Source organism: Cervus elaphus, chromosome 7 (assembly GCF_910594005.1).
Source record: "Cervus elaphus chromosome 7, mCerEla1.1, whole genome shotgun sequence".
NCBI classification, from domain to species: Eukaryota; Metazoa; Chordata; class Mammalia; order Artiodactyla; family Cervidae; genus Cervus; species Cervus elaphus.
The window spans coordinates 12,176,155-12,246,683 of NC_057821.1; the positions used below are offsets into that span (position 1 = coordinate 12,176,155).

At 50.2% G+C, this 70,529-nt stretch overlaps 1 protein-coding gene and 1 long non-coding RNA gene across 4 annotated transcripts; one reads left to right on the top strand and one right to left on the bottom strand.

The window, feature by feature from the left end:
* Positions 1–1,081: 1,081 nt before the first annotated feature.
* On the top strand, positions 1,082–27,310 carry FGD2 (FYVE, RhoGEF and PH domain containing 2). Of its 3 annotated transcripts, none has more exons than XM_043907334.1 (17): positions 1,082–1,223; positions 1,466–1,686; positions 7,160–7,391; positions 9,785–9,865; positions 10,543–10,691; positions 12,439–12,595; positions 12,795–12,933; positions 13,460–13,518; positions 13,767–13,913; positions 14,881–14,973; positions 20,437–20,516; positions 20,602–20,632; positions 21,257–21,349; positions 22,049–22,180; positions 24,948–25,094; positions 26,262–26,408; positions 26,753–27,310. In XM_043907334.1, the coding sequence occupies exons 2-17, from the start codon at positions 1,619–1,621 to the stop codon at positions 26,966–26,968; spliced, it is 1,971 nt and encodes a 656-aa protein (XP_043763269.1). In that variant the 5' UTR covers positions 1,082–1,223; positions 1,466–1,618; the 3' UTR covers positions 26,969–27,310. The 3 variants fall into 3 exon arrangements, with proteins under 3 accessions (XP_043763269.1, XP_043763272.1, XP_043763271.1); XM_043907336.1 differs by lacking the exon at positions 1,082–1,223 and adding an exon at positions 1,279–1,347; XM_043907337.1 differs by lacking the exon at positions 22,049–22,180.
* A 14,866-nt stretch (positions 27,311–42,176) lies between these two features.
* On the bottom strand, positions 42,177–52,506 carry LOC122697016. The gene is made up of 3 exons (XR_006341981.1): positions 51,137–52,506; positions 45,104–45,176; positions 42,177–44,668 (listed from the first exon to the last, which is right to left on the bottom strand). It is a non-coding gene; the product is annotated as an uncharacterized LOC122697016 (long non-coding RNA).
* Between the last annotated feature and the right edge of the window lie 18,023 nt (positions 52,507–70,529).

Here is a 70,529-nt window from a genome sequence, read left to right on the forward strand (position 1 = left end):
CCTCTCCAGGGATATGTGTGCATAACATGCATAAAATATATGTAAGTGCGTGTGCATGTATAGTGTAATATTCACAGTGTATATATTGTGTATGAGTATATATATTTCCTTACTTTTTATCATAGGAGCACACCAAAATATTTGTGGGTGAAATCACCTGATTGACTTCAACCTGGTCTGGAAAGGGGCAGGGTGAATGTGGCTGAAGATGGAACAAGGCTGACCATGAGTTGACGGTTGCTAGGTCCGAGTTATGAGTTCATGGGGGTGTGTTATATTATTCTGTCTCCTTTTGCATATGTTCCAAATTCTCCATAACAGAAAGTGAGGAGAGTCAGTGAGGTTTAGGCATGAGAGGAGAAGGCATCTGCTAGAAGAAATTGCTCAGGCGAAACTCTGAGGGAGGGAAGCTCTTGGGCATGGGGGGCCCCAGCGTTTCACAGGCGCTGGAGCATGAAACTGCCAGGCACTTCGGGTACCAGAATGACTGAGGCTCAGTCCCTACCCTCCAGGACAAAGACCAGTCTCAGTGGAGGGCCCTGGCTCAGGGCAAGTGAGACCAGAATCCAGTGGGAGAACCCTGAAGGGACTGTGAGACTTGAATAAGGGGAAGAGAAGCAGAGATCATTGTTCTGAAAGGGCTGGGAGACCAAGTCGTAAAGGAGGGAGGCAGAGACAACCCAGTGGGCTGGGAGCAGGGAAGCCCGAGGATGGAGCAGCAAAAATTGGTCATCCAGGCTCCCAACCGAATCTGCTGAAATTGTAGGACACTGACCTCTGCTTTAGAAATCTGACTTCGTTTTTTGTGTGTTTCTTACTGGGTGACTTTGGGCAAGTTACTTAACCTCTCTGAGCCTCAGTTTTTTCTTCTGTAAAATGGAGGTCATAATAGGGCCCACCTCATAAGATTGCTGTGGTGTTAAATGAGAAAATACTTGTACGGCACTAAGAAAGAGTGTGTGTTTGTTATTATTAACATCAGAGTTTCGGGGAGGAAGTTTCCTTCCCCTGGGGCAAGAAAGTGGAGACAGCAGTTATTAAAATAAGAGAAGCCCAGGGAGGCAGGAGGAGGGAACAGCACATTACTTCTCTCTGCCAGCCCCTAATAGGCTTGTGATTGTTTTTACTTAAAGAAGCTGTTTTCTTACAGCAGTGAACAGGGTCAGACGCAGAGAAGTTGTAGAGAAAGGACCAAATAAAATCCCCCGGGAACCTTGTGAGAGGTAAAGTGTGGCTGGCCAGAGTGGTGAGCGTCTCAGGCCAGGAGCCCTGTTCCGGAAGCCACCTCTAGCCCCTCGTTGCCCCCTTGGAGTGGCTTCTGGAACCAGGGGTCTCCAGGAGTCAAAGGTCAGCATCCGTGGTGGGAAGGAAGGGGCCCAAGCAGGCTCCTCCCTCTGCGGGAGCCCTGGCCTTTCCCCTTCAGGGCTGTGGCTCTGGGACCACTTCCTCTTTCTTTTCTCTGAAGCAGGGAGCAAGTCTGCTGAGCCCTCGGGAGAGACGGGACTCCAAGGATGCTGGAGCCCACCTGTGACCCCAGGTGGGGGTGACTGAGTGTGCTGGCTGGCGACCTCCCGCCCTGCTTCAGGGGGAGCTGAGGGCTGCCCTGGAGGTCTGCAGGATGGAGGGGGCGAGTGAGGAAACTCTGACATCTGTATCCAGTCTGGTGACTGTGTTTGAGAAGAGCAGGTATGGGCTAGTAGAGGTGGGGAGGGTCATCAGGGCTGTCTGGCATCCCTTGGGCCCTTGGGAAACCCAGGTCCTCCCAGTCTCCTGGCTGAGGAGCAGGCTTGGGGCCGCCTTGAACCCTGACAGTGAGCAGTGTCCTTGTCCTGGACCCCATCTCCTGTCTGGACAGTGCCCGCATCACAGGCTTCTCAGGGTCTGGAAGAGTGTCTGGGGCACCAGGTTTGGGCAGGGATGAGTGTGTGTGTGTTGGTGTGTTGGAGAGAGTCCAGACGTGTGTAATTAGATGTGTGAATGTGGGTGGACCGGATGCCCTGTTTGGGCTGCAGAACTCCACCTACTATCCCTCCAGCAGAAATAGTAGCTAATACTTATCAAGAGCTTACTCCCTATGAGGAGGAGGATAACCGTACCATTTATCATTCAAACCAGGACACAACTGAAACTGAAAGAGGACGCCATTACATCTTTTTGGTAGGAGGGAGGGGACCATAGGAGAGGTTGAGACCATTGCAGGCAAAGCAGATTTTGTGGTCAGCCTATCTATGGCGCAGTGATCTGAGTGTGTTTGCTACTTATTTCATTTAATCATCTATCAGCCTATTGGGGGTAGGTTCCATCTCTGTTCCTATATTATAGGTGAGAAAGGGGAGGCACAGAGAGGTGGTGGGGGGGCAGTTTAAGTGTTTTAAGTTAATGGGCAAGGGGCAAAGCAGGGGCTTCCTTCTGAAAGGAACAGGCTGGAAGTCATTGCGTGTGCCTGCTGCTGCTGCTGCTAAGTTGCTTCAGTCGTGTCCGACTCTGTGCACCCCCATAGACAGCAGCCCACCAGGCTCCCCCGTCCCTGGGATTCTCCAGGCAAGAACACTGGAGTGGGTTGCCATTTCCTTCTCCAGTGCATGAAAGTGAAAAGTGAAAGTGAAGTCGCTCAGTCGTGTCCGACTCTTAGCGACCCCATGGACTGCAACCCACCAGGCTCCTCCGTCCATAGAATTTTCCAGGCAAGAGTACTGGAGTGGGCTGCCATTGCCTTCTCCAGCGTGTGTCTGTGTGTGACATTAATCCACTCTGCAGGCATTTCTTAAGCCCGGGATTGTGTTAGAGGTTGTGACTGTTGTAGGTGGGGTTCTCTGGAAATAGACTCTGGGATAAGAGATTTGCTTCAGGAGGTTTACTGGGGAGGATTTGGGGTCAAGGGAGGCAGCACTGGGCACAGGTAAAAGTTGAACTGCCATGCACTTGCCAGAGGACGTAGCCTGTTCCAGAGAGTTCTGGAGTTGGAGGCCCCCCTGGCTGTTGCAGTCAAGGCAAAGGGCTAGGTCTTTGCACCCACACATGGACTAGTCATTGGATGTGGACTTGACCTTATATGAGGCTGCTCTCTTGCAGAGAGGGCAGTTCCGAGGGAGGGACCCAGTCAGCAACCTCTCAGCCACCATGCCCCTAGCAGCTAGGGGAAGAGTGCCTCCGTCCTGAGGGGTGTGGATGGCACAGCACAGCATCGCATGGGACCTGTAGCAGACGCAGGAGCCTAGAGAATGATCCCTGCCCAGAAGACTTCTGTCTTTGATGCTAAGCTCATGGAATGACCATGATGCCAGGTCATGACCAACAGATACCCTGAGAGGGGCCTAGACACTCTGCCGAGGGCACTAAGAGCAGACAAAGCCTCCTGTGTGGGTTTCATGGTGGAGGCAGCATCATGCAGACCTAGAAGGGCCGTTAGGCTTCCGCAGCAGGTGACCTGAGCCCGCCTCTCCCAGAGGCCTCAGCCAGCACGTTCTGTTCAGCACCAAGGACAGCTCTAGGTGCCACCTTCGAGGACCACCATCCCCTGGGGTGTGCAGAGATCACACCAACCCCACTCAACACACCAGGCATGCCCAGTGGAGACCCTCAGCACATGTGCTCTGCCTCGGAAACATCCCTTGCAGGAGGAGGCAGCCCTTGACCACAGTGGGATCAGAGGAGGTCTTGTCAGCAGGGTGAGAGTCACCCCTCACTCTCACGAGAGGGGCTGAGGCCAGCTGCCTTGGCCTGGGCTTTCTTGTGAGGTCTTTCAGTGCCCTAACTGATCTGAAACTGAGGGAGTGAAGAGGAAACAGAAAGTGGTCTGGGGCGCTGGGGGAGAAATGCAGAAGCTGAAACCAAACATAGAACAGAAAGCCTGAGATTCAGCTAACTCTTTAAGCTGCAGGCCCAGGGGCTGAGGAACTGGCTGTTGGGGTGCAAGAGCCAGTGAGGAACCACAGGGGACTGGGTCACAATCTTCTCTCTGCCACCAGCCAGTGTGTGATGTGGGGCAAGTCACATTGACTCTCTGCACCTATTTCTCCCTGACTCACATGGGGAAGGGCAGTTTAGGGCTCAGGCTCAGGAGCCAGCCAGCCTGGTCTGAATCCCACCTCTGCCCCCTCCTGCTGCAAGATCCTCTCTTTCTCTAGTTGCAGAATGGGGGTAATGAAAAACTTTGTCACAGAGCTTGGAAGATTTTATACCTGTCTAGTCCTCTGTTTCCCTGTCTGCCTTTCTTATAAGGGTGCCCACCCACCCTGTACTGTCACCACAAGCCTTTCCACACCAAAGGGAATGGGGTACAATGTATGTCATTGGATATATCCCTTGCTGCTGGCCTCTGTTATCTGAAGAATTTAACTGGTCTGCAGATCCAGTAGGTAGGATCAGAAAGCTACACTATGAAAGCTTGTACCTGGAGGGAGAAGGAAACTGACCCTAGACCGGCTTTTCATCACCGACTCGATGGACACGAGTTTGAGCAAGCTCTGGGAGTTGGTGATGGACAGGGAGGCCTGGCGTGCTGTAGTCCATGGGGTCACAAAGAGTCGGACATGACTGAGTGACTGAACTGAACTAAACTGAGAGGTGTGGAGGGCATAGTTCCCACTGAAAGTTCAGTTCAGTTGCTCAGTCGTGTCCAACTCTTTGCGACCCCATGGACTGCAGCACACCAGGCCTCCCTGTCCATCACCAGCTTCTGGAGTTTACTCAAACTCATGTCCATTAAGTCGGTGATGCCATCCAACCATCTGATCCTCTGTTGCCCCCTTCTCCTCTTGCCTTCAATCTTTCCCAGCATCAGAGTCTTCAGATGAGTCAGTTCTTCACATCAGGTGGCCAAAGTATTGGAGTTTCAGCTTCAACATCAGTCCTTCCAATGAACATTCAGGACTGATTTCCTTTAGGATGAACTGGTTGTTCTCCTTGAAGTTCAAGGGACTCTCAAGAGTCTTCTCCAACACCACAGTTCAAAAGCATCAATTCTTTGGCGCTCAGCTTTCTTTATAATCCAACGCTCATATCCCTACATGACCACTGGAAAAACCATAGCCTTGACTAGATGGACCTTTGTTGGCAAAGTAATGTCTCTGCTTTTTTTTTTTTTTAATGTCTCTGCTTTTTAATATGCTGTCTAGATTGGTCATAACTTTTCTTCTAAGGAGTAAGCGTCTTTTTATTTCATGGCTGCAACCACCATCTGCAGTGATTTTGGAGCCCCAAAAAATAAAGTCTGCCATTGTTTCCACTGTTTCTCAATCTATTTTCCGTGAAGTGATGGGACCGGATGCCATGAACTTTGTTTTCTGAATGTTAAGCTTTAAGACAACCTTTTCACTCTCCTCTTTCACTTTCATCAAGAGGCTCTTTAGTTCTTCTTCATTTTCTGCTATAAGCGTTGTGTCATCTGCATATCTGATGTTATTGATATTTCTTCCAGCAATCTTGATTCCAGCTTGTGCTTCATCCAGGCCAGCTTTTCTCATGATGTACTCTGCACATAAGTTAAATAAGGATGGTGACAATATACAGCCTTGATGTACTCTTTTTCCTCTTTGGAAGCAGTCTGTTGTTCCATGTCCAGTTCTAACTGTTGCTTCCTGACCTGCATATAGATTTCTCAAGAGGCAGGTCAGGTGGTCTGGTATGCCCATCTCTTTCACAATTTTTCAACAGTTTATTGTGATCCACACAGTCAAAGGCTTTGGCATAGTCAATAAAGCAGAAATAGATGTTTTTCTGGAACTCTCTTGCTTTTTCGATGATCCAGTGAATGTTGGCAATTTGATCTCTGGTTCTTCTGCCTTTTCTAAAACCAGCTTGAACATCTGGAAGTTCATGGTTCGCATATTGTTAAAGCCTGACTTGGAGAATTTTGAGCATTACTTTGCTAGCGTGTGAGATGAGTGCAATTGTGCAGTAGTTTGAGCATTCTTTGGCATTGCTTTTCTTTGGGATTGGAATGAAAACTGACCTTTTCCAGTCCTGTGGCCACTGCTGAGTTTTCCAAATTTGCTGACATATTGAGTGCAGCGCTTTCATAGCATCGTCTTTTAGGATCCCACTGAAAAGTCCCAGCTTTATCAGCTCTACCCTCCCTTTAGAGTGTTCCCTGGCTCCTACTCTTCCCTCAATATATCAGTTACTAGGGTTTTAGGGGATTTCCTGCTATAGAGAGACTAAAACCTGGGGTGAGGCCCAGGGTGATCTGGGAGGGTACATAAAATCTTCTATGTGCAACTAAGTGAAGTAAGTCAGACAGAGAAGGAGATATGTTGTATGACACCCCTTATGCAAAATCTGAAAAGAATTGATACAAATGAACTTATCTACAAAACAGAAACAGATTCACAGAGAATGAATTTATCATTGCCAGGGGGGAAGGGCGGGGGGAAGAGAGAGTTAGGGAGTTTGGGATCAAAATGTACACACCGCTATATTTAAAATAGATAACCAACAAAGACCTACTGCATAGCACAAGGAACTCTGCTCAATGTTACGTGGCAGCCTGGATGGGAGGGAAGTTTGGGGGAGAATGGATACATGTCTATGTATGGCTGAGTCCCTTTGCTGTCTACCTGAAATTATCACAACATTGTTCATCGGCTATACGCCAATACAAAATAAAAGGTTACAAAAAATCCTCTATGTGCAGAAGGAAGGGTTCCTCACTGCATTTTTTTTTTACACCCCCCCCTCCCCCTCACTGCATTTTAAACAGGGAAGTGTATAGTTCCCCGGAAAACAAGACACAGTCTTCACTGACTCATTTTGAAGACTGGAGTTCCCTCCAAGAAATGTGTTCAGGAGAGAAGTAGACGTCTCTGTCAATTCCTTCTGTGTGCCAGACACTCAGAGGCCAGTGAACATCTCTGATTTGCATTGTTGTTTTTCAGCCACTAAGTCATTTCCGACTCTGCGACTCCGTAGAGCGCAGCACGACAAGCTTTCCTGTCCTTCACTATCGCCCAGAGTTTGGTCAAACTCCTGTCCATTGAGACGGTGATGCTATGCAACCATCTCACCGTCTGTCGCCCCTTTCTCCTCCTGCCCTCAATCTTCCCCAGCATCAGGGTCTCTTCCAATGAGTTGGCTCTTCGCATTTGCCTTAATTGCACCCAAACCCCCACCAGAGAGGTGCAGCTCTTCTCCCTACTCTTGACTGTTCTCTTCTCCTCAGGACGACAGGAGCAGTGCCCAGAGTCCACGGCCTGGAGGCCGGGCATCAGCAGCCTGCGTGCAGGTCTCCTACACCCACAGGGCCCTGGGAGAAGCCCACCGTGGAGGAGGCCCTGGAGTCTGGGTCCAGGACGGTCAGCAGGAGGTACCTGAGCTCCCTAAAGAACAAGCTGTCCAGCGGGGCCTGGAGGAAGTCTTACCAGCCCGGGACCTGCCCCGGCTCAGGGACACAGGTGCCGGGGGGCTGGGGAAGAAGTGGGGTGCTGGGGGGCCATCCTCTGATCTCCTCCCCACGCATTCTCTCCCAGCCGGAGCCAAGTCTTCCCCTGGGTGGGTGGGGTCTTCTGTGTCCAGAGATCAGCTGAAAGCTAGATTCACACCGCCCCCCCCCACACACTTAATGGCCTTTGATTAAGTGCCTACTGGGCAACCTGCTGCTGACATTATTTCTCATACCCCTCACTGAGGGAGTCTTTTAAAATTTTTAATTATTTATATATTTATTTTTATTATGCATTTATTTACTTTTGGCTGTGCTGGGCTTTTGCTGCCATGCACAGGCTTTCTCTAGTTGCGGAGAAATTAGCACTCTGTTGTGGAGCTCAGGCTCCAGGCACATGGACTTCAGTAGTTGTGGTGCATAAGCTTAGTCGCTCCAGGCATGTGGAATCTTCCCGGATCAGGGATTGAACCTATATCCCCTGCATTGGCAGGCGGATTCTTAACCGCCTGGGAAGTCCTGTAGGAGTCTTTAAGGCATGGAGATTGAAATTCAGACAGCTTAAGGAACTTGTCCAAGACCACTCAACTCGGGGCCTGGTCCCCTCTTAGGTGTGGCCTCAGGTTACCCACTGAAGGAGGCAACACTGCCAACTAAAAATAGAGGTCAGCACTGATTCCCACCCTGAGGCTGGTTCTGGGTAGCTCACCTCCCTTTTCTGGGCTTCAGTTTTCTTGTCTATGGGGTTGAAGTGTTCGGCTGCAGCACGCTCTGCACCCTGGAGCCAGACCACCAGGGTTCACGTCCCAGCCCTTCGGCTCACTGTGTGACCTTGGGCAAGTCTCTGCAACCCTGCTATACTTGTTTCCTCATTGAGAAAATGGAGATGTGATCACAGGGGTACATACTATGTATACTGGTTATCATTTGCTATGTAACAAACTACACCAAAATGTAGTGGCCAGACAGCTTGCTGTTTCTGACAGTTTTGTGGGTTGATTGGAATGTTATTGGATAGGTCTTCTGTTGGTCTCACTTGGGATTGGTTTCACTTAGCGCGGGCTGCCGTAACAAAATAGAACAGCCTAGGCGACTTGAGGGCTTCCCTGGTAGCTCAGTTGGTAAAGAATCCACCTGTAATGCAAGAGACCCTGGTTTGATTCCTGGGTTGGGAAGATCCCCTGAAGAAGGGATAGGCTACCCACTCCAGTATTCTTGGGTTCCTTGGTGGCTGAAATGGTAAAGAATGCACCTGCAATGAGGGAGACCTGGGTTCAATCCCTGGGTTGGGAAGATCCCCAGAGTAGGGCATGGCAACCCACTCTAGTATTCTTGCCTGGAGAATTCCCATAGACAGAGGAGCCTGGCAGGCTATAGTCCATGCGGTCACAGAGTCGGACATGACTTAGCAACTAAGCATAGCACATAGGTGACTTAAAGAGCTTCCCAGGTGGTGCTGGTGGTAAAGAACCCACCTGCCAATGCAGGAGACGTAAGAGATGTGAGTTCGATCCCTAAGGTCAGGAAGATCCCCTGGAGAAGGAAATGGCAACCCTTCTCCAATACTCTTGCCTGGAGAATCCCATGGACAGAGGAGCCTGGTGGGCTACAGTCCAGGGGGTCACAAAGAGTCGGACATGACTGAGCAACTTAGCATGCACAGGGGACTTAAACAACAGAAATACATTTTCCCGCAGCTCTGAAGACTGGACATCCAAGGTCAAGGTGCTGGCAGGGTTGATTTCTGGCAAGGCTGCCTTCCTGGCTTGTAGATGGCCATCTCACTGTGTCCTCACATGACCTTTTCTCCTACACATGCTTTCTTGGTGTCCCTTCCTCTTCTTATAGGGGCACCAGTCCTGATGGGTTAGGGCCCCACCCTCTGCATCAGTTAACTTAATTACTAAATATATTCACACGGGAGGTTAGGGCTTCAACATATTAACTTGGGGACACAATTTAGTCCATAACAAGGGCTCCCACATGTCTGAAGTCAGATCTTGGCTGAGGCAGGAATGCCCATGATAGCTCATCTCCCAAGCCTAGTGCCTGGGCAGGGACAGCTGGAAAGCTTGCTCCTCTGGGATGCTGACATGGCTGGGCCCCTGGCTTCCTGTGCATGAGGTCCCAGGGCCTCTCCTCTCCCTGTGGCCTCTCCCTCAGGGCAGCTAGGCCTCTAGATATGGTAGTTCATGGCTCCCAAGAGAGCACAGGTGGACGCTTCCAGGCCTCTTAAAGCTTAGGCACAGCCTCACTCTGTCCCATTCTCTCAATCCCAGCACCAACCCAGATGCACCTGCAGCATGGGATGAGTCTTGGGAGCCATGCTCACTGGGGTATCTTTGGATACTGCTCCCATCAGAGGAGACCAAAGCTCTCCTTCTCCTCCTCCCCCCTTCCCTGCAGGAGCCTGAGGAGAAGAAGATTGTCCAGGAGCTACTGGAGACTGAGCAGGCCTACGTGGCACGCCTCTACCTGCTGGACCAGGTCAGTGGCCAGGACACCCCCCTCCCACTCCTTGGCACCTGGGTGTCCGCACCCTACCCCTGCTCTCCCTTCTGGCCCACCTCATAAGAGCTGAGAGTTAGGACCTCAGGTCTGATTCTAGGAAGCCTTAGTCCTTTAACTGATGACTGAAGTTCGGGCAGAAACCAGGATACAGCTCATTAGCACTGCTCCTGATTCCACCCTTGGTACCTAGGCTGGCCTCACAGGAGCAGAGACCATGCCAGCAGGTCCTTCCAGGCCCCACACAGCATCCTCATCTATCACCCCAGCTCCCAGCATCCTCACCATTCTTAGCCCTTCACACTGTCTTCAGGAGCTCTCAGGCAAGAAGGTTAAATCACTGAAGTGGGATCTCGAGCCTGGTGAAGTCCAAGGCCTTGACAGACACAAGAAGGGCCCATTCCTGGCATTCATCAGCTACCAGCTTCTGGCCAAGTCATTTAGTTTGCCCATCTGTAAAGTAACCAGAATAATCCTTGTCTCTCTTCCCAGGGTTTTTTGAGGATGATGGGAGGTTAAGGAGGTGGAAGTGCTCTGGAAGCTGGGTGGGGAGGGACCCCGAAGTCCCCAGGACTGTGCTCGTCACCCCCAAGCTGGTGTCAGGGGTGGGGGGCTCCTTCTCTGCCACAGGCTCAGTGACCCAGTGGTGGCTACAGGTCTTCTTCCAGGAGCTGCTGAAGGAGGCCCGCGGCAGCAAGGCCTTCCCTGAGGATGTGGTCAGGCTCATCTTCTCCAACATCTCCTCCATCTACCAGTTCCACTCGCAGTTCTTCCTCCCAGAGCTGCAGCGGCGGCTGGATGACTGGTAAGGTCCAGCAGGAGCCCCTGGGGCCCCCTGACTATAGCCCTGGCCAAGTCGGGGTGCAGCCTCCAGGACACTGGGTTTGGCCTGATAGGTCCCTGCCCTTGCTATGTGGCCATGACTCTACTCCTCTGGGCTTGCTCTGTCTGCACAGTGAAGGGCTTGAATGAGTTGTGTGCATGTGTGTGTGTGTGTGTGTGTGTGTGTGTGTGTGTGTGTGTGTGTTCTGGAGAAGGGGATGGATCAGGTCCTCACTAGGCTGAGTGACTTAGGAGGCAGTGGAAGCCACCAGCACTAACTGATGATTTCCTACTTGCCTTGCATTGGGTTTCACACCTATTAACTTGCTTAGTCTTCACATTAGCTCACTGTGTGCTCATGGCCTTGTGGTTAGGCCAGAAACCCTCTATGCTTTCAGAGATACCCACGAAAGTATTTAGTGGTGAAATTAGTATCTTGCCAAAGAAATGCCATGATGTCTGGCATGTCCTTTAAAATTTCTTGGCAAAAAAGAATCTTTCAGTTCAGTTCAGCTCAGTCATTCAGTCATTCCAATGCTTTGCGACCCCATGGACTGCAGCACACCAGGCCTCCCTGTCCATCACCAACTTCTGGAGTTTACTCAAACTCATGTCCATTGAGTCAGTGATGCCATGCAACCATCTCATCCTCTGTCGTCCCCTTCTCCTCCCACCTTCAATCTTTCCCAGCATCAGGGTCTTTTCAAATGAGTCAGTCCTTCGCATCAGGTAGTCAAAGTATTGGAGTTTCAGCTTCAGAATCTTAGTAATTGTTAAATCCTGTGATGTATCTATAGTTAGCATTAGATGCTCAGTCGTGTCTGACTCTTTGCAACCCCGTGGACTATCATCCACCAGACTCTTCTGTCCTTGGAATTCTCCAGGCAAGAATACTGGAGTGGGTAGCCATCCTCTTCTCTAGGGGATCTTCCCGACCCAGGGATCGAACCCAGGTCTCTCAAACTGCAGGCAGATTCTTTACCATCTGAGTCACCAGGGAACCTGATGGATCTATAAGGGTTCATTATTATATTCTTTTTACTTTATGATTGATCAAGATTTTTTTCAATAATTTTTTCCCAAAAAGACAACCCTGTAAGGTTGCCTACCATCATGCCCAGTTTTTCCAGATGGGAAAGCTGAGGTATAGTTGAGGCTAGGTGATTGGCCCAAGAACACATAGCTAGAGTAAGTGGTGCGGTTGGAAATCAGACTCGGGCAGGCCAGGTCCAGATCACTGATGCTCTACTGTAACAATTCCAGGGTTGAATGACCTTTTCTTACCTCTCTTAGCCTGGATTTCCTCCTCTCTAAGGTGGGCCACTGACTGTCTGTCCTTCCTGCCCCGTGCAGGGTCGTAAGAATTAAATGAGATGAGGCATGCAGCATGTCTCGGGCAGTGCTGGGCATGTGGCCCTTGTTATTGTTATGAGAACAAGCATCAGGTGGTTATTGAACACCTGTTGTGGGCCTGAGCCTGTGCTGGGCCTTTAGGGGAATTCCATCCATAGGAGAGGTCAGCATCTGCCCTCTGGGGGCCCACAGTCTAAGGAAGAGTGAACCACACCTGTGCCCAGGTGTGCCCACCCCACGCCATACCTGCGCCCAGGAGTGCCGCAGAAAGGCTGCGTTGCGGGGGGGCTGAGGGGAGCCTCACCTCTCCTGACCCTGTGTGGAGTCAAGAGAAGAGGTCCCCAGACCGAGGGCAGTACCTGGTGCCCCTCCGGCAGGGCCGCCACCCCCCGCATCGGTGATGTGATCCAGAAGCTGGCACCCTTCCTGAAGATGTACAGTGAGTATGTCAAGAACTTCGAGCGAGCCATCGAGCTGCTGGCCACCTGGACAGACAAATCCCCACCCTTCCAGGAGGTTATCACCCGCATCCAGGTGAGGCTGGGGTGGGCGCGGGGCAGAGCCCTGCACAGCCGCCCCCAGCCTGCGGTGGCTCCAGTTCCCCAAGCGATTTGGGGCACTTTGCCAGCTCAGTGGCTTCCACAGCCCTGCCCGCTCCCCCGATCCTCAGGGGCAGCCTGACCCGCCCCTTCCCCCTTTGACGCCCCCTCTTCTCCCCCCTTCCCTCCCCAAGAGCAGCGAGGCCTCAGCTAGCCTGACCCTGCAGCATCACATGCTGGAACCTGTGCAGAGAATCCCACGCTACGAGCTGCTGCTCAAGGAGTATGTCCAGAAGCTGCCAGACCAGGCCCCAGACCTGGCTGATGCCCAGAGTGAGGACACCCCCAGTGAATCGGGGGGGGGGGGGCGGAGGGGCTCTGGGAAGGCTGGAGCCACTCCCCTAATTTATGGAGTACCTGCTAAAGACGGTTTTGATGACCGTCAACCATCAACGTTGACTGTTGTACTTCATAGACATTGTCTATAGCATTAGTTATTTTTTTTTCCTACAGACACTGAGGCCCAGAGAGGTTAAGTGACTTGCTCAAAGTCACACAGCCAAAAAGAAGCAGAGCTAGGATTTGAAACCGTGCCCTCACTCCTGGATACGGCAGGCAGTGAAAATCACAGAGGCCAGCCACCTCGGCCCTGTCTTTCAGGGGCCTCTAGTCTCTTCACCCTGGGTGGGAATCGGCCCCCATCATCCAGACACTGGATGCGCCAGGCTACAGGGGAAGGGCTGCCCCTGGGGTGCTCAGGGCAGGCTGTGAGGCCACTGGGTTGAGCCTCAGGGGCCTCCTGCCTCAACCACCAGCCCCATACTTTCAGGGGGTAACTCCAACCCTGCCCCCTTTTCAGAAGCCCTTGACATGATCTTCTCCGCTGCTCAGCACTCCAACGCAGCCATCACTGAAATGGTGAGCGCCCCAATCCTCTGAGAAGGAGCTGTGGGCATCCCCGGGGCCCTATCACCTCCTCCTGCAGCTCTCAGCCCCTGCTAGCCCAGCCAGATCGCTGTGTCTGCCTCTCCTCTGACCCTGCCCATGACACCCAGCCCCCTGCCGCCCTCCTCCCCACTGCCCATCTCCGCCCACGCGAGGCCAGCCTTCTAGGAGCAGGCAGGGTCTTGCGTGACCTTGGCTGAGGGTGGCCCTCCCGCCCCCAGGAGCGGCTGCAGGAACTGTGGGAAGTGTACCAGCGCCTGGGCCTGGAGGACGACATAGTCGACCCCTCCAACACCCTGCTCCGCGAGGGCCCCGTCCTCAAGATCTCCTTCCGCCGCAACGGCCCCATGGAGCGATACCTTTTCTTGGTAGGGGGATGCTGGGGGGCTGGCTCACTCCACACTGGGGAGGGGCGTCCATAGGCATGGGCCCTCTGCCCCAGGCCCTGCCTGCCTGGCACCTTCCTGGCCGGCACTGCAGGGGAGCAGGGACAAGCCTGCTTCCCTGTCTTTATGGCTTTGGCACCCTGGTGACTTGGGACAAATCACATGCTGCCTCCAAGTCTCAGGGATTTCCAGCTGAGGGGGTTCCCAGGCATGTCCTAGGAAGCCACAGAGCCAGAAGCTGAACCCAGTCTGTTTAGCTCCACAAACCTGTGGTATCAATCTGGGCTCTAGAGCGGGCAGGCTGTCGTTGCTGTTGAGTCATTAAGTCGTGTCCAACTGTTTCGTGACCCCGTGGACTGTGTAGCCCACCAGGCTCCTCTGTCCATGGGATCTTCCAGGCATGAATACTGGACTGGGTTGCCATGTCCTTCTCCAGGGGATCTTCCTGACCCGGTGATTGAACTCGCATCTCCTGTGTTGGCAGGCAGATTCTTTACCACTGTGCCACCAGGGAAGCCTGAGAGCATGCACGTCAGGAAGGCATTAGGTTAGCTGCTAGGAAGAACTGCCCCAGTTTGCAGTGAGGAAGCCAAGGGGTCTCCTGGAGATCTGGAAACTGGTCCCACCTGGAGGTTTGGGGGAGGGAGCTACAATCTCTCATAAGCCTCTGCCACCATTGACCCCCGTGAGAAAGGCCTCGTAGGTCTCCAAAGTCCGCCGTGGTCCCCTGAAGTCCACAGGTCGGGCAGCCCCTCGGTGAGCACCCCAGGTGGAGTGGGGCTAGAGCGCCCCTCCCTCATCACACTCGTGTTGTCCTGTGAGCCGGCCCAGCGCATGGCGAGAGGGGAGGGAGGCCCGGGGGGCTCAGCCCACGTGGTGAAATGAAGCCCGCCCGCCTGTGCTTGCCGCCCCGCCGCTGTGCACACACGCCCGCTCGTGTCTCCCGCAGTTCAACAACATGCTGCTGTACTGTGTACCCAGGGTCATCCAGGTGGGCGCCCACTTCCAGGTCAGGACCCGCATCGATGTGGCCGGCATGAAGGTGAGAGGGCTTCACCCCTAGGGGCGGGCCGCGGGTGGGGAGCAGCAGGAGCCGCCAACCGGCGGTGTGGTCAGAGATTCTGCATTTCTGAGCAGCTCCTGGCAGACGCCAGTACTGCAGCTTTGAGTAGGAAGGGTCTCCACAGCTCAGTGGCCGACTTGGAAGTGTCCACATCCAGAGATGTCCGCGAATGAGCAGGGACAGCAGCCCATAATGGTGCCTGCTGACTGAGTGGTCCCCGTGGGTTAGGCCCTGCATCATCCCATTGGACCCTCATAACAGCCCTGGGATGTAGGGGCTATTATTATCCCCTGCATTTCTTTAGTTTTTAAAAAATCTTAAAAAAATAATTTTATTACCTAAAAATGTAAATAATACACATTCCAAAATCAAACTATATAAAAAATATATTCAATGTGTATTGCACTCCATCCCCGAGTTCCCTTTCCTAGAGGCAGCCTTTGCTCCTTGTGAGGCCTTCCAGAGGTAGTCTATTCATTATGGCATCCTTCCTTGTGTTTCATGTAAACAGTGAGACTGTCTTTCACATACACTATTCTGTGCTGGACTTTTTAAACTAGCTACTTATTCTGGAGATGGTTAGAAGTCAGTTCGTTTGGAGCTTCCTCATCCTTTTACATAGATGCATAGGGTCCTAGTGTGTGGATGCACCATAATTTGCTAAACCAGTCCACTACTGATGGACGTCTAGATTGTTCTCAGCTGTCAATGTCTGCAAATGAGACTGCAATAAATAACTGTGTACAGTCTGAGGGTATCTATAGTTAATCCCATTTTCAAAAATAAGGAAAGTGATACATCCAGACAGTGAAATATTATTCAGTGATAAGAAGGAGTGAGCTATAAAGCCATGAAAAGACATGGAGGAAACTTAAATTCATGTTACTAAGTGAAAGAAGCCAATCTAAAAAGGCTACATGGATACATACGGTGTACATCTACTGTATGATTCCAATGGTATGACATCCTGGAAAAGGCATTCTGTCTCTGGATGGAGACAGTGAGAGGATCAGTGGTTATTAGGGGTTAGGGGAAGGGAGGGATGAACACAGAGGATTTTAAAGGCAGTGAAACTACTTTGTAGGTGCTATAATGGTTGTTGTTGTTTAGTTGCTAAGTCCCGTCTGGCTCTTTGCGACCCCGTGGACTTCTCTGTCTATGTAATGGTAGATATCAGATATTATACATTTATCCAAACCCACAGAATGCACAACACCAAGAGTGAAGCCTGATATAAACTATGAACCTTGGGTAATAATGATAGGTTCATTGATTCTAACAAATGTACCATTCTGGTGGGGAAGTGTTATTAATGGAGGAGGTTGTGCATGTATGGGCACAGGGGGTATATGGGAAATCTCTGTACCTTCCTCTCAGTTTTGCTGTGAACCTAAAAACTTGATTTAAAAAAAAAAAACAACACAAGGCGCAGAAAGGTTAGGGCTTCCCTGATAGCTCAGTTGGTAAACAATCTGCCTGCAAGGCAGGAGACCCTGGTTCGATACCTGGGTCAGGAAGTTCTGCTGGAGCAGGGATAGGCTACCCACTCTAGTATTCTTGGGCTTGTTTGTGGCTGAACTGGTAAAGAGCTGGCTCAGTGGTAAAGGCTTACCCACTCCAGTATTCTGGCCTGGAGAATCCCATGGACTGTATAGTCCATAGGGTCGCAAAGAGTTGGACACGACTGAGCGACTTTCACTTTCAGAAAGGTTAAGTAACTTGTTTGGGGGTCACACAGCAAATCCTCGTTTGCATGATCAAGCCCAGGTATAACACAGTCCGAGCCTCTGTATCTAACCAGCATACCATACTGTCTCCTATTAAGGCTTCAACCCAGAGGGATAAAGCATAGGGTGGAATTGCAGGCATAGTAGAGGAAATGGGAAGAAAACCCTCTTGGCCACCCCCTCTCTGATGCCTCCTAAGTCCGGGTGGCCGGGGCTGGAAGAAATAGAGGTCAGATCTGGCCCATCTCAGTACCTTTCCATCTCCCCTTCCCCCTCTTTACCCCCACACGACATCTCCCAGGATTTTCCCCAGGAGGGAGCTGAAAGCAGGACACTTCTGCCCCTGGAGACCTCCTGAGCTCTGAGAGCCCCTGCAGGAGGGCCTTGCCCCTGCTCCTGACTCAGCTTGCCTGGCATTTGGGGTGGGGTGTAGCCTGAGGGTGATGGCAGGACATGGGCAGCTTCTGGGGGTTCCCAGCCCATCCCCCATGCCTCAGCAGACTGAGGTCTTTTGGGAATGCAGCCCCCTACTCTGTCTTATCCAGCTTCTCTTACTGCAATGGCCAGAATGTCCCAGAGGCCAGAGCAGGCATGAGCTTGAACATCTGGGAGCCGCGGTGGGTGAGCCTGAGAAAGGCAGGTTATGGAGAGTTACAGACAGAGAAATTGGAGACTGGCAGCCCTGTCTTAGGACTGGCAGAGACCCAGGCATAGAAAGAGGCAAAGGTTGACAGAAAAGCCAAGAAATATAGAGACCAAAACAGAGTCATAAAGAGGAAATCCATAAATATGTTCCCTGGAGTGTCTGAGCTCAGGATGTGTGCATGGGGTTCCTGGCGTCTGCTAGTCTGGGCGAACACAATCACTGCAGGGCGTGTCTGGTGCTCCGGCGGTCACACGGCGCCCCCTCCTGGGTGGCTCGGGGCTGGCGGGTGCAGAGCTGTCCACCCAGCCGCGTTTGTACAGGAATCATTTTCTGAGTCTGAGGTTTGGAGGCAGGTCTGGTCTTTGACCACCGTGATGGCTCCCACTGGCCCATACCCCCCTGGCCCCCTTCTTCCTGAGTATCAGGGAGCCCTAGATCTCAGCAGCTGATTCCCACCCCCCAGGGTCTCAGCTCAGTTCAGTTGCTCAGTCGTGTGTCCAACTCTTTGCGACCCCATGGACCCCAGCACACCAGGCCTCCCTGTCCATCACCAACTCCTGGAGTTTACTCAGACTCATGTCCATCGAGTCGGTGATGCCATCCAACCATCTCATCCTCTGTCGTCCCCTTCTCCTCCCAGTCTCCCTGGGTCCTATCTTTGCGCCATTCTGCACAGGGCCAGCCTGGGAAGAAGGAAGGGGTATGGGCCCTTGGGTACTCGTGGACCCAAGACAACTGCGTCTCCATGGACAACTGTGCAGGTTGTGCGCTGCACAAGCACCCCCCAGCGGAGGTGAGCACTCTGCGGCCACAGCAGACAGCACAGGTTGTATATGGACTGTTCTCATTGTCCGGCAGATGGCAGTCAAGTCTCTGGTTCAGCAAACCAGGCTCTTGACTATTTCACCAGTTTGACAACAGATGTCAGTAAAGTGTTTTGAGCAAGGGGTGTCTTTTTCTAATTAGCACAAAGGCGCTGCATGGGCTGGCAGGGACCTGACAGCCAAGTCTGGTGGTTGAGCCTGGGCACAGCCCAGCTCAGGGAACTGTCCTCCAGAAACCTGAATCCTGCATCCCTGCAGAGGTGGTCCCTCAGGTCAGGGATCTCCCCAGTTCCCCTTTTCTATGAAAAGCATCATGTTTCTTCCTAGCTCTGGCCTCCAACCCTTAGATTTCTCCCTTCTTGTCCCTCTCCCCTCTCTCTCCCCCAGTCAGGCATGGAGTCTTGCCAGATTCCTGATATAGACCCTTTGAGCCTCCGCATTGTCAAGGGTATCAAGAGCAAATCACATCCAGCTCCTTTTGAGGGAACAGACAGGTTCTGTGGGCCCAATGGGTAGACCAGGCCTCATGTGAGCAAGTCATGCTCTTGCGGTGTGGTGGGCCCCCTGAAAGGGTGCCAAGGCCTGCTCACCTTGCAGCAGGGAGCTGGCAGAGGGGCCAAGTGTCAGATGGGTTCACTTTCCTCCATGCTAGGCCCTTGGGCTCCAGGTCTGCGTCTTCACTTCCTTTCATGACCCTATCTTCACACGGCCTGGGAGACACCTGTGCTTACTGGGCTCTGGGGTAGGGTAGAAAGAGATATGCTTCTACCTTAGCCGTGAGGACCAAACCCCTGAGTTTGAATCTTCATTCTGCTCTTTAGATGCTGTGTGACCTCAAGCGGGTCTCTTGCTCTCTCTGATTTCCATTTCCTCCTCTCCCAAATGAGGCTGATAATGTCTGCCTCTCAAGACTGCTGTGAAGATTTTCTTTCACTGTTTATTATGGACACTTTTAAGGGGGGAAAATGGTACCTCATTTACTCATCACCTGGTTATGATGATTGTCAACTCAAGACTGGTTTCTTCCGCAACCCCCCTTCTGGTCCTCTTTTCCAATGGATTATTTAAGAGCAAATCTCAGACACATAATCATTTCACCTATGAATACTTCAGTATGTCTCTGTAAGAGACAGTAACTCTTTTTTTAACGAGTTATTTTATTTTATTTTTTGGCCATTCCATGCTGCATGTGGGATATTAGTTCCCCAGCCAAGGATCAAACCCTTGCCCCCTGCGGTGGAAACTCAGACTGTACCATCAGTGAAGGCCCAAGAACTCTTCTTTTTTTTGCCCTAAAAGATGCCAACAGTACCATGATTACATCTAACAAGTTAGTGATACTTATTTAACAACAGTAAGATCCCTTGGTTTTCCTTGGCTGTCTCGTAATTGCCTTCTCACAGCTGATCTGTGTGAATCATTTGTGATATGCTTCTTACATGCCCTTTTATCTATCATACTTCCCTCTCCTACTTTTCTCTGATTTATTAATTGGAAATCAGATCGTTTCTCTGGCAGAGTTGCTCTCAGTCTGGATTTTGCTGACCACACCCTAGTGGTATCATTCAGTGAGTCCCACGGTCCCCCATGTTTCCTGGAAACTGGTAGATGACCATAGGTTGGGCTGGGCCCGAGGACTGTAGCCGGTGACAGGCAGTGCCCTCAGGGACACGTGGTGGCCGTTAAGTGTTAGAACTGATCAGTGGGTTCAGCGGTTGTGCCCATTAAATGAGAACACGTGTGGGTGCTCAGCGAAGCACTCTGTGACCGGCAGCCTTCACAGCGGCCTCGGAACCTGCGGAGTTCTGGGATGAGGATGGTTGAAGACAGGAGGTGGGGATCTGTCAGATCTGTCGAGCTGGTTGATCAAGTTCTTCGTTCACGATATGGAGCAGAGGGTCTCATCCTAGGCCCTACGTCTGCTCTTGGAAAAGCCGCGTTCCCAAACCCAGCATGTGAGCCAGTTTCCATCTTGGTGACCCCTTTGTCAGGAGCTGTCACCCCTGCCTCCCCCGGACAGGCTTATCTGCTGAAGTTCCAGGAGCCTCAGGTCCCATCTCCTCTGTAGATCGAGGCCAGCTCGGGGCACCTTTGCTGGGCTGGACGGAACGGGGAGCCACTGAACAAGCTCCCCATCCTTGTCTCTCTGTTTGAATTGTCCCTGGGGCACGATTCTCCTCCCTCCCCACCACAGTGCCTGGGGGCGCGGGCGGGAGTCTGAGCCTCTCCCTCGGATTCCGAGCAGGTGCGGGAGCTGGCTGACGCAGAGTTCCCCCACTCCTTCCTGGTGTCCGGGAAGCAGCGAACCCTGGAGCTTCGAGCCCGGTAGGCAGGGGGCCCGGGGGCGGGGAGAGACGGGAAACCTGGGAGGGGCCGCTCCCCTCAACACCTGTGTTCTCTTTCTGAGCAGGTCTCAGGAGGAAATGATCTCCTGGTTGCAGGTATCAGAACAAAAGCTCCAGGGCCCCTAGGGTTGTGACTGGCGGGGAGGGAGGGGTGCTGAGTGTGTGTGTGTGTGTGTGTGTGGGCGTGGGAGCACACACGTACCCACCTGCTCTTCCTCAGCTCTGTAGTAGTTGGAGGTGTCAGACAGGTTCAAATCTTGCCGCTGAATGGCCTGGGACAAGTCGTTTATCATCTCTGAGCCTCAGTTTTCACATCTGTTGTATGTTCAGCTGCTCAGTCGTGTCCGACTCTTTGCGACCCCATGGACTGCAGCATGCCAGGCCTCCCTGTCCCTCACCATCTCCCGGAGTTTACTCAAACTCATGTCCAACGGGTCAGTGAGGCCATCCAACCATCTCATCCTCTGCCGTCCCCTTCTCCTTCTGTCTTCAATCTTTCCCAGCATCAGGGTCTTTTCCAGAGTTGGCTCTTTGCATCAGGTGACCAAATAGTTTCTCCTCCCTTTAATCAGACACTGTATGCTTGGAATATTGTGCCCAGCACCCAACAGGCTTTTAGCAGTGCTTGTTGAATGTGTGGATGGATTCACAGATGAGCAAGGCCCTTCTGCCTCCCCCTCAACCACCTCCTTTTGCCCTGCACCCCCTACCCTGCACCAGGCCTGCCAAGCTGCCATTGACCAAATCGAGAAGCGGAATGAAACCTTCAAGGCTGCAGTCCAGAGCCCTGAGGGAGACCCCCAGGAGCAAGAGGTAAATGCAGGCTCTGTATTTCTACCCCACCCCGCCCCCGGCCACCCCACTTGGAGACGCCAGCCTCACACAGGACTGATTCCCTCTCTTGGCTCTACCTAGGCAGCTTGGAGGGCGGGGACATGTCACCCATCACAAATGATTCGGAGGGATCAGGGGAAGCCCCACACCCCAGCATCACCCTACTCATAGAAACTCAGTGCCAAAGACTCCCTCATTAGCAAGAAAGTCCTATGGGAGCCTTTTTGTGCAGCTGCTCCCAGGAAGGATTTCAGGTCTATAAGTATAACTCTGGCTGTGGGGGGTGGGGTGTGTGTGTGTGCGCGCGTGCGCGCACGCTTGCAGGTTGGGGTTTTGAAAGTGCCTGAAAAACGCTAGACCAAGAGAAAGTGGAAGGCAGGTGGGGTGGCAGTTACGGAGAGTGTCTCTGACTATTTCAGCTCTGAGCTCTGAAAGTGGCCTGATGGGTGTCTTTACTGGGTCCCTTGACCTCTCTGGCCTCAGTTTCCTCACTTGTAACTCAGGACGTGGAGAGATTGACTTCCCCCAAGTGTGGTCTTCATCCGTTTGTTCCCCTTCATGGGGGAGCCGCTGGGAGGCACAGACTGCAGATGCTCTGCCGCAAGTCGGTGGGCAGAGGGCCCAGGGCCACGGGGAGTGGGCAGGGGGTCCTGAAGTGCCCACCCCGCTGCCCCACAGCTGCAGTCCGTGGAGCTGGGCCTCCGGGCGCCCCAGTGGGTGCGGGACAAGATGGTGACCATGTGCATGCGCTGCCAGGAGCCCTTTAACGCCCTGACACGCCGCCGCCACCACTGCCGGGCCTGTGGCTACGTGAGTACCCCCTGGCCCCCATCTGCCAGCCCGGGCCCTGCCCTCCCGTCCCTGCCCACTCTGCCCACTTCGGCCGGTGCAGAAGCACTGGGCGCTAACCTGGCCAGACGTGTGCATTACCTCATTCGGACCTCACGGTGTCCATGTGTGAAGCAGGTCTCCCCCGACCCCTAATCCCCTTTCTGCAGTTGCGACCTGAGGCTCAGGCAGGTTAAAGCCACCAATTCAAGACATTCCCCAGAGCCGACCCCATTCATTCACCTGCTTCCTTACCACTGTTTCCCAAGACCCCAGGGCCCAGGACCAGGGAACAGTCTCCAGTGTCAGACTCGTCAGCCCCTTGCAGGCCTTGAACCCACCTCCTCATCAGCCCCAGGCCTGTTACACAACCCCCCCACCCCATCCACTCTTCTTGACCGACCTCAGCTAACTGTCCCCTCCTCTTCTTGGGTGGATCCTCAGCACTCGCTCCAGCACCTACTCATTCAGGAGCTAACTCTGCCTGCCATGTTCAGGCCTCAGTTTCCTCACCTGTAGAATGGGAATCAAGAACACCTGGGCAGTAGTGAGACCTCAGCAAAGGAAGGTTCACCCCTTCCCTCTCCTGGTCCTCCTTCCCTTCCCCTTCCTCAGTCGGGGCAGCACCATTCAGAGGAGCAGCCGCCAGCTGATAGAGGAAGAAACCAGGCCACTCCTCCGTCTTCTCTTCGGCTCAGGCCGTTATCAGAGGCAGATCTTGCTTTGCTTTTTAAGCACCTGCTGCACTTGAGCTGTTCTCTGTTGACATTACAACCTTCTCCATTCACTCCGCAAACATGGGGAGCCCTTTAATGACCTCGGGGGGAGGGGGAAACAGGAGGAGAACAGCTGGGCAGGTTGGGGCCAGTCAGGGAGGTGTCCCCAGAATGTGTTAAGCTGCAATGAGGACAAAAGTAAATTTCCAGGACTGGGACACACCTGTGTTCAGATGTGAGTTCCATCCCAGAGCCAAACAGACAGGATCTGGGGGATGAACTTCCCTTCTGGGTGAGTCACATCAGTAAATGAGTCAAGTTCGCTCACACTTGTAACTTTGTAAGTCGTTTCTTAAAAGCTATTTACAATAGTTAAGAAATACCGAGAGGCCCAAAGAACGATATAGGGACACCCGTGTACCTGCCTTCCAGGTATGAGGAAGAAATAAAGTCTTCTGAGAACTGAATGAAATATATGATCCTTCATTGAATCCTGGATGGGAAAAGACAGAACCAGATACAGGAGTCATTGTTGGGACCATTGAGGGATATTTGCTTATGAAGCACATGTTGTTAATAAGACTGTGTTGATATTAAATTTCCTGAGTATGATCATAACGTTGTGGGTAGGGAGAATGTCCTTGTTCTTAGGAGCTACAAGCTACACATTTAAGAGTGACAAGACACATGATGATTGTAACCTCAACGGTTCAGAAAAAAATATAGAGCGAGGGAGAGAGAGAGGGAGAGAGGGAGACATCAAACGTGGCAATACATGTTCACAATCCCTGAATCTGGTGGTGGGGTTATCACTGTATTATTCTTTCAGCTTGTCTTCAGGTTTGAAATTTTTGAAAATAAAAGGTTGGTAGAGGAGACAGAAGAAAATAAAAAGTTTCTAATAATGTTTTAAAAAATTAAATCTCAATTAAAAAAAAAATCAAGTTAAATATTCCTAAGGCAGCTGAAGCCCTATGTGTAGAGCTTTGTGAGACACCCTTGGCCCGGTTCTGGGGTTTCTCGTGCCCGTGCAAACTTTGTACTCTGTGAGTCATCCTTTCGGTGGTTGGGTGCCCAGTTTCTGCCTCCCCGCCTGCCAGACGGGAATCCTGGTGAGGGTGGGGCAAGCCCAGGCCCTCTCCTACGGGTCCCTCCCAGGCCACGTGCTGTGCTGGGCACCCAGGCGGGCTCCCTGAGGAGTTACTCTTCCTCCTAGGCTCACTCTCTTGCCCCCATTTCCAGTCCCACTTCCTGGACTCACTGTGACACCCCAGTCTTCCTGGAAGTTGCATCCTGCCATGCCTGTGTTTCTCCCCAGGTTTTCTCATGCCTCTTTCACGCAGTCACCCCAGATCTGCTGTGGCCTTCTTGGGGGCGACTCAGTGGTGGGTGGGCTGGGGGACGGGCCCCCTTCCACAGACTTCACATGGCAGGTCTTCCTGGCAAAAACTGCCAGCCCACCATTTTTGTATCAGAACATGCTTGACTCTAAGATTGAGTGGATTGCAAAACCTGGATGACTTAACACTCAACCGTAGGACTGCAAAGGCACGTTCCGCGTGAGGAGGGCTGGCTGCTACCCGTAAGCGGTGTGGCCCTGGCCAAGTCACTGCCCCCTCATTGCAAAGTGAGGGTAAAAGTCCCAAGGCTGGTCTCTTGCTGGGGGCACAGGAAGTCAGGTGGGATGGCAGAAGGGAAAGAGAGAGAGAGTATTCAGAGAAGTGATGAGACGCAAGGGGTGAGTGCTGGTCAAGTTCCCGGGATCAGGAGCTGCCCCCACAAAGGGGACCATGTGGAGAGAGGCTGAGCTCCTTCAGAGGGGCCCACATCTCAAGCCCCCCAGCTGGGGGCCCTGGAGCCTAAGCGCCACCCCACCTACCCCCGCCAGGTGGCTGTGAGGACAGGGGAGGCCCCGCTCTGTCTCCATCTCTCTCCTGAAGCCTGTCATTCCCTGATCCCTGGGGCTCTCACGTCCCCAGCTCCCGAGCCAAGGCACAAACTGCGTCTAAGCCCCTCCTGCCTGTCCTCCCCAGGTGGTGTGTGCCAGGTGCTCGGACTACCGGGCGGAGCTCAAGTACGATGCCAACAGGCCCAACCGAGTCTGCTTGGACTGCTACACCTTCCTCACGGGAAACGTGCTCCCTGAGGAAAAGGAGGACAAGAGACGGGGCATCCTGGAGGTGAGGGTCGGCTGCCTCCGCTCAGCAAACGTGTGCAGGGCCTCCCCAGAGCTAGCGCTATCCTTGGCGCCGAAAAACTAGCCGGCCTTGATCACACCCCCTCCTTCTCTCTGCCCAGGGACACCCACCCCCACCCCCTGCCTGCTAACATCCCCTACCCCCGCCAAATAAAGCAGAGCCGGGCCTGTCACCAAATGGAAGCAACTTCTGGCTCCAGGCTGTCACCCGGGCTCCCTGCCCCTCCCCTGCCTCCCCATCCAGTGAGCCCACAGCCCCCCTGGAGCACTTCTGTTCTCATCCCCATGCCCCAGCAGTCCCAGGAGGTGAAGAGAGCTGGTGCCACTGATCCCATTTTACAGATGGGGAGACTGAGGCTCAGGGTCCTACTGCAGGGAAGAGGCGGACTGGAGACCCCATTCTAGTTGGAAGGGACTTCAAGGACCGGCTGGTTCTATCCCAGGGAGATCCAGGCCCAGAGAAGTGACTCACCCAAGGTCCCTTGGCGACTTAGGAGCCAGGTCTCTGATCTATGCCATGGGTAGTGTCTGCTGCCTGTGGGGCTCCCCAGGCTGCTCCCACCTCTGGGGCACTAGCTGTATCCAGCTTCGTGCTGCACATACAGTGGTCCCCAGCCCAGCCACTGGTCACCACCACCGCCCTCTGCACCGCCCCACCTCATTAAAGCCAGGTTGACATCCCATTGTCCTTGAGAGGTGGGAGAAGACTCCAGCCTATTCCACCTGAATTCAGCTCCCAGGTTCAAGTGATCCTTTCCACCACATCTGCCTGCTTTCTGACCCTCCCCCATTCTTTTAGGCCCAGACCCTGCCCACACCTTCCCTGACCGCTGGTCCACATAGCTTGCTCCTGGAAAGGAGGAATGCTCTCTGCCCCTTGCCAGGCTCCTGTTCTGCTTCCTGGGGGTGACTTGCAGGGGATACGCCCTCCAGCCCCTGCCCCAAGCTCAGGTTGGCTGGGGTTTGCCTGCAGCTCTGCCACTGGCCAGACGTGTGACTACAAGTCCATGATGGGGCCTCTCGGAGCCTCAGGGACAAATAGCATCTCCTTTGGTGGGGTTGCCATTAAGGTTTAGAAAGAGTGCTTTCTGATGGCCGACATCGGGTAGTGGAAGCCGTGTTCCCTGATGGTCCCTCTGTCTGGTTTCAGAAAGGAGCCGTGGCGGGGTCTGAGCAGAGCCTCATATGCAGCTTTCTGCAGCTCCTGGGGGACAAGTGGGGCAAGAGCGGGTCCCGGGGCTGGTGTGCCATCCCCCGGGACGACCCCCTCGTGCTCTACGTCTATGCTGCCCCTCAGGTAACACCACTCCCTGCCCCTCCTTGCGGCACGTGTGTCTGTCGGCAGGGGGGTGGGGGTGAGTCCTGTTAGCCCCATACGTCAGATGAGGAAACTGAGGCTCCATGAGGCCCTGGTTCCCTCGAGACACAGGGTCAGCAGCTTTCAGAGCTGGGCCCAGACTCCAAGCCATGATGGTTTTGGCTCAGGGGGACGACCAGTCTTCTTTGAGGCCCCTCCTGCCAGCCCACCCCACTGCGTGGGTGTTTGGGGGAGCAAGAGGCGGGCGTGTGGCTGGAACCCTCCAAAGGGCTGTCTGGGGCAGCGGCCACAGCTCCCCCTCCCTCCCTCGTCTCCACCCCCAGGACGTGCGGGCCCACACCTCCATCCCCCTGCTGGGCTACCAGGTGACCGCTGGGCCCCAGGCGGACGCCCGGGTCTTCCAACTGCAGCAGTCAGGCCAGCTCTACACCTTCAAAGCCGAAAGCGAGGAGCTGAAGGGCCGCTGGGTGAAGGCTATGGAGCGGGCAGCCAGCGGCTGGAGCCCCGGGAAGTCCAGTGACAAGGACCTGTCTGACTGAGCCACGTGCCAGCCCCTCTCCTCCGCAGAGCCCCACTCCTGCCTGCGGGCTGAGGTTGCGGCTGACCCGCCACCCCCAGCTGAGCTTTCAAAGAATCAATCTGCAGTCTTCTGTCTTCAGCCCGTGTGTCCCGATTTGAGATTCCGAAAACACGGGTCCGTTCCTCTGGGGATGGGGTGAAGAAGCATATCCCAGCTTAACCAGGGCCGTGGGACTTTCAGTTCTAAAACTAGGAAAGTCCCAGGTTACCCATGACTGTTGGTCACCAAGGTGATTCTCAGCCTGGGCTACGCATGAACGGACAGAAAAATAAAGATAAAAATAAGTTAAAAATTCAAAAAATACCAGTGCTAGTATCCTTCGCCAAAGATTTCTGACTTGACTGGTCTGGGATGGGGAAGCATGTGGATGTTTTAGGAAGTCCCCCGTGAGTCCGATGTACAGCCTGGGTTACCTGGAAAAAGGAGAAAGCGAGCAAGCTGCTGAGTGCCAGGCATGAGAGTAATAATGCTGATGAATATCAAACACCTACTGAGGCAGGTACCGTTCTCGTTGCTTTATGTGGATCATCTCACTTTACTCTCAGGACTTACAATCCCCACTTTCCAGATGGGGACACTGCGTCTTAGAGAGAGTTAGTCAGTGCTCAAGTTCCCCCCAGCTGGTGGATGTAGGAGCCAGGTTTTAACACAGTGCACTAAGGTGAAAGCTCCATCCATCGGGTAGCAGAGCAGTTGGCCGAGCAGAGAAGTGGGGGAAAGAGTGAAGAAAATGGGGGGAGACAGTAATAGGAGCTGGAGGGGAAGTCAGGGGAGCCCTCTAGAGGGTGGGTTAGGCTGCTTTTTCATAAGAGACCACCATGGGGTGGCAGTGACCAGCAGTCCGCATCCAGGGACCCCAGCCTGGGCCCTGACACGCGAAGCAGACCAGTCATAGACCTTGGCCCAGCAGTTTGCTCCAGCATCCCTCCACATTCTGAGGCCCCTTCCCTTCTGTAGGGTATTTTTAAATTTTCTTGGTTGAGTCACATGGCATGTGGGATCTTAGTTCCCCAACCAGGACTCAAACTCACGGCCCCTGTTGTGGAAGCATGGAATCTTAACTCCTGGACTACCAGGGAAGTCCCTTTAGGGTATTTTTTAAAGCCCAAGAAAACCTACTTGGCACCATCTCTCTGGGGACCAGCCTGGCCTGGCTGTAAGTTTATTCCTTCATTCAGCAAGTATTTGTTGAGCATCTTTTTGAGCCAAATGCATTCCTATACCAGGGTACAACAATGAAGGAGACAAAATTTCTGCCTTCATGGAGTTTATGTTCTTATTCAACAAAATAAGTACATATTAATAAAATGTAGAACATATTGGATGTAACGAGTGACAAACCATCCAGACTTGCCTAGTTTTAAAACTGAAAACCTTAAGTCTCAGGAAACCTCTCAGTTCCAGGCAAACCAGGACGGTTAGTCATTCTGGCGAGAGAACAAAAGGAGTAAGAAAAGGAGCAGGGGGGACCGGAATGCGTGTGTGTCCATTTTTAAAGGAAAATCAAGGAAGGCTTCACTGAGAAGTCAGTGTCTGAAAAACAAACTCAAGAAAAGAAGAAAGGGTGAGCAGCACACAGGTGGTGGTGGGGGGAGAGCATTCCAGGCGGAGGGAACAGCAAGTCCAAAGGTCCTGTGGTGAGAGCCTGCCTGGTGCTTGCAGAGAACAGTGGGGAGGTCAGTGTGGCCGGAGCGGAGTGGGCAGGAAGGCGATCAGAGCAGAAGGCATCAGATCATCACTAAACTGAGGGTCAGGTCGGGGAGCAGGGCTAAATAAGATGAGGAGTTTTGAGGGGAATCTGATTTATTTTAAGACTCTGTCCTGCTGCTCACTGAAATAGACTGAAAGGGATGAAGGCAGAAGCAGGTGAGAGGCAGTCACAGCTGTATCAGTGAAAGGGGATGTGGCTTACGTTAGGGTTGGAGCAGGAAAAGTGGGGAGAAGGGATCGAATTCTGGGTTCATTTTGAAGGTAGAGTGGAAACTCCCCAACACAGTGACTATAGGGGGAGAGAGAGGGAGCCAGAGGTGACTCTACAGCCTCTGACCTGAGAACAAGCGGGTGGGGTGGAGTGACCACTAACTGAGATGAGGAGGCCTTGGGAGGGGCAGGTTGGGACGTGCACAAGTTACCGCTGAGGTGACCGCTCACAGCCTCGGCCAGCAGTCAGGCATCTGAGCCCAGGCACTGGGTCTGAGCTGGGGGTGTAACATGAGAGCGGTCATCCACAGATGGGATTTAAAGAGTGTGTGAAACAGAAGGAAGGGGCCCACGGACTGAGCCCTGGGCACCCCAGGTGTTAGCACCCTGATGTCCTGACTGCACACACATTCTAACCCTTTTGCCTGCAGTGACAATTCTGAGAATTTACCCCAAGGAGGCAGATCAGTGCCATAAGCCTCAAGCATGTTGTGTATGGTGGTCCCCCAAACTGGAAACGATGTAAATATCCATCCAAAGGAGACTCAGCAAGTAAACCTATGCCCATGGAGAGGGAACTCCTGGCAAAGCACTGTGTCCACATAGTGGAGAACCATGTGGCTCTTCAGTGAGAGGCTTCCATCTTAACAAGCTCATTTGGGAAGATGCCTGCGAGGTGTTAAGTGGACAATAGCTACAGAAGGACCTAACATCTTAAAGCACTCACTGTATGTCAGGCACTGAGTTAAGGCCTTGGTGGAGATTATTGTGCCTAATTCTTTTTTTTGTGTGTGTGTGCCTAATTCTTTATTAAAAAAAATTATTTATTTTTTATCTGGATTTTTAAAAAATAAATTTATTTCTTGGTTTCACTGCACACGCTTTCTCTAGTTGCAAAGGGTGGGGTCTACTCTTGAGTTGTGATGTGCAGGCTTCTCACTGCGGTGGCTTCTCCCGCAGAGCACAGGCTCTAGGTGTGGGCTCAGTACTTGTAGCACACAGGCTTAGTTGCTCCATGGCTTATGGGATCTTCCTGGACCAGGGATCAAACCTGTGTCCCCTGCACTGTTAGGCGGATTCCTGTCCATTGTGCCACCAAGACGTCCTGCAGCTTCTATTGTGAAGGTAGTTTTATGAGTATATAAAAGGCCTTTGAACATATTTGCTGTAAAAATATCAAAGGTAATAGTAGCTCATTAAGTGGGAAAAAAGTGAAAGTGTCAATCGCTCAGTCATGTCTGACTCTTTGCAACCCCATGGACCGTAGCCCACCAGGCTCCTCTATCCATGGGATTTCCCAGGCAAGAATACTGGAGTGGGTTGCCATTTCCTTCTCCAATTAAGAAATTATTATTATTATTATTATTATTATTTTGGCTGCTCGGTTTTCATTGCTGTGTGCAGTCTTTCTCCAGTTTTGGCAAGTGAGGACTGTTCTTCGTAGCAGCGCTCGGGCTTCTCATGGCGCGAGGTGGCTTCCTCTCGTTGCCGGGCAGGGGCTCTGGGACACATGGGCTCAGGAGCTGAGGCTCGGGCTCTCAGGCACAGGCTCGATAGTTGCGGTGCATCGGTTTAGCTGTTCCTCAGATGTGGGATCTTCCCAGATCAGGGATCAAACCGATGTCCATGCAACGGCAGGCAGATTCTTATCCAGTGTACCACTAAGGAAGTCCCACTTAATTCTTAATAACCTTAGAAGTAGATACTATATCCAAATCCTCATTTTACAGGTGAGGAAACTGAAGCATCCGTGGTTGAGTAGAACTTGCTTGTGGTCACATAACAGTGGGTGGAAGCGGCAACTTTCCAAATCACTCACTGTGGAATGCTCCGGTCCTGCTTGGGTGAAGATATTTTACATCTGCACCGACTGAAGGGCACACAACGCACTTTACAAGTGATTGTTCTGCTGTCTTCTTCAGCTGTGTCTGCGGTGTTTGAATTTTTTTTTTCAACTTGAGATATTATTCTATAATCACAAGAACAAAAGTGACTTTCCTGTGTTAAGGGGAAAATAAAGGAAGGACTAAAAGAAGACTCACCCGCCCTGCCCTCCTCGCTGGGAGGGTACCTGATTTGCCACCGCTTGGGGTTACTTGGCATCAGTGCCAGAACCCAGAGGCTGTGTGCCCCACTGCGTGATCCAGTGGCCCCAGTAGCCACTAGGAAGTGCAAGCTGGAAGTACCCGGCTGGAATGGAGTCACTCATTATTCCATGAATGAGTGTGAAGATGTCGAAATGTGCTGTGATCAGGAAGTAGGAGAGAGCTGGGAGCTGGGAGAACTGAGTCCCACCAGAAAGCTAGGGACACCAAGGCTCATCTCCTGAGAGCTCAGAGAAGCCCTTATGATGTAGGGGGAGCCCCTGACCTTCCCGGGCTGACCTCACTCTGGCTTTGGTCACCCGTTGACCCTCTTTGTCCCAGACTCACGGGCTGCGTCAGGCAGGGATGACTCCAAGGGATTCAGATTTTCACCTTGAAGCTCCCTGCTTCTAAAAGGCTGGAGGCTTGCCTAGCAGTCTGGTGGCTGAAAGTACCCATGTGCCCTGACATGGGAAGGGGATCTAGGGTGGAAAGGGCGGGAAGGCTGGCAGAGGCCAGGGCAGGGGCATCTCTGGGGGGCCTGGGGGGCCCCGAGTCAATGGAAGACATTGTCTCTCCCTGCCTTTTCTCCTGGGGAATCTTCCTTCCTCTAGCACCAGGGGCTGACTCCAGGGCTCTGGGAATGGCATCCACTCATTCATTCACTCATTGCTTCTCACATTCATTATTGCTCAACTTACTGAGTATTCACTATACAGTGAGCCCTACGCACACGTCATTTCATTCATTCAGGAACAGCCTTTTGGCATCGGTTCAGCTGTCCACATTTTACAGATGAGGACGGTGGCCAAGGCTCAATAACTTGTCCGTGGTCACCCAGCCTGTCAGTAATGAACTCAGACTCAAAGTCTCCTCCTAGCCAACACTGGGGGGCAGTATGCCCCGTGGTTAGTGGGCCCAGGCCTCTACAAAGCTCTGCCACTTACCGGCTGTGTTGTCTTGGGTGAGACTTCATTACTCTGGGCTGGGTAAAGCGGGGGTGACCATGATCCTACCTCCCTGGGGAGCTCGGGGAAGTCAGCTGAATGACTATGTGTCCAACACTCAGAGCAGTGGTGGCCACACGTGGTTATTACAGGCTTTCACGGTGTCACACTCTGCTGTCTGCTTCTATGTGCTGCAGTGCACATATTTATGGAGACTCTGGGAATACAAAGTTGAATAACTCATAATCCCTACTCTTAGGGAGCTCAGTGTCTAGGTCATTTAAATCACATGGGAAGCTTTTGAAAAACTCCCAGTGCCCAGACTGCACCCCAAGGCCGTTAAACGAGAATCCCCTGATTTAGACTGGGCTGTGACATCAGCATTTTAAAGTTCATCAGTGGTTCTGATGAAGAGTCCCTTCAGAAAGGGCAGGACCAGTTCTCGAGCTTGGGAGCCCTGACTCTGGTCCCCAAGGGTTCCCAGCAATGGTGAATCTGAGTGGGGTGTGTGGGAAGTGGTCCTACTGTGGCACTACGTGAGTTAGGATATATTGAACAGTAATTTACATACAGTAAATCCACCCTGTACAAAACAGTTCTATGAGTTTTGGCAAAAGGTACAGTCATGAAACCACTACCACAATCAGGACTTATTAATAGGATAGGGACTTCCCTGACAGTTCAGTGGTTACGATGACACACTCCCAATGCAGGGAGTGTGGGTTTGATCCCTGGTTGGGGAACTAAGATCCCTCAAGCCACACGACATGGCCTTTAAAAAAATGACATTAAAAAAAAAAAAAGATATAGAACAACTCTATCTCCCTGAGAAGTTTCCTTTTGCTGCCTTTGTAGTCACCCCCTCCCCTCACCCTCTGGCCCCTGGCAACCACTGTTCTGTTCCCTGACCTATAGTTTTGTCTTTTCCAGAAAGTCAAATAGATGGAATCACACAGCATGGAGACTTTTGAGTCTGGCTTCTTTTACTCAGCCTCATGCATCTGAGACTCACCCGTGTTGTTCATGGACCAGGACTTAGTTCCTTTCCATTGCTGAGTAGAGTCTCCCATGTGGATATATACAGTTTGTTTACCTTTACCAGCTGAAGGAAATTTGGGTTATTTTCAGTTTGGGGCAATTATGAATAGTGTTGCTATGAACTATAAACATTCATGTTCTTTTTTTGTGACCATGCATTTTCATTTCTCTAGGGTAAATACCTAGAATCAGATCATGGGGTCATATGGTTAAGTGCATGATTAACTCTCAGAAGCTGCTAAGCTGGGACTTCCCTGGTGGTCCAGCGATTAAGAATCCACCTGCCAATGGAGGGGACCCAGGTTCAAGCCCTGCTCTGGGAAGATTCCACATACTGCAGAGCAGCTAAGCAGCAACTACTGAAGCCTGGGGGCCTGGGGGCCTGTGCTCTGCGACAAGAGATGCCACCGCGTAAGAAGCCCATGCACTGCAATGAATAGCCTCCGATCGCCACAGCTAGAGAAAGCCCACACACAGCAAGAAAGATCCAGTGCGGCCAAAAAATTAATCAATTTTAAAAATATATTTTTAAAAAAGAGTATTAAAAGGAAGAAAGAAACTGCCAAGCTGTCTTCCAGGGTGGCTGTACCATTTTGCACTCCCATCACAAACGACGAGACTTCCATTGCTCACATTTTCACCAGTTCTTGGCACAGTCAGGGCTTGTGTTTTTGTTTGTTTATAATTTTAATCATTCTGGTGGGTGTGTAGTGTTTACAACTCTTTTTTTTAAGTTGACAAATGTATCAAAAACATCATGTTGTACATCTTTGATCTATACAATTTTTTATTTGTCAATTATACCTCAATAAAGATGGTGGAAGTTTATAAATGTAATGAAATAAGGGCCTGTAATAGTAAACATTTTGCAAACATAATCATTTAAGTGTCTATTATGTGCCAGACAGTATTCTAATCCTTCCAAAGTCCTCGGGGCAGCTGGTATGTTGGGAAGGGCACCATGACAGTCTAAAAGGCTCAGATACCAGCTCTCTGGTGGGTTTGCTGTGGGACTTTGGGCACATCACTCTCTGAGCGTCCATTATTTGTGTAAATAGGTTGAGCAATGCCCCCTTGCAGGCTTGGTGTGAAAACCAAAGATGATGCAGGGAAACCCCTGGTCCACAGGAGGAGTTCAATAGATGAGAGTTGCTATTAAACTTCCCTGGTGGCTCAGATGGTAAAGCGTCTGCCTACAATGCGGGAGACCCGGGTTCAATCCCTCGGTCGGGAAGATCTCCTGGGGAAGGAAATGGCAACCCACTCCAGTACTCTTGCCCGGAAAATCCCATGGATGGAGGAGCCTGGTAGGCTACAGTCCACGGGGTCCCAAAGAGTCGGACACAACTGAGTGACTTCACTTTCACTTTTCACTTTCACGCTCTTTGTGTGGGCTTCCCAGGTGGCAGAGCAGTAAAGAATCCATCTGCTAATGCACGTGACGTGGGTTTGACCCCTGGGGCGGGAAGATTCCCCTGGAGGAGGAAACGGCAACCCACTCCAGTATTCTTGCTGGGAAAATCCCATGGACAGAGGAGCCTAGCAGGTTAAAAGTCGAAAAGAGTCAGACACGACTGAGTAAACATGCCCGCTCAGTAGCTACATTCCTGGGAGAATCTGTTCCGTTCACAAGTCTAGTTACTTCTGCCTTCAGTGTTAGTCGCTCAGTCGTGTCCAACTCTTTTCGACCCCATGGACTGTAGCCTACCAGGCTCCTCTGTCCATGGGATTTTCCCAGCAAGAACACTGGAGTGGGTTGCTATTTCTTCCCCCAGGGGATCTTCCCAACCCAGGCATCGAACCTGCGTCCGTTACGTCTCCAGCATTGGCAGGAGGGTTCTTTACCACTAGTGCCGCCTGGGAAGCGCCTTGGTGGTCATGCTCCAAACATCAGACATAGGAGTTCTTTCCCACCTGAAACTCCAATCCAGGGTCCTGATCCCAACCCTCCAGAGGTGGCATCATGGTTAGAAGTCCATGTGATGCCTCCTTCCTACAGTCCCCCAGGCCTTTTATGATCTGGGCCCTGGCTACCTCTCAGAGCTCATTCATTCATCTCTATATCCCAGAACTTAGCACATAGTAAATGCCCAAGAAATACCTTCTGGCCAGGATTCACTAGTGCTGTCAGGTCACCAACATGGTTTATTTAGCCGTTTAGAGGTGTGACTCCTCTTCCACTGAGGTGAGTGGAGGTCAGAGAGGTGCAATGGGTGTGTGTAAGGTCATGTGGTACTTCTGCGGATGCTGCCAGGGACCAGGACAAGGTCTCCTAACCCTGACCGTGGCCTCCCGCCTTTGTCTTTTCTTACTGGCTGCCTGTCCCTTCCCCGTGACTGGACCCCAAGGCCCCACTCCTTGTTGCAATCGGCCATGGTAGGAGTGTTCACACCATGGAAATTGACAAATCAGTCCTTCTCTTACTCCTCATCTCTCAACAAAGATCTGGTTGCTACTTTTTGCCGGCATACCACTGTCCACAGGGTCTGGCATCCTGAAGTAGCTGAACGAAGCCACCTTGCTCACCGGCCCAAGCCTCAAGGTGGCCCAGATGCCATCTCTCCTCTCCTCTGGCCTCACGCTCTGTCCTGGGCGAGTTGCTAGCTGGCCTTAGGCCTATACAAACAACGAGCTTCTGCACGTCGAAGGCCAAGGTAGAGGTGAGGGCACCTAGCTACTGATGCTCCTGGCCCGACCCTGACCCCCACCTGGTCTCGCCTTCCTGTTCTTACTGAGTCACTGACACGCTGAAGCCATTTGTCACTGTCACACTGGAGCCATTTCTGCCTCTGACTTTTTCTCCTCACCCTCTTCTCTCCGTGATTCTCTTATTTCTCATTTTTGGCACTTTAATTCTGTCTCTCTTTATCTCCAGGAACAAAAACAAGGGCTAAATTTTAATGAACGCTTGTTATATGATTTCAGAGTGCCAGTGCATTTAATTTGCAAACCTGCTCCATTGTACAGATGGGAATAGGGAGGTGCAGATTCAGCAGTTCACCCCAAATCATACTGCCGGTAAGTGGGGAAAGCCGGAACTGACTCCGGATACTCTGTGACCTTTCTGGGAAGCGGCAGTGTGTCACATCGGACTTAGAATTGTAAAAACACGGGTTTGAGTTCTGACTCTGGTGCCTCCACATGACTTCGCTTTCTGTGCCTTGGCTTCCTTCCTCCTTCATAAAACGGGATGACCAACATGTGCCCTGTCCATTCATAGAGCTGTTTCGGGGTCAAATGAAATAATGGGTGTCAAAGGACTTTGCAAATGTTAACATGCTGAGCGTATGGGTGGATTATTCATATGTGGTTTTGTTTTCCAGTTTTTATTTTCTCTCTTGCCTCTCAGAAGAGGTCTTTGTCTGCCTTGGTTGTGCCAGGGCGTGTAGGGCCCAGACGCAGAGGCACTCAGTTAATAACCTTTTCCTCTGCTCTCTGCTGGCCTCCTGTTTCTCAGGCCTTTCAGGAAGACTCATCACCTGTCCCTCTCTCACAATCATCAAGCCCAGACTCAGAGGTTGGGGAATTTACTGCAGCAGGATTCCAATGCTCAGATCAAGACCAGCACCACAGTACGTCCACAAACACATCTCAGACATTATCATGGAAGCCAACTGGAATTTATGCTTCACTTTATAGAAACGGGCTTAAGTAAATTTTCAGAAACATACCTACTTTTGTGGAGCAAGGCAAGGTCTGACTTTATTTTTTGGCAGCCTGCCTGGTCTGGCTTTATTTTTCTTCTTAAAAATTTATTTTGGGGCCTTCCCTGGTGGTCCAGTGGTTAAGACTCGGTGCCTCCATTGCCGGGGTCGTGGGTTTGACCCTTGGTTGGAGAACTAAGATCCCACATGCCATGTCGTGTGCCCTGCCAGAAAAACACAAAGTAAAAAATTATTTGTAATATATTTAATTTTTTTCATTGATAGACATCGCTTTCTTGGAAGTATAACATAATAAAGTGCATTGATTTTAAGTGTACAGACTGACAACTTTTTGTGTGTGTTCATCCATATAGCCACCACTCACATCAAGAACCAGAATATTTCCAGCACCCTGGAGAACTCCTTTCTGTCCCCTCCCAGGTGATATCTGCTCCCACGGTTTCGGTTTAATTCGGTACAAAATTCAAAAGGAACAAAGGTAAATCGAAAAATCTTCCTTCTACCCTGCTGTCACACACCCATTTTTTTTCTCTGAAGAGTCAATATTACTGGTTTCTTATAGATATTTCCAAAGAAAGGAGATACACACATATTATATTATGTTTTATGTTTTGTTGTATAGATTCTCCCCCTTTTTACAATAAATGTATCTTTTTTCACTAAAGTTGCAATTGTTGTACACCTTGTTTCTTTGAAACACTAAAATCATTTTAACAACCAGCAAATTAATATCTTTACCAAAAGGCTTCCCCTTACAAAAAATCTAAACTTTGATTACTAAATAATTCTATGCTCTGTCTTACAGCCCTCTGAGGGCCCTTAGGCAACAAGTCCAGCTACTACATCAAAAAGTATGATTCAATTAGGAAAATGTGATTCATGTTAACTTCTTGGTCCAACCAATAAACCATTTTGTGAGAGTCTATCTTATTGGTATTATCTTTTCCTTTTATAGCTCTTATCAAATAACATCATGGGTTTATATTCTCAGTAACTCATGAGTTCTAAAGGACAAAAAAAAAGACTAAAATGTGGAGCGTAAAGCATGGAATTTCTCAATGGTCTGAATTACTGGAGCTTATTTGGCTGGGGCGAATGAAAGACACATACTGTACTTTCAGATGTATTAAGCAGTTTTCTCGGGAAATTGGTCAAGAGGAATCCACTGGAGGTGTTATGAACTTTCCCAGCGGGGAGGCAGACCAGACCCTGCCAGAGGACAGCTGATGGGGTGGGGTTGTGAGTTCCAGGAAGCAGAGTGGAGGCCAGGCTGAGCGGGAAGGCTGGCAGGTAACCTGAATCAAAGTCCGCACATGCATGAGCAAGGCCAAAGGGCATAAACAGGGCCCCAAACCAGAGACACAGTCTATATTCAGGCAGATCTTCTGAACTGGACTGGCTGAGAAGGGAGTGAGGAGTAAGCTGGGAGGCAGCAGGTTGTTGACAAGAGTGAGGCCAAAGTTCACAGATCTCTGGGTGCATGCGTGGGGTGTGCTGATCCAGTGTATGAACTTTGTGCACCATCCCTAGGGAGTATTGTTACAATAATGGTCCCCCAGAGAATTACCCCCACCTCTGTGTTCATGCCTCTTTGCAACTGCACTTTGCTGCTTCTGCTACCACAAGATGGAATCTATTTCACCTCTTCTTTCTTTTCTTTTTTTTGGCTTGCAGGATCTTAGGTCCCCAGCCGGGGATTGAACCTGTGCCCCTTACAAACAAGAACATGTAGAGTCTTAATCACTGGACGGAATTTCCAATTTCACCTCTTCTTGAATCTAGGTTGACCTGGTGACTTGCTTCAACCAACCAACAAGACACGGCAGCAGTGATGTTCTTATATCTTTGTGGAGACGTCCATGTGGAGAGGCACTGAGGCACCCAGCCTACAGATGGCACTAACTTGCCAGCTATACAAGTGAGTAAACTTCGGAAGGATCCTCCAGTCCCAGGTGAGTCAGCTGATGACTTCGGCCTCAGTCAACACCTGACTATAGCCTCCTGGGAGACCCCAAGTGCGAAGTGCCCACCTGAGTCCTTCACAAATTTCTGACAGAAAGAAATCATAAGAGAAAATAAATTTTTGTTGTAGTTTTATGTCAATATATTTTGGGGGTAATTTGTTATAATATATATGTAATTCATATATAATTAGTAAACAATATATATAATTAGTAAATAATCTATATGTCCATCAATAGGGAATTATTTAAATATATTAAGTACATACATATAATGACATACCATGCAGCTGCTCAAAACAATGAGGAAGTTCTTTATGTTCTGATATGGGACAGCCCTCCAAGATGATTCAAGTGAGAAATGCAAAGTGCAAAACAGTATACAGAGGATATTACCATTTGTGAAAAAAAAATTACACATATACATATATGTACATGTAGAGAGGGCTTCCTTGGTGGCTCAGACAGTAAAGAATCTGCCTGCAATGCAGGAGACCTGGGTTTGATACATATGCATATTATTTTATGTGTGTGTATACACATAAACACATACTGCATACATGTGTATGTATATATATATATGTAAAATATCTCTGGAAAGAACATAAGACATTGGTAACAGCAATTGCCTCTTAGCAGGGGAACTGGTTGACTTCGGAATAGAGATGGGGATATACCTTTTAAATTTGGATATAATACTATATCCTTGTGAATATACTATCCATTAAAAAATAAAGTTGAAATTTTTAAACAGTGCTCTCTCTTTGACTCAAAAATTTCACCTCTAGGAATTTATTCATAGTGGATTATCATGGCAAAGATTTAACTATGAAGATGTTGTTGCAGCTTCATTCAATATCATAAAAATGGTAAAATAACCCAATTATTCAACGATAGGAAATTTTTTCAGTAGCTTATGGTGTGTATCTGCCACGATAGAAAATAGCATTTTAGAAAACAATTCAATGCCTAGTGAGGTGATCATGATACAGTAATGGATAAGAAGTTATGAAATGGCACAGCTTACTCTTATCTTTAAAGTAAATTCAGCTATATAAATGTAGATGAAGATAGAGATTAATAAGACACATCAATAGATACAGATAGATATAGAAACCCAAATGTTAACGGTGATTATCTCTGGGAGGCCCGATTACTGATTATCGTTAATTTTTCCTTTTTTTGGTCCGTTTTTAATGATAAACATGTACTACTTATGTAAAAGGGCTTCCCAGGTGGCTCAGTGGTAAAGAATCCACCTGCCAAGCAGGAGACTTGGGTTCATTCCTTCCCTGGGTGGGGGAGATCCCCTGGAGAAAGAAATGGCAACTTACTCCTGTATTCTTGCCTGGGAAATCCCATGGACAGAGAAGCCTGGTTGGCCACAGTCCATGGGGTCACAAAGGCTCAGATATGACTTAGCCATTAAAAAACAACTTTTGTGAAAACACAAGCACTAGGAGTTCCTCTCTTTTTTTGAGAGACTCTTGAATGATCCTATAAATAGCAGCTCAGGGTAGAGAGTTTGAAACTTTGTTTTTAAAGACCACATCTGTTCAAGCACATGATTACCAGACCTTTATCATAGAGTCTGGAGCTGCTCACCCTATTCTAAGTCCCAGCATTGTGGTTGCAACACTGACCCCTCCCAGTCCACTGGCCAGTGGGGGCCACATCCAGAAGCTGCATCTCCAAATACCAGGATCAAAACTGTGTAGGCTTGTAAACAACAACAACAACAACAAAACAGCTGGGTAGGCAGGGGAGGCTCCAGAATGTCTAAGGAAAGCTGGTCATCTCTGAGGACTGGTCTTGGGGCCAATCTCCAACCTGCATTTCCAAAGCCAGCACACTATCTTCACTTCCAATTTTAGTTAGAAATCACCAAGTGTTGTTGGCTGAATTGTGTCCTCTCCCAAACTTGTATGTTGAAGTTCTTCTGATCTCCAGTTCCTCAGACTGACTGTATTTGGATATTGGGTCTGTAAAGAGATAATTAGTGTAAAATGGGGACTTCCCAGGTGGTGCTAGTGGTAAAGAACCCACCTGCCAATGCAGGAGACACAGAGATGGACGGGAGTTTGATTCCTGGTTTGGGAAGATCCCCTGGAGGAGGAAATGGCAATCCACTCCAGCATTCTTGCCTGGAAAATTCCACGTGCAGAGGAGCCTGGTGGGCTACAGTCCAGGGGGCCTCAAAGAATCGGACACGATGGAGCAACTGAGCAAAACACAGGGTAAAATGAAGTCAACAGGTGAGCCCTACTCTTATATGACTGGTGTCCTTATCAGAAGAAGAGATTAGAAAGAGAGAAAGTTCTTTGTCTAGGGAATTCCCTGGCGGTCCAGTGGTTAGGACTCCACACTTTTGACTGCTGAAGGGCGCAGGTTCAATTCCTGGTTGGGGAACTAAGATCCCGAAAGCTATGGAGTGGTCAAAAAAACAAAAAGCCAAAAGAAAGAAAGAAGAGGAGACTAGGACGTAGGCAGGGGGAAGGCCACAAGAAGACAGAGAGGAAAAGAGGGACTTTAAAAGAAATCAACCCTGCTGACACTTTGATTTCAGATGTCTAACCTCCAGGATTGTGAGAAAATTAATTTCTGTTGTTGAAGCCTCCCCAGCAGGAGTCCTGTGCTTCGGCGGCCTGAACAAACTAATTCACCAAGTTTCCTAAAGGTACACTTTTAGGCAAGACTGAGAAAACATGCATTGTCCACAGCAAAGACTATTACCTCTGGTGGTGGCTCTGAGAGATGGAGCTGATGATGACCAGGGTAACCCCAACCCCTAGGTGCCACCACCGCAGGCTACATGTGAGCATCCCTGGCCTTTCTGGCAGGCAAAGGTCAGGAAGTAATTCCAGCGCTCATTCCCCCTGGGGAGCACCCAGGGCTTGCCCCAAGATGTGACCTCCTGTTCCCCGGCAAGACTGTAGTCCTACTGGGAGCTGTAGCCTGGCCCCGAGGCCCCTGCTGGGTCTCAGCGGTCCCCTATCAGGGACCGGCAGGACCCTCTCTGAAGGGGCTTCCCCAACTCCCAGACCTGCCCTTCCCTCATCTCTATCTCCAAAGAGTCACTTTTACACTGCCATCAGACCCTGGAATATAGTTGGTGGTCTGGAGGAATTTGCTGTCTCCACATCTCTCGAACGGCTCTATGTGGAGCTTCAAAGCCCTGGGCATCTTACTCTCAGAGGTTACATCGCTGGCAGACTCTTGAGAGTCCCTTGACCAGCAAGGAGATCAAATCAGTCCATCCTAAAGGAAACCAGACCTGAATATTCATTGGAAGGACTGATGCGGAAGCTGAAACTCCAATACTTTGGCCACCTGATACGAAGAACTGACTCATTGGAAAAGACCCCGATGCTGGGAAGGACTAAGGGCAGGGGGAGAAGGGGGCGACAGAGGATGAGATGGTTAGATAGCACTACTGGCTGAATGGATATGAATTTGAGCAATTTGAGATAGTGAAGGACAGGGAAGCCTGGAGTGCTATAGTCCACGGAGTCGCAAGGAGTCGGACACGGCTGAGCAACTGAACGAGAACAACATCCCTCAACTGTATTCAAATGGACCCACGTGCCACAGCACATATACTTTACATAAAGTACAGGAGCTGAGTTACAATCGCGCAGTTAACATTTTGTAGACCATTTAGCCATCCTTACAATATACTTTTCTAATTTGGGAGCTAGCAATGATCCCAGACACCTGTGGCTCAGGTGTTGCCATGAGTGTTTGAAAAGCTGGGTGGCCAGACCCCAGAGGATCTCTCCAGGCACCCAGGGTCCAGTCCCAGCGCCCCAGTCTCCTTGGGTGCTGTGGCATAGGAGAAACAGCATTTTTCCAAGCAGAGCTGTCTCTTCCTTGTCTCTAAACCTGCTCTTTGGCTACTTCCCACCTCTTCTTGCTTCTAGCAGATTTTCAACGAGGCCAGAAAAGCCAAGGCCTAGGAGGTCCTTGGGGTTTCCAAGGTGGTGCCAGTGTTAAAAAAACAAACAAACAAACAAACAAACAAACCCCGCCTGCCAATGCAGGAGATGTAAGAGACACTGGTTCAGTCCCTGGTTTGGGTTACAATCCATGGGGTCGCAAAGAGTCAGACTCGACTGAGCAACTAACACACACTTTCACTTCAGATAAACAACAGGTTTTTTTTGTTTTTTTTTTTTTTAGTATCAGGGCATCCCAAATGTTGTAGTTGATCTGAAACTCATATGTCACTGGGTGTCCTGTATCTTTATTTCCCGAGCTGCTCACCCTCTGAGAGCCCCCTTCCGTTTGGGTCCGGCCCCTCCGCCCTGCAGCTGTGAGTTTTCTTGACATCTCAACAGCGTGAGTCACACAGTTGTGGACTTCTAGGCAAATGTTTTTGAGCAGAACAGCATCATGGTTTGGGGGAATCCCCACACTGTCCCCATAACGCATGTGTTGGCAAAGCAGAAACCCTAACACGATGCCTGTAAGAGGAAAATAGAAGAGGAAACAGGAGTTTGTGATGTCCCGGGAAGACCCCCAGCCGTGGCCGTGCTGCGAAGCCCGCGGTAACTAGATCGCTGGCTCGTCACCACTCAGAGCTTGCTTTGAGGATCGGTGATATTGGAGATCACACCTTCCCAGCCAGCTCCTCTGAGGGCCTGATAGTCTTTCTTCTCCGCCTTTCTGAGAAGAGGTCTACTGGGAAGAACGGGCTTCTGGGCCAGGTGAATGGGCAGGTTGCTTGACTTCAGGAGTAACGATGGTGTCTTCGTCATGGGATTGCCCCCGGCAGAGGGGGTGGTTACAGGAAGATATTCATGTAAAATGCTGGCACACGGTAGGTGCTTAGCCTCAACGGTGGCTCTTGTTTATAATCACATCAGGACTTCTGCTTTGCCACCAAGCCAGGCCTTCTTAAAAAAAAAAAGGCAGGCTCTCAGTTCTTGGGGCTCCCACAGTGTGTCCTCAAAGAAGTTTGGAGGTCTTCCATGGCCCAGCATCGGCAAGAAGCAGGTGTCACCTGTTGGGCCTTGGTCTGGGTCAGATGTTGAGTCGCCCAGCAGAGCCCCGAGGAAGCAGGGCTCCCAGGACGTTGGCTGGGAGGGCTGAGGAAATAAATTTCCACCTGGCGGGTCCCTGAGGGAGGGCAGGCCACATTCTGTGCACTTGCTCCACGTGTTGGTGGGGGCAGGGAGGGGCGCAGGGGGTGTGCCCGGAGGGGAAGAAAGGAGGGGGGCTCAGGAAAGGACCTGCAAAACCCGGGCCTGCTTTCCTCTTTTGGAAGGTCCACCCGTGGACCCGAGGTGGGAAAGCCCCTGACGTGGGACCTCCCTGCCCTTAACACCTGGCTCTGCACTGCGGGGTTGGGACCCTCCACCTTCTTAGAAAGAAACTGAAAGCCCTTAGGAGAAACTCCCCCACTTCCCCTTCCTGAAGAGGAACTTGGAGTTGCCCTGACAGGAAAGTCTTGGTGGGGTTTCTCGGAAGCTGCCGCCGCTGCTCTACTGAGGAAAACCGCAGGCCCGGGGCCAGGCCAGCGGCCCGGCCGGTGGAGAGCCGGCCATTGACAGAGCCATGGCCCAGCTGAACTGGGACGCCGCCAAGGTTTTCTCTTCGGCTCCACCTGCCTCCTCCTCTCTGGGGAGTCCTCACGCTGCTCCCCTCCCCTCAGCCGCCCCGGGGTCCCCTTCCGGCCACCCTCCGGCTCTCTACCCCAGACCCCTGCTTGTGTCAGAGCACTAGCGTCCCCCACTGTAAATGTGTTCTCCACCCGTCATGATGCAGCCAGCCAGTTAGCGTCAGTGCAGAGAGGCGCTGACCCTCTAGTAGGGGGAGCTGGGGGCGCCCGAGGGGGCGCAGGGAGCTATGTTGTAGAATAGCGCTCACCCTCTGAGCTGTCTCGAGCAGCCTGGTGAGTGGAAAATGGGCATCTTCTGGGCACATAGGGCTGCCTGCCTTAACGGTGGCTGCTGTTTGCTTCATTTCTAGAGTGGACACAGGCTTCTCTCTGGAGACTGCGGGGGGACAGCGGGTCTCCCCTTCCCAGACACATCCAAGGGCTGCTGCTTAAGAGAGAAGAGGCGGTACCCGGGGACAAAGCTCATGCAAGGCCTCCAGCCCTAGGAGGGGCTGAGAGACCCTCAGGGCCTATGCTTTGGTACAGCCATGTCAGTAGCTATGGCGCCGGAATCTGGCCGGGCCATTCCCTGGCTGGAAGCTTTCCATGGCTCCCCACTGCCTGCGGGGACGAAGTCCAGACTCTGTGGCCTGTGTGTAAGGCCCTGTGGCCAGGGTCTCAGCTCTCCCTTCCAGCTCCTCCTCTGGGCTTTGCTCTATTTGACCTCCGCCTCTTTCACCCAGCCATCTCCCGCTCACACGCTGTGAACCAGCAGGGCCTGGATCTCTTGGGCAACTTGTCCCTGCCCCCAGTTCCAGTCTAGATGGGTTAGGGGCTGCCTCTGTGACCTCACCGGGCGCATCTCTCCTGGGACCCTTACCTACATCGCCTAGTTACCGCCTGGTCTCTTGATCATCACCCAGCCAGGGACAGCAACTGTGGGCTTGGCATATCTGAAAGAACGTTTGGTAAAGGAAGAAATGAGTACATGAGTGAATTCAGTGCTATCTGCCAGGCCGTGTGGCAGAGAGCCCCACATGCCCACAGGCCCAGACATCCACGTGTGGCTGTGTCCGCCCCCACGCAGTGGGAAGAGACACATGCTTGCTTGTCATGGTGTCCCTGTTGTGTGTGAGTGTGGGTCCCTGCGTTAATCAGCCAGCATCGCTGCTGATGTCCTTCTGGCCAGCAGGTGGCAATGCGCCCCTCCACGGCAGCGTGTGTCCACCCTGACTGCCACCGGCTGTCATCACCGGAGGGAGCCTGCCTCCCTCATCCTACAGGGGGCCAGGCCCACTGGGTCTCCTGGGGACTCAGTCTTGGTCTTCCGACTGAGCAGCCGGGGCTCTGATGCCACCGTGTGCAAACTCCGGCTCAATCCATGTCTGTGGCATGCTGAACGCCCAGCGCCAACCTGGACCCCACAGGAGAGCCTGAAGTCCAGGCAGCTGTGGAGCACAAAGGTTGAAATAAAAGTATGAGCTCAAAAAAGTAAATAAATAAAGTCTAGTCTCAGAGTCCCAGCTCTTAAGTGGAAATCATGGCAATGCGTAAAGATGACATAATTGAGGTAAACCAAGGACCACGGCGGGGCTGTGTCATACTCTCAAACTGTAGCCCTGGAGGGCTTGTTAAAACACGGATTCCTGGGCTTCACCTGCCAGAGTCTCAGATTCAGAGGGTCTGGGGCGGGACCTGTGAATCTGTATTTCTAACAAGATCCTGGGTGGGTGCTGATGCCCCTGGAATGGGGACCACATTTTGAGGACCCCTGGGTACATACTTAGGGGAGACACAAGGTTATAAATGCAGCAGGCTTCTGGTGAGATGTGATGGAGGCAGAGATGATGGAGGGGCAAACTCCAGGTGCTGCAGGGCTAAGGAAAGGGGACAGACCCCCTGGCCTGGGCAGTAGGAAGGGGTGTGGACCCGCTGTGCTCACTCCCACCACCGTTCTCAGCTCTACCCCGGGCAGTCGCGCTGGAGGAAGTGAGCCCAGCGGCCGGCTGTCCGGCTGGCGGGGCACCAGGCTTGCTTCACTCCACGTGGCTGCTGCCTTTCCCCGAAAGGGATGGGCCAGTTGGTTCTCTGCTCCGGGCCTGGCCTCTGCTGTGCTTCCTCAGCTTCTGGGAACTCACATTTCCTTTCTGTTTCTTTTTTTAATACTGCTTTCAAATCCAATTATCATGAAGGCAAAGCATGTCCATCTTAGAACATCCATACAAAGCAGGAAAGTGTAAAGAAGAAAGCAAAGTTTCTTCTTCAATGGAAGTTCCAGCCACTCAGAGGTAATCACCGCCTACTTCCTTCCTTGCACAGGTGTCTCCTGCACATTGTTCTGTCCGCTTGATATTGTAGCATGAGTGTTGTCCTTTGACGTGGACATCCTTGCTACTGCTAAGTCACTTCAGTCGTGTCTGACTCTGTGCGACCCCATCCCTGGGATTCTCCAGGCAAGAACACGGCAGTGGGTTGCCATTTCCTTCTCCAATGCATAAAAGTGAAAAGTGAAAGTGAAGTCGCTCAGTCGTGTCCAACTCTTCGAGACCCCATGGACTGCAGCCTACCAGGCTCCTCCGTCCATGGGATTTTCCAGGCAAGAGTACTGGAGTGGGGTGCCATTGCCTTCTGCGGTGAACATTCTTAGGAAACATGAATTTAAGGGCAGCACAAGTGCACAGGTGAAGCTCTTGATGTAGTAACCGCGGCCAGCATTTCAGGTGACTTCTCCAGGGGAACCTCCCAGAAAGGGACTTGCTGGGTCAAAGGGCATGAAAATTTTAAGACTCTTGATACATATGAACCACGTGCTTCCCAAAAACATTGTGCAGGTTGGTGGCCCGGCCCCGGGAGGAAGGGGAATGATAGCTGCTGGGCCCAGTTCACAATGTTTGAAATGAAATGAGGAGGCCCATGTGGCCACATGGTGGGACGGAAGAAGGGCCTGGCACTGTCCAGCCTCCACAGCTCCCTGGGTGGTGCCATGCCCCATGCCATGCTTCCGATGGACGGTGTGGCACCTCTGATGGGACCAGGCCTGGGCAGAGCTGCCCTCCTGTCCTGGAGCCAGTGTGGGACTAGTTTCAGAATATCAGAAATGACCACTTCTGAGACTTCCTTGGTGGTCCAGGAGTTAAGACTCTGTGCTCCCAGTGCCTGGGACCCAGGTTTGATCACTGGTCAGGGAGCTAGATCCCACATGCTGCACGGCTTGACCTAAAAACAGAAACAAATGACCACTTCTTCCCACTTTGCCACCACCAACCTGGCCCATCTCCGCCCAGATGGTCTCCGTAGCCCCTCATTGTTTCCCTGTCCCCATCCGTCCCTTGCCGCGTTAGTCTGTCTCCATAGCAGCCAGAGAGATCCTTGTAAAACCTAAGTCAAGTTGGGTCACTCTTCAGCTCAAAGCCCTCCAATGGCTCCCATCTCACACAGGGTTAAAAGCAAAGACCTCACTATGACCTCCGAGGCCTTTAGGATCGGTGCCTCCCCTACTCCCATTAGCTCTCTGACCTTGCTTCCCACCACTCCCTCCCTTACCTGCTCAGCTGCCCGATGCTCCTCAGAACAACCCAGCACACTCCTGCCTCAGGGCCTTTGCACTGCCGTTGCCCCTGCCTCAGCTAGCCACACTTCCTCAGCTATCCACAGGCCTCCTCCGCTCAAATGTCATTTCAGAAACAACCACAGGCAAGTATGACTTATTCTGGAAAGCCCCTCCCTACCCACTGTGTTAGTTCCCTCACCCTGTGTGACGCTCCTTCAGGGCACTGCTCACTTACCTGACTGTCTGCCTTCCTACCGAAGGGAGACCTCTATGAGGACAGTCCTCTTTGCCCATTTTGTTCTGTCTGGTTTTCTGTGAACCTGTTGAATGGACTTTTTTTTTAAAGTGGGAAGGCGTGGGAAACTCCCCCAACCAGGGATTGAACCTGTGCTCCCTGCAGTGGAAGTGTGGAACCTTAACCACTAGATCACCAGAGCAATCCTAAGTGGACAACTGACTGAAAGGTTTCAGCAGCTGGGTACGTGTGTGGTTTCTCCCCTAGATGGTACCTTGCCACTTCTAAGTCACCAGCTTGTGGACAGCACCCGGCCCATACCAAGCACCCGTGTAGTGTTTATGTACAGATGAACTCATGATGGAGGAGAACTCGAGGCAAGACACAGGAGACCGCTGCACTGAGACTGGAAAACTGGGACTCCAGATGAGCCCCTGCCACTCATAATCACACAGGCCTTGGGCAAGTCCCCTCACCTCTTTGAACCTTGGTTTTGTCATCCATAAAATGGGTATGATGATACCTGTGCTGCCAGCATCACAGGGCTGTGGTGAGGGTTAAATGGCAAATGTAGGTCAGCAAAGCCCAAGGACAGCCCTGCTCAAGCTGCAGCTCCTCTCCGAGGCTCTGCCCAACACCACCTCACACCAGCCACTCCCTGCTCCGAGTGCCTGCGGAGCCCTGTGTGGGTATGTGGGTGTCCGAGTGCCCTGCTGGTGTATTTACTAAGACTGTGCACCCTTGAGACGGGGCCAGGCCTCACCATCTCTGCATCCATCGGCAGGGCACTGGCAGCTGGGCACTGCCCCTTGGACATCTGATGGCTGGCCAATAAATATATTCATTGAAAGCGATAGACAAGTTACTGTGATATGAATAAATAAGGGTGGGGATTTCAGACCCAGACAGAGGGCTGGGGTGAGGCCACCCAGCTAGGGGCTCTCTGGGTTCTGGGCAGAGGGCCCACAGGGACACCAAGTGCCCCGACTGAAGAGGAAATGTGGGAGGGACCAGACTTAGTGACACTGGGAGACGGCCTGGCCAGCATCCTCCCCAGACATCTGCCGCATCGAGCGCATCTTCTGGGCTTCGGGGCAGAGGCCTGGCTACCCACCTGCATTCCTTGCTCTGTGTACCCATGATCTCATGCTGGCCTTGCGGGCTGCCCACGGGCTAGAAGGCTTTGCCCAACTCTGCAGATGAAGAAACCGAGGCTCATGGAACTCAATGCCCCGACTCGGGGCAGGGAGTCATCTCACCTGGGTTCAGGCAGGCACCCTGGTGGAATTTGGTCAGGGAGACCACACCACACTATTCAGTCAGGTTTTAAAAGCCGCATTGATCCTATGCCCCGACTCAATAAACTCTGGTCAACTTACTCTCCCTAGGGCTGCCCAGGGGGGATCCTGGGGTTTTCCAGGCCCGGCTGCCTTCCCTCTGCAGACTGGATGACCCAGACAGACTTAGCTGACAAACAGGCCCTACCCGGGAGGGGCGTGGGATGCAGCGAGCGAAACTCCTTTTAGGAAGGAAATCTCAAAGCCAAGGTTGAGAAACCAGTGTCTCGCCAAGGCCTGGGGGGTGGGGGGGGAGCCCAGGTGAGCCGACTCAGTCCTCTGGAATGGGTGGGGTCTCGAGGGGTGGCGGGCACTTCCTCCCGCCCCAGCCCAGGGTCTTGTTCAATCCTTATTGAGGAGTTTCCTGGCGACAGGTAGTGACCTGTCGGCCGCCCGTGTGGGAAGCAGCTTGGCGTGGCCCTCACCATCTCATTAGCCGTGATTCACCCAGGACTCACCTGCTGTCAGGGACCTGTCCCACTGCCCGCCAGAACCAGCCTGGCCGGCACCCTTGGAGAAGCCCAGATCCCGTTCCTCCAGTCTCCATGGCAGCCGGGGCCAAGCCTACCTGGCACACAGTCACAACTCAGAATTCATTTATTCAACCAACAAATATTTACTCATTTGCACACCTACTGTATGCCAGGCACTGTTGCTAGTGCTGAGGACACTGAGTGAACCAGGCAGACAGAAATCCTTGCCCTCCTGGAGCTCACTTCTCATGGGAAAAGACAGACAGTAAACAAATAAGTGAATCATACGAGCTCTTGAAGATGGTGAGTGCTGCGGAGAAAAAGGAGGGAGGAGCAGGATACGAGTTGCAATTTTAAATAGTGAATTAGGATGTACCGCTCTGAGAGGCGATATCTGAGCAAAATCTGGTGAAGATGAAGATGTACAGATAAGGAAGGGGAAAGCTGTACCAGAAACAGCAAGTGCAAAGGACGTGGGGCAGGGATGCAGGATGGGGGCCGTGTTTGAGGACCGGCAAGGAGACAGGGGTAGCTGAAACAGAGCTGGCAAAGAGAAGACAGTGGAAGACGGGGTCCAAGGCTGGGGTGGGGGTGGGGGGCGGGTTGTCCAATCTGTGCAGGGTCTCACAGGCCTTTGTAAGAGCTTTGGCTTTTTTTTTTTTTTTTCTTTTTTTTTTTCGAGCTTTGGCTTTTACTCAGCTGAATTCTGTTAAAAATTCTCCAAAATCCACCCCCCCACCCCCGCTTTGAGCGCAAGACAAGTTTTCCAGGCTTTTGCCTGGCTCAAGAGGCCAGAGAGCTAAGTCAAGGGTCAGGGTTATTTTCACCAAGGAGGGTCTGGAAGGATGAGTTTGCTGATCAGAATGTCACTGCCTGTGGAGGATGGAGGAAGAGGAAGATGCCTGTCTGAGAATCGAGTACCTACTGCAGAGAGATATGTGCGGAGAGGAGAAGGGAGCAGAGGCTGCAAAGGAAAGGTGTTGGCAGTTAGAGACAGCCTTGCCCAGCCACTCCAAGCCTAACCCTCTAGACTCACCTGGGACACACCCCACTGATACTCTGCTCCAGCCTCTGTCAGCTCTGGCCCACTGTACCTGCTATTCCCTCTGCCAGGGAATCCTCGCTGCTCTTTGCCTGGTGAACTGCCACTCAACCTCCACGAGGGGGTCGCTGAGTCCCCAAAGCAGGTGCTCCTCCCATCAGCCCAGCACTTCACTCCCACCCCCGGACGCATTTTCACACAGAGTCATACCAGCCCACTGAGGAGTCTCGCTTCTCCGTGAGACCGTGGCTGCCGACCACGCTGTGGGTTGCTCACCTTTCCATCCTCTGAGCCGGGCACAGAGTAGGTGCTGAAACAGCTAAACGAGTGAGGAATCGCTTGTTAGGATGTGGATCTCTCGGAGGTTTTGGAACAGCGACAAGACCAGATTCACATTTTAAGAAGATGACTGTCTCAGTGTGTGTGTCTGTGTGTGTGGAGGTGTGGGGGAAAGATCGGAGGAGGGTGACAGCTAAGAGGCTGCTGCAGAAGTCCAAGCAGGGGCAAGAGAGAGGCAAGGAAGGACAGAACCAGGGAGCCAGCTGCTGGGAGTGAGAGGAGGAGCAGTTTTCAGAAGGGGCATCAACACTGGCCCTGAGGGCGATGAGGAAGAGGGAGCAGAGGGTGGGGTCCAACTTTCCCTCTTGTGTTTTTTGTCCTTCCTTCTGTCCCGCCGGGGGATAGACAGAAACCACTTCTCAGACACAATGAAGCACGGTGGTTAGGCGCCCAGGTTTTGGAGCCTGAATCTGGGTTCGTATCCCATTTCCACCACACAGTCGCTCTGTGGCATCAGGCAGGTTTACTCAACCTCTCTGTTCCTTGGTAAGGCTGTAAGGCAAGGATGACAACTGAGAATCAGTTACTGCATTTCATTGATTCCAACGCTCCTGTTTTAACATTTCTGAAAGCCAAGTGAGTCTTAAAATCAATGGCATGCCATGGGTTAATTGGCAGTATTCTTTAGTGGTACACCATACATGGCATATCTGGAGACTGATGGAGCTTCAGATTTGATGAACCACAAAAATTACACAGAGAGATGGGTACCTGGCATGCCATAAGGGCTGAAAAAATGTTAGCTATTATTACTGTCATTACTTGCTTTCGGGAGTACTGTTCGTCATACAAGGTAACAGATGCCGAATCAGAATAGAGAGACAAATATAATCTGGAGCTAAAAGAGAAGAGGAGCTAATTCACAAATAGCTACAAAGGTGAAAGAAATCTTAGTAATTTCCCCTCCAGAAAAACACCCAAAGCGTAATGCTTCCTCTGAAAGATCCCACAGGATTCTGCCAAAGTTCCAGAGAAAACTTCAGAAATTCCTCCTTTACAATGGGAGGCCAGAACTCCTGGCTCCCTGACCGGCAGGGGGAACCAGGGCCTGTCCCCAGATGACTTCGGGGGTGTTCCCTGTGTCCTTTCGAATTTTCCTGAGTCATCATTACTCACTGCTCACAATCAGGGCTCTGCCACCTTCCGACCAGGAGGCCGATGCCCCGGGACCAAGGGGCACCCTCAGACAGAAGTGTGATTGTGGAATGCTCAGCACGGGCCGTCACCCGCGCCCGGCTCAGAAGAGCAGGGTGACCCTCGCCGCCGTCTTATTTTTGGCCTCTCGAGTTGTGTTCCTGCCTACTGACTTGGCAAATCCTGGGCGACTCGCCTTGTTTTCTCTCCTCACTTAAATACATGTCTGGAAAAAGCCTCCGCCCCCACAGACCCTGCTGTGTGTGGAAATGGTGACAGGCCCAGAGGAGGAGGAGGAGACGCTGGGCGGCTGGTTCACGGAACCTCCCCCTGGATGAGGCGGGGAAGCAGGGGGGAGAAGAGTTGGCCCAGGCCGGCGCCCTGAGGCCCAGCTGCTCAGGTCAGCGACACTCCCAGGGACGGTCCCGCGTCCTTTCAGGCTCAGCCAGGGCCCCCACCCACCCCAGCTCTAATCCTCTCCTGCTCTGTCTGTAATGACAAGAGACCATCTCAGCCCCCTTCCCCCATGTGAGGCTCACTCAAAAGTCCCCGGTGACAGGGACTGGTTTGCAGGGATTGGGGTTGGGAAGCAGTGGGCATGAAGACTCAGGAGTCTGGCCACAGGCAGGCGGTGTGCACATGCTAGACGGCGAGGGGGTGCTGGGTGGAGGTAGCTCTGTAGCCCGCAGCCGGGGTCAGCTGGCAGGCAGGCAAGGACAAAGGTGGCCGGGACACTCTACCAGGGGGAATGAGGGACTGAGCACTCAGCAGTGGGTTCATTGGGAGACCCACCCCTTTAAACAGGACAACTGTCCTTGCTCCTGGCCCCCGGACATCAGGTCAGCATTCTTGCAGTGTCACAGTCTGATGGCATCTTCATTCCAGAACATGCAATCTCCTGCAGATCTTTCCAATCACGAGTTCCACCGAGTCTCTTCTCTGGGCTGGAGTAAACACCAGGACGGTTTCAAAGCCTCAGGACACCCCATCCCACCCCCTCCCATTTGCACGGGGAGGAAGGAACTGACAAAGGCATGTTGTTGAATAAAGGTACTGTGTGATACCTGGGGAGACAAGCGTTGTCATTCCCATTTATCATCCCCATTTTAAAGATGAACAGGGCGAGGCCATGGGAGGTTAACAGTCTTGCCTGGGTTCCCACAGTTAGCAAGTAGCAGGTCTGGGCTTTTGACCAAGCTCTATCAGTTCCCAAGAGCCTTCACCCTTGACCTCTGTATCACACTGCATGCTTAGAAGGTGCTTGACAAAGCCCCTGGCACAAAGGGTGGTGGTGGAGTTGGGGGCTTAATAAACAGTAGCTACTGGGACAAACAATACCAATCTCATAATAACTCACTGAGATCCTTTCTTGTTCCCATTTTACAGATGAAACTGAGGCTCAGAGAGGCTTCATACCTTGCTCAAGACCACACAGTATGTGGTAGAGCCAAGTTGAGTTCAAACCGCAGGCTCCTCTGACTTCACAAGCCATGGTCTAGCCAGTGCACTCACTCTCTCTTGGGGAAGCACCAGCATCCTTGCTTAGCTGCACCCCTCATAGACTGAGGTTCTCTCTCTGCAGGGAACCGTGGCTGGAATCTCCTCTTGGTCATCTCCCTCTCCTGCACCTCACCTGGGCTTCTGATGTAGCTTCCCAAGTGCGGGTACCTCTTTCATCTGTGCAGCTCCCCATGTAAGCTACCTCTCTACTCGTCTCTGTAAGTAACTCAAGGCACTGCCCCCGAAGCTCATCAGATAGAGCCAGAAAGCCCTGGCTTTGAACTTCTCAACAAGAATGTCTCCATTAAAGGGACTCTCGGGAGACATGTCAGGAGCAAGATAACAGTGGTAAGAGGTCACTGAGAAGGATGACAAGGGCCGCACAAAGGGATCTGGCCCCCAGGAGGGTCACTTGTTTCCTTGATGGCATCTTTGGAGCCAAAACAACCACGGTAGTAGACTTAGCCAGCCTTCGCAGCAAGTGTGTGCACACATCCCCCCCACCCCGCCCCCCGCCGACCCCGCCCGAGTCACAGGCTACGGTGGACAGCTCTCAGCAGGTTGAAAGTACCGGCATTCCTGCCCCGCTTGGCTTGCTTCTCTGAGAGAAACCACACTCCTTTGACCAAGTGCTGGGTCAACCCTGCAATCAGACTCATTTGCAGAATTGCTGGACCGATGAGAAGAAATGATAATTTTGCAAAGAGAGACCCTGTTTACTTCATACCCATTAGGATGGCTACTTAATATATATATATATATATATATATATATATATATAGACAACAGGTGTTGGCAAGGATGTGAAGAAATTGGAAGCATTGTATACCATTGTTGGGATTTTGAAACGATACATCTGCTATGGAAAGTAGTATGTAACTTCCTCAAAAAATAAAATTACCTTATGATCCAGCAATCCCACTTTGGGTGTATACACATCCAAAAGAATTGAATGCAGGGTCTCAAAGAGATATTTGCACAGCCTTGTTCATTGCAGTGTTGTCCACAATTCCACCAAGGGGTGGAAGCAACCCAGTGTTCCTCGAGGATAAATGGATTAAACAAAATGTGGTATATACTTACCATGGAATATTACTCAGCTTTCAAAAGGTAGGAACTCCTGTCACATGCCACAACATGGATGACACGCAAAGATATTATGAGAAATAAAATAAGCCAGACACAAAAGGACAAAAAGTCCGTTATTCCACTTCTGGGAGGTATTTAAAGTGGTTAAGTTCATAGAAACAGAAAGTAGAATGGTGATTACCAGGCACAAGGCAAAGGGGGAAATGGGGAATTGTTTAATGGGTATGGAGTTTCAGTTTTGCAAGGTTAAAAAGTTCTAGAACTTGCACACACAGCAATGTGGATATACTTATCCCTACTGAACTGTAGGATTAAAAATGGTTAAGATGATATGTGCCTTTTTACAAGAATTAAAAACAAATTTTAAAAGGAAGGGATGGACTTCCTCAGCTGTCCAGTGGTTAGGACTCCACGCTTTCACGCTTCAGGCCCTGGTCGGGGAACTGAGATTCCACAAAGTGCACAGCGCAGCCAAATAAATAAACAAATAAAAGGAGGGGGGACCTTGCTGATTTCCTCACTTTGGAGGGATTTGTAACATTGACCAAGATAAGTGCTTTATGCCTATCGCTTTCTTTTGCTCTCACCACAACTTAACCGGGGTGGACATCACTATTCCTTGTTTACACCCTGGGAAATTGATGCCCAGTGAAGGAAACTGAGTCACCCACAGTCTCAGGGAACTCAGGGAGGGCAGGAGCCCCCGTCTGCACTCAGACTCGTCTCCCTCCAAATTGGGGGTCTTGCCCTTGCCCTCATCTCCCTGCGGGCTGGCTGTTCTCCTAATTCGAGCTCCCAGTCATTGACAGAAAGAAAGCAAACCTAACATTCAGCATTCCATTGCCCCAAACCAAGCCCAAGGTCCTCAGTGAGGAGCCTGATGCATCGTCTATTTCTTGACTTGCCAGGTGGATTAAGCCGAGTGCTAAGCACACGTAGTTAATGGTGGAATAAAACACTTGAGAACGAGTGGATTTTGTTAAACTTCTCCAAGGGCTAGATAAACGGACAAGGAACACGCTGAGCCGTTAGTGAGAGACCGTTAGCGCGAAACTTAGCGGACGACCGTTAGTACTCGCGGCGACCGTTAGCACAAGTGACCGTTAGTTCGTGACCATTAGCATGGCGGTTAGGGGTCCCGCTCGGTCGGTGGTCAGCCTCAACGTGGTCCTCTGGGCAGAGAGTGCAGTAAAAGGTGGACGGTGACCTTCTCCCCAGGGCCCTCCAGGCCCGCCATCCTCGGGCTGGCTGGTGAGCCAGGGGGCTGCAGGCTGTGTCCTGCTGAGCTCCGGGGCCCTCGCCAGGGCCGCCCACTGGCCCGGCCTAGGCCTTGAAGCAGCAGTGAAACTTTTTTCTCACCCGCAGCGTGAGGCTGTGTGGAGCAGAGAAACATCCAGAGCTGTGGTCACATCCGGTGTCACTCGGGGTGAGTCACTCTAGCTTGCTTGGGCTGGGAATTCTCTCCACTCTGATTGGGTTGCTTCCCTTGTGAGCAGTAGACCACTTCGGGCCCATTCTCTTCTGAAAGCTGGGCCACTCAGTGTGGAGGTCTCTGTCTGGGAGTGAAAGTGGAATTGCAGACTACACTTCCTCTGTCTGTCAGTGTGGCCTGTAGTATCTGTTATTTGTGTTTTTGAGTGCATCATTTGGGGGTAAGCTTTTTTAAAAAAAATTTTTTTAATGTTTGTTTATTTGACTGTATTGGGTCTTAGTTGCAGCATGCAGGATCTTCCTTGGATCATGAAGGATCTCTCCACGGGCTCTCTCATTGTGGCTCTTGGGCTCAGTAGTTGCAGGCTTAGTTGCCCCCCACCATGTGGGATCCTGGTTCCCTAACCAAGGATCAAATCCACATCCCCTGCTTTGCAAGGTGGATTCTTAACCACAGGACCATCAGGGAAGTCCCTGGGGTGAGCTTGTGACCCCACAGGTTTGTGCTTCTGTCTGTGGGACTAGGCTAGTTATCTGTATGCTGTATGTGTGTGGATCAGTACTTGCATTGGCTAGCTGAGACATCTTTGGTGGAAAATGGGGCTTGAGTCCATGTGTTATGACACCAGGTATCCTTCCCTATTTGTGTCAGGTTTCACCTGTGGTAGAGCGCTCGTTGGGATTTTTCCTTTGCAATGGTTCCTTTTGCAAAGCTCCCTTTTTGGTGCTAGGGAAATGTGATCCTTCGAGACACTTTTTGTGCATTTGTTTGGTTGATATTTGATGACACCTGCCGTGATAATCAGACCTCTTTCCATCTGATAGTTCTTCTAGTATGTATTTTGCAAAACTAGATCTTTAGTATGATCCTAGAGAGAGAGAGGTTTGTTTTTTTTTTAAATGAAGAGAGGAAGAAGATGGTTTTTTTCTTTTTTTTAAATGTGGATCTTTTTTTTTTTGTTTGTTTGTTTAAGGCCTTTATTGAATTTGTTACAATATTGCCTCAGTTTTATGTTTTGGTTTTTCAACAGTGAGGTGTGTGGGATCTCAGCTCCCCAACAGGGCTTGAACCCATACTCTCTGTATTGGAAGGTGATGTCCCAACCACTGGACCACCAGGGGAGTCGCCAGGAAGATTTGTTGAGATACTGCCTGGTTGCTATATTCTGTAGACTCTGGAGGAAAATTAGTTAAGATGAAACTCCTTCGAAATTCCAAAACTGGTTCTTTTCACGTATGCAGTTAAAGAAAGCTGGCTTGATGGAATACTTTTTTCAGAATTCTGACCCTGAGAAAATAGAAATATTTCTAGGAGAAATCTTGAAGTTAGCTAAGTAAATTTAACTTATTTCAACCGTTATTTTTGGTTTTGCATTTGCCAGGTGAATGGCCATGACACATACGGTCATGATTCCCTATCTTTCAGTTGCGTGTTGTTTGTTGTTTAAAAAGAAGGATACTTGTTTGAAAAAGTTGATAAAATTGTTAGACTTCACCTTTCTCTTTTTTGTCCTGCAGGAATTAGATTCTGTTCTTTGTGTGTATGTCTGCATTTGTCTTATCTGCAAGTGTGCTGGGCTATGGGAAACTCAAATTTGTTTCCCGAGTGCAGCCCCTTGAGGTCCTTTCTTCAAACTGGACTACTTTCAGTTGCGATATTGCTGAGTTAACTTGTAAATGAGCTGTATTTGATTGACTTAAAAGTACACGATTACAAATTAAAGACTTCCTGATATTTACAAAATGGGCCAAAATGAATTTCAGGTCCTCATGATTCTGGAAATATTCAGTACTGAACTGATATCTGCTTTTGGAGTTAGCTTAAGCTGGTTGGTTTGTTAGTGTAACACTTCTGCTGTACCTAGGAATCAGCTCAGTCACTCAGTCCTGTCTGACTCTTTGCAACCCCATGGACTGCAACACGCCAGGCCTCCCTGTCCATCACCAACTCCCAGAGCTTACTCAGATTCATGTCCATCGAGTAGGTGATGCTATCCAACCATCGCATCTTCTGTTGCTGCCTTCTCCTCCTGCCCTCAATCTTTCCCATCAACAGGGTCTTTTCAAATGAGTCAGCTCTTCCCATCAGGTGGCCAAACTATTGGAGTTTCAGCTTCAGCATCAGTCCTTCCGATGAATATTCAGGACTGACTTCCTTTAGGATGGACTGGTTGGATCTCCTTGCTGTCCAAGGGACTTTCAAGAGTCTTCTCCAACACCACAGTTCAAAAGCATCAATTCTTTGGCACTCAACTTCCTTTATAGTTCAACTCTCACATCCATACATGACTACTGGAAAAATCATAGCTTTGACTAGGGACTTTTGTCAGTAAAGTAATGTCTCTGCTTTTTAATATGCTATCTAGGGTGGTCATGCTTTTCTTCCACAGAGCAAGCGTCTTTTAATTTCATAGCTGCAGTCACCATCTGCAATGATTTTAGAGCTCAAGAAAATAAAGTCTGTTACTGTTTCCATTGTTTCCTCATCTATTTGCCATGAAGTGACGGGACCGGATGCCATGATCTTAGTTTTTTGAATGATGAGTTTTAAGCCAGTTTTTAGCCAGTTTTTTCACTCTCCTCTTTCACCTTCATCAAGAGGCTCTTTAGTTCCTCTTCGCTTTCTGCCATAAGGGTGGCGTCATCTGCATATCTGAGGGTATTGATATTTCTCCAGGCAGTCTTGTATATTAGAGATCAACTGAGACTTTATATGTGTTGCAAATTAGTCAGCAAGGAAAAATAACTTGATATGATAAAACTTTATATTTACCTAAAATAGCCTGTCCAGATTTTGGTAACTTGAAACTGAACTAAGTTAAATGGCAGGAATTCAGTGACTATCTAGGTCATTTCAAATAGAATAAGGGAATTCCCTGACAGTCCAGGGGTTAGGACTCTGCTCTTCCAGGGCAGGGAGCACAAGTTTGATCTCTACTCAAAAAATTAAGATCCTTCATGTTGCATGGCACAGCCAAAAAAAAAAAAAAATCAAATAGGATAAAATATTGGAACATTGGTTGCTAGGCAAATCTAAGTTTACCTACCTTTGCATTTTGAGGAGAGAAAAACTAAAGCATAAGTTTCCAAGCAGAAAATGCTGGTATGACAAATAGTTATTTATATGTTTTGAGTTTAAAAAAGAGTTTTATGTATGCTCAGACTGAGATTAGATTAAATTTTGGTAAATGGATTTAGTTATTAAAACTAGGTAGTACAAGGCTAGATTTGGTTCCTCTCTGCTAAGAGAACAAGTTTACTTAGAATGCTACATTTGATAACAGATTATATGAACTTCCTTACCTTTAAGGATTCTGTATTTGTTTTTGAGATCTCTTCTTACTTTGGATAAGAAATAAATATTGTCTTACAGTGACCTATGATCTTATTTGACCAAGTGTTTTGAAACTTTTTGACAACTGTTCCAAATATCAAATTTTAATTATATTTCTTTTAACTTCCAGCTGACTTTGGGATGTTTTAGAGGACCCCTGAGGCAACGCAGAGAGGAATATTTAACTTGTATTATTTTATATGGTGAATTACATGGGAAGCATTGTCAAATGAGTGATAAATCTCAGATAATATGCCATGGATAAATTCTACTACTATAGATATTCTAGAAATTACATTAAGTTTCTGAAATACGGATATGTCATGGTATAATCTATCAGCCATAATTCTGGTTAAATCACAGGTACTTGATTAAGCTTCTTTGTCAACACATTGTAATCTTTAATTTGCCTTTTTAAGTCTTTGTGCATGTGTGCATGCTGTTGCTTTAGTCTTATCCGACTCTGTGGGAACCTATGGACTGTAGCCTGCCAGGCTCCTCTGTCCATGGGATTCTCCAGGCAAGAATTACTGCAGAGGGTTGCCATTCCCTTCTCTAGGGAATCTTCCCAACCCAGGGATGGAACCCATGTCTGTTAGTCTCCTGCACTGGCAGGTGGTTTCTTTACCACCTGGAAAGCCTTTTTAAGTCTTTAATAGACAGTCAGTCTGATGCTTTGCAAAAATACTTCATCTTTAAGAAGTTTCATAGGAAGGACTTTTTGTCAAGTACAGGTCTCTAATAAATTTCAGACTATACCATTGAACTGGGTAAGAAATTAACATTCCTAATGGAAAACCTAATGACTTCATAAAATGTTGACAAAAGGATTGGTTACTGAGTAAACTGTTGAATGTGGTTATAATGTTTATGAGCTTTGTCTGGCGTGTCACTGATTTTGATCTATGTTTTCCAGATATAGGGAAGCCCTACCCCTCAAGTTACTCATGACTTACAGCAATTTGGTAAATTATACCTCTGTGAGTAAAATGAAAATATTTTTTCTTTTCTCTCCGGCTGCTCCCTCCAGAAACTAGAGACTCCTGGGCTCTGAGCAGGTTTATCAGGTGAATTGGAGAGACTGTCTCCTTAGCATGTGCAGGAATCTTGATTTTTGGGGAGCAAGAATTCCACTAAGACAGAATCTGACGGCAGGCCTTTGGCATGGATTTCCTGGCCTTAAGAAGCCTTTGGGGAATTGTCTGAGACTCCTGAGGTGTTTCACTGAAACCATTTTGGAGGGGTCTAGTGATCAATTGACCAGGCTTACTTTACAAGCAAATTAGTCTTTATTTGGCGTATATGTAAAGAACACATCCTGCTTTAACTATCTTGCTAAAAGCACATGATTGTGTTAACAATTGGGAATAAGTGACAAAATGTATGACATAAAAAATGTTTCCCCATTAGCATAGCTCTGAGCCTGTTCACAATATCTGATCAGTTTTCCCCAATGTGAATATCTGGGCAAATATCAAAATAAAGGAGGCCTAGCACCAAGGGACATGATCTAGACCCTTAGCTCGGCAAGCAGCTAAGTCACCCCAACATCTAGGGACATGTTTTGGTCTACTGAAGAATTTGCAATTAAAAATGGAGATGACAGGGAATTCCCTGGTAGTCCAGTGGTTAGGACTTGACCCTTTCATTGCCAGGGTCCAGATTTAATCCCTAGTGGGAGAACTAAGGTCCCACAAGCCATGTGACACAGCCAAAAAAAAAAAAAAGATATAGGGAAATGATGGAAAAATCTGCATATATTTTGAGGTATGGAAAGTCGTTCTGGCTGATACATGATCTAACTTGAACTTTACTGACCAGAACAGCCTGTTTATGGCCTTTCGGACATGCATTGTACATCTGCCTTAGCCATCGAGGAGGGGAGTACATTTGAAAGTCAAAAATGGAATAGCTGTGGTTCAGACATCCAAGGTAAAACTGGGGAGCCATAGTGGATGTGATTTTAGACTCATGCCCATATTGCTGAGAACCTGAATTTCCCAAGCTATATCATGCTTGGGATGCTACCAACCATTCGCAAAGCAGCATCTGCTGGCAGATGGGAGGTGCAACCTTATGACCTCAAGGTCTCCTCTGGTAACATTAGCAGGAAAAAGGAGACATGTGTAGTGGCCAATAGCTCCCTTTATGTACACCTTAATACCACATGAGAGGCTAAAATCACTCCAAAATCACTGTGGATGGTTATTGCAGCCATGAAATTAAAAGACGCTTATTCCTTGAAAGAAAAGCTATAACAAACCTAGACAGTATATTAACAAGCAGAGACATTACTTTGCTAACAAAGGTCTGTGTAGTCAAACCTATGGTTTTTCCGGTAGTCATGTAGGGATGTGCCAAGGTTGAGTGTTGAAGAATTGATGCTTTCAAATTGGAATGCTGTAGAAGAAGACTCTTGAGAGTCCCTTGGACTACAAGGACATCAAACCAGTCCATCCTAGAGGAAATCAAGCCTGAATATTTATTGGAAGGACTGATGTTGAAGCTGAAGCTCCAATACTTTGGCCAACTGATGTAAAGAGTCAACTCATTGACTGATACCCTGATGCTGGGAAAGAGCGAGGGCAGGAGGAGAAGGTGGCAACAGAGGATGAGACGGTTAGATAGCATCACCAACTCAATGAACATGAGTTTGAGCAAGCTCTTGGAAATAGAGAAGGACAGGGAAGCCTGGCATGTTGCAGTCCATGGGGTTGCAAAGAGTCGAATATGACTTAGTGGCTGAACAACAAGAGGTTTAAAACCTCCTTAGATAAAAGTGTTATACAAGGCTCGGATCAGGACTTGGAACTCAGGAATATTTCCAACTAGGTATCCATTCCCCAAATCAAGGTAAGATAGCAGCCCATTTCAGTAGGAAGCAGCCAGAGCGGTCATCACACCATTTCTTGAAAGACTTGTGGAAGGATGAAACAGGATTGGAGGTTGAAACTGAGTCTCCCTAAAACCAAGTTCCTCTTCTAAGTTTATGATTAACCTCTCTATCCAAAACATTATACTCATGTGTTCTCCTCAAGATTGAGGAATATCAAAGAAAAGGGGGGAATTGTAATAGGGGTGGGGCAGGTGCATGACTGCTGGCATGGGGCCGTTAGTGCGAGACCTTTAGCGTGAGACTGTCAGCGAGGTGGTTAGAGATCCCACTGCAGCAATACGCAGCCTCACAGCCGTGCTCACAGCAGAAAATGAGGTGAAGTAACATCTTCATAGAAAGTACCATTGAAGGACTTCCCTGGTGGTCCAGTGGTTAAGAATCTGCCTGACAATGCAGGCCACACACGTTCAATCCCTGGTCCGGGAAGATTCCACGTGCTTCTCGGGGTCACTGAGCCCATGAACCATGACTACTGAGCCCACGGGCCCTAGAGCCTGTGTTCCGCAACAAGAGAGTAGCCCCTGCTCGCCGCAGCTAGAGAAAGCCTGCGCACAGCAGTGAAGACCCGGCACAGCCAAAAATAAATAAATAAATAGTAAAAATATAAAAATAAAGTTGTAAAAAAAAAATAAAGTTGTTGTTGCTTTTTTTAAATACCATTTAAGCACTTTCGGCTCATAAAGCGGTTTCACATACATTCAGGTATTTGCTCCTGATGGAATCCCTGGATAAAAGAGATCATTATCATTTGCATTTCAGACAGGGAAGCGCAACTCAGAGATACGTTCAAAGTCCCCCAGCTGGGATTACAATCACTGGAGGCACGACTGGTCTCAGGCCCCCACATCCTGCAATGCTTTTGCAGGTGGCCTCATGAATTACAGCCAGTCTCCCCGTCTCACTCAGCCTTCTCTGTCCGTCTTGTGCTATGCTCACCTGCTGACCGAGAGGGTGAGCCTTGATCTCCGAGGCCAAATAAATTGCAGACAGTCTTCGTGAAGGCCGGAGATGCCTTTCTTGAGACTGTAGTTTTAGCATCGAATACCCAGCCAAGTACTGTAACCCTGTGCCAGTGAGTGAAACGCTGGGGCATTCCCAGGCCCGGGAAAGGGCTGGTCAGAAGGGGCTGGGCTGGAGTCCAGCTAAGCAGGGAGGCCTGGCAGCTGGCACAGGGCAGGGAGGCACAGACGGGGTCAGGCTTGGGGCCGTAGCTAAGGCCGTGACGTTGATATGAGCCGACCTGGTCTGCTGCCCGGGGTCAGAGGCTTGCTCAGACAGGCCAGAGGAGGCAGAGGGGAGGAAAACAAGGCTGCTTGCTCTCTGACCCATCTCCCACCCCCCAACCCTGCCCCACCCCTGCCAAGGGTGGGCAGCTGCAAGCCTGAGGATGCTGGCCCTAGAGTGAGTGAGGGTGGTCGTGGCCTGCAGGTGGGAGCAGCAGGATGCCCACCCAGTGGCCAACCACATCTGTTCGGTCCTTTCATTATAACATTTTTTCCTCTGATTACTAAAGTACCTTGTGTTCACAATAAAAAAAAAAATTGAAGGCTACCAAAAAAAAAAAAAACCCACATAAGCACAAAATAAAAAGCACCCATAATGCTCTTTTTTTAACTGTATAAAGGACAAAAGGTAAAAAGTAAATGCCCTCATCTCCCTGCTCCTAACTGTCCCCTCCCCCATACACCGAGGGGTCATCACTGATGGCAGGCTGATAATGTTTGGCAAGGCTCCCCTTCTTCTCTTTCTTTTGGAGAGAAGCGGGTAGTGATTTTCCCAAGAAGTGAAACAAAAACTTAGTTACTGTTTTGACCGACAACATAAACATTTGATTTTAATTCCTTTGAAATATGTTGGTGATAAGGGCCTCTTTCTGGGAAGTGTCCTGGCTCCGTCCACCCTGGACACCTGCACCCCCTGCTCACCTCTGGCCGCCTCTACCACCTCCCTGTGAGGAAAACCAGGAAAGAAGGCCTCTGGGGGCGGATTTCAAGGCAACTAGGAGTCTTCCTGCCTCCAAACACTTCTCTATTGAGTCACTGATACTCGAAATTCCACCATTAGGATGTTATACCTTTAACAGAAAGCTTCATTTTCCCTGAAATTACAACTCCCTCATGAGAGCTGCGAATCCTTTAAGAGTATGGAATACAAAATGAGTTTTAAATTTCTTTCCTGAGGACAGAGTTTTGCTTTTGTTTTTAGTTTTGAAGATATTAACATTTCTTCCCCCACTCCTTGATAATAAAAGTAACACATTTGTTGTGGAAAATGTGCAAAAAGAGAAAAGCGTAAATGAGAAAACAAAACAAAATTTGCTCTAGAATATCACACAGAGATAACAAAGCTAACATTTTTATATAAAAATCTTCTGCTCTTTTAAAATTTTATTTTTGGCTGCATCACAAGGCTTGCGGGGTTTAGTTCCCCAACCAGGGATCGAACCTGCTCCCCTTGCAGTGGAAGCATGGAGTCCTAACCACTAGACTGCCAGGGTCTTTTTTCTATGTGATTTATACATGTGTAGATAAACGTACACAAACACATTCCCACACACACATACAAATAATGCCAGATGGGCACTTTCTTTTAATATTACACCACGTCATTAAATTTTCTTTGATACCGTAATCTAACACACACAGGCACACTGTCATATCAATATACCCAAATAGGGAACTAGTTCCCCCACTGCTAGACAATAAACTGGGGCTAATTTTTTCTCTATGCTATCCAACACCGCAGTGACCATTCTTGTGCAGAAATGCTGCAGGCAGTTTTTAATCATGGGATTAGGGCGCACACAGACATGCCTGTGTCTGGGGGAAGAGGCCGCTGAGAAGAGAGTGTCGTCCGCTGAAAACCTGTGGAAGGTGGAGACCGAGGACACCACAGCCTCTCACAGGCTGCGTGGTGTGTCCTGAGGCTGGCCCTCCCCGAGGGGCCCACGAGATGTGGGCAGGAAGATGCTGCTTGCTGGCCAGATTAACAGCCTCAGCGCTGTGCTCTCGCCATAAAAATAGCTTGCATTCTGCGATGGACAGTCCGTGCTACCCTCTCTGAGGGCAAGCCGCGCCCACAGCCCCCACAGGCCCTACCTGGCACCACTGGGGTATAGGAGCCCACACCCCGGCCACAGCGGCCCAGGCCAAGGTTCGGCCTGACACAAAGGCAGCCCTTCACAGGCTGGGTGTGCAGGAGGGCCGGATCAGAGGGCCCTTCCAGCACTAAAACTCTGCCCGGTGGGGACCGTCTCTGTTGGACAGTGGCTCACCAAGCCAGCTTGCTCACCAGGATGCTTGGAAACCAGACCAGCGCTAAGTGGTCAGAAGGTGAGGGATCTGTGGGGAGAAGGGAGTGGGCAGGGACCAGGAGACAGAGACGAGGAGGCAGCAGAGGACACGAGGCAGAGAGAGTTCATAATCGGGTTTGGCACACAGGCACCCGAGGGCTCCAGAATGAGGACTCGGTTGTCCCCGAGGGCTGCTGTTTGTCTGGTGAGACCCCTCCTGGGCTACCACACAGCCTGACCGTCAAGGCTGGAAGTAACCAGAGTTGGTCTGTGTCCCCTGCAGGCTGCAGGAGTCTTACCCCACCCATATGGGTGGTATTCTACAGCTTACAGGACGCTTCCCTAGGCTTTCTCTTGTCACAACAACTGTGGGAGGGAGAGTAGCTTATTCCCATTTTATAGGTGAGGAAACTGATATTCAGGGAGAATCTGAGTCTCATGGCAGGTTAGGGAGCTCAGAGAGAGCTCCGCTGACTCCATATCCGCGCTGTTCTCACCACTCCTAGTGGCCTCCTGTTCCCTCCCCAGGGATGGCCTCACTGCGCTGCAGTGTTGCTGTCACGAGTCCTCTCTCTGAAGGTGAACGAGCCTGAGTTGGTGCCGTGTGTTTCAACTTGTCTATTCAGCTCATTGCAATGCATGATGACTGGGTTTGCAGGTTTTCTTGTCCATAGTGCTCAGCACTTGCGAGGATACAGTAGGTGCTCAATAAGTGCTGATGGTTCTAAATGCAGTTTTTCAAAATGCAGAGGCCCACATCCCTCCTCAGAGTACAAAACAGGACTCTGGGCAGCTCTAAAAATTCCCCTGGAAGTCTGATCATATTCCAGATTGAAAATCAGGTATAGAGGATGTTTAATCAGTCCCCTCAACCCTCAGAAAAACAACCATGACCCAGGTAATATGCAAAAATATGTAAGTAAGCCTCCAACTAATAAAAAAATTAAAAAAAAAAAAAAAAAAAAAAAAAAAAAAAAAAAAAAAAAAAATATGTAAGTAAGCAACCAAACTGAATCTCATAAATGTTATGCACAAAAGATGAAACATATTTATCTTAAAAAAAACCTGCTCTAGCCTCACTCTGCACCTCCAGACCCTTACTTTACACATTCTTCTAACAAGGTTGGTCACTTGGTTTCTCAGCCCACGGTTTATTGGAAGCACACACAGAAATAGCTGTGAGAAATAAAGCTGTGGCAAACATCAGTAATTCTAATAGTGGTCTTGAGTTATCAAGAAAAGGTCAACTTACAGCAGGAAGATGTACAATCCATTTTAGAAAGATCTTCTAAAGAAAATCAGTTTCGATGTTTAAAGGGGAGGGTTTCAGTTACCCTGAAAATTGACCATGTGCCAAAAAGGAGCCTAACCCTCCCCTCTCATACTGCCAATCCTGCCTGCAATGATTGTCTCATCACACCGCACTGACGGGGCCCAGCTCTCCAAGTTGTACGTTGTGTAGTAGCTAACAGCGTGAACTCTGGAGACAGACTCACTGGGTTCAAATTATGACTCTGCAACTTAGGAGCTGTGTGACCTTAGGCAAGTTACCTAATCTCTCCATGTTTGTTTCTTCATCTGTCAAATGAGGATAATTATAGCACCCACCTCCGGATCAGGTACATAGAGAACTCTTCTACAATGGGAGCAATAACAGCAGCGATTGAATCTTTTTTTTTTTAATCAATTCACTTATTATTTACTTATTTATTTGGCCGCGTCGGGTCTCAGCTGCAGCACGCGGGATCTTCGTTGCATCATGCGGATTTTTTGTTATGGCACGCGGGCTCTCTAGTCGCAGTTCGTGGGCTTAGGTGCTCTGTGGCAGGTGGAATTTTAGTTCCCCGACCAGGGATAGAACTTGAGCCCCCTGCTTTGCAAGACAGATCCTTAAGCACTGGACCACCAGGGAAGTCCTGCTGGGATTGCATATTATTCAACTCTGTATCCCCACCTCTCCCTAAGCCCCCTACTCTTCAAAGTGGGCTCTGACAGCAACTGAGAGTTGGATAGGAATGTAGACTATCGCATGCAGACCTATTCAGAGTCAGCATCTTAAGATTTTGTGTGCACATCAAAGTATGAGAAGCCCTGGCTGGATACTGTCGAATGAGTGAAACTAGGCATTAGTATATACAGAAATTCCAGGAGCGTCAGAAAGACAGAAACAGGGAGCCGGAAGCCTGGGTCGGGGGACTAGCTCCTGAGGAAACCGAGGAACTAGAGGCAAAGGAGAAAGCGTGGGCAGCCACTCTCCCAGCTGGATGACCTTGGGTCTCAGTACCCTGATGCGGGAGACGGAGGACCGCCCGCCTTACAGGGCTCTGACCAGGATGAGAGATGGACACATAGGTTAAGCGCTTGCGTACAGAGGGTTGTCATTACTGCAGGCTCACGGCTCCTCACCCGAAGCCCTGGGGCCAGACGCCTGTGGGTTTTTGGAGCTCTCCGGATTTCAGAAAGGTCACATGACATGGGTGCTGATGCTACAGAACACCCAGCAGGGTCTGGACAGCACCCTCAATTAAACACGGCAAAGCTTTTGCGGCAAGATGTATGAGCAGTAAGAGACATAATAAAGACTTTAAATAGCCTCACATCAGGGCAGACCAGCTTCACAGCCAAATCAGTTTATATCAAACCTATTTTTTTTTTTTAAGGTCTGATTTTCAGAGCTTTTGGATTCCAGAATTGTAGAAAAGGGAGTGTGAGCCGGAATGACAGAGGAGGGGGACAGCCCTGGGCCAGGCTCGGAGGGGCATGCAGGAGAAGGGCTGAGTGGCTGTTTAATGCAGCAGTGTGCCCACAGGCAGAAGGAGAAGGCAGAAAGCAAGACTTCAAAGGTCTTGGAGACAAGAGGGACCCTGACACATGGATGGTGGGAAGTCACCAAGGTTAGGACCTGAGCAGGAGTGTGACTTAAATCAAAGACAGAGCAACAAGTTGGTCAGGCTTGCAAGCAGATGGGAACAGGGCATCTTGGCTCCGGGGAACTTCCCAGCACAGAAGCAAGAGTGGGCTCACCCCTACTCCCCATCCACCATGCTCTCCCAACCACCCAAAAACACAGAGGAGAGGTTTTCATAATTCTATCACACTGTCAGGGCAGCCTGTAGGGTCTTATCAATTACATAGGCACAATTAAAATGATCACCATATGAACAAAAGGTAAACATAATAAGAGCTCCAATGTGTCGCTTGCCACGAACCTATTGTCTCCAGTTCTTACAGTAGCTTTCTAAGGTATTAGTTATTGTTCCATTTTACAGAGGAGAATACTGAGGCCCAGGTAGCCCTAGAAAGTCCAGGGTCACATGGTTGGTTCATCTAATACCAGTACCTGAGTGCGTTCTACTACACCACATGCTCACAGGATGACTGAGGCCACGGCAAGAAAGGGACCAGCTGGGAGGCTGAAATCTGGGAGAGAGGGCAGTTCCTACAGCCTCAGAGGTCTTTGATGTAGACTTAGGCTCTGCCCTCTACCTTTCTGAACCCTTATTTATGCCTTGGATGTATCTCTTGTAAACCCCAGAGAGTCAGGCTCTGTCCTCTATCCACTCTGACAACCTTTATCTTTTAACAGGAACATTTCATCCATTTGTATTTAATGTAATTGTAAATATGTGTTCATATGTGTGTGCTCAGTCATTCAGTTGTGTCTGACTCTTTTCAACCCTATGGACTGTAGCCCGCCAGGCTCCTCTGTCCATGGGATTCTCCAGGCAAGAATACTAGAGAGGGTTGCCATTTCCTCCTCCGGGGGATCTTCCCAACCCAGGGATCAAACGCACATATCCTATGTCTCCTGCATTGGCCGGTGGATTCGTTACCACTGCGCTACCTGGCAAGACCCAGTTGTGAATATATTTAGGATTAAATCTATTTTTCTATTGGTTCCATCAGTCCTGTATTCTTTTTTCCCTCTTTATATATATTGCCATTGAATGCTTCCCTTCTTTTATTTTGGAAGTTATTCTACTTTCTCAGTTTGGCCCTCCTTTCAATATTTCAAGGGTTACATGATATATGCATATTTTGTACCATTAGTTCAATAGCTTGAGATGATCTTCTAAAAACAAGACAGGACCTAGGCCTGGGTTAGAATTCTGGCTTTAGAACTTTTTAACTGTGTGCTCCTTTCCAGCTGCTTTTCTGTAAATCTCAGTTTGTGAAATACGGGTTGATGGAACTCATCATTCAGCTTATATTGCGTCACTTCAGAGAGCTGAGGGGTGCCAAGGGCCCTCCCCAGGGCTTGACACAGAGAAAGGGCCCAGTGTTCCGCTCTCCACTCTGGACTTTGCCTCTCTGCATCCCAGAAGAACTGGCCCCAGATGGAGGCTGCTCAAGAGCCTGGTTGCACAGCTGGACTTGACCGTAGAAAGCCTTCCCGGAAGGAATCCCTCTGGAATAAGATGTTCCCAGGGTGCAGCCAGTCTGCAGCATCATCAGTGGACAGCACCACCTCAGTCTGGGAAGTGGGAGGCTGTTGGGAAATTCTGCTGAAAGAGGGCAGGGGACAGGTTGCCCTGATCAGTGTCCCACAGGAGCCCAGGGAAGGGAGGGGGGCTCCCCAACAGTGTGTGTGTCTCTAATCCGGCCAGGGAAGCGGGGGTGGGGGGGGGGGGGGGGGGGCTGACCGGCAAGCAGC

Excerpts from the sequence above, each read along its gene's own strand:
- FGD2 (XM_043907334.1), top strand. The coding sequence starts at position 1,619 with ATGGAGGGGGCGAGTGAGGAAACTCTGACATCTGTATCCAGTCTGGTG. Across the intron at positions 1,687-7,159 it reads ACTGTGTTTGAGAAGAGCAG|GACGACAGGAGCAGTGCCCA; the intron begins GTATGGGCTAGT and ends TCTTCTCCTCAG. Across the intron at positions 12,596-12,794 it reads AGGTTATCACCCGCATCCAG|AGCAGCGAGGCCTCAGCTAG; the intron begins GTGAGGCTGGGG and ends TCCCTCCCCAAG.